The sequence below is a fragment of the Heterodontus francisci genome, chromosome 27, assembly GCF_036365525.1.
Source record: "Heterodontus francisci isolate sHetFra1 chromosome 27, sHetFra1.hap1, whole genome shotgun sequence".
NCBI classification, from domain to species: domain Eukaryota; kingdom Metazoa; phylum Chordata; class Chondrichthyes; order Heterodontiformes; family Heterodontidae; genus Heterodontus; species Heterodontus francisci.
Window position 1 is genome coordinate 53,881,924 of NC_090397.1, and position 72,089 is coordinate 53,954,012.

Below are 72,089 nucleotides of genomic sequence, written 5' to 3' on the forward strand. Positions count from 1 at the left end.
TGCTGCAGTGCATCTGGTCTACGGTACATAAAAGCTCCCTCTGCATTGTCCCATTATATTACAACTCCAGCCTCAAGAGTTTCCCTCCTGTAATATTCTTCCTACACAAGCTGCCCGTAGCCTGAGATTGTTGATTCAGACCAAATTAATTATAATTAAGACTGTCAACATGTGAAAAGACAAGACAGATAATGAAGTTTCTGGTGTGCAACTCGATTGCCTCTGCACTTCCTCCTTTTAATTTCAGATTCCCGGAGTTTGTGGTTCCTGTTTATAGCATTGAATTAGCAGTGTTGTGCTGTGGATTGTAATTGGCAGACAGTCTGACCCTCAGCAACCAGATGAAGGAGACTCTCGTGATTCAGGCTCAGTTGGATTTACTGAGAAGCTACCGACAAACAAAAAAACCTTCTCAAAACGCAACTGCATTTATTTTATTTTGTTCTGTCTCAGGTCTTTTACAGGCATTGAATCAAGTTTTGTCCAACAGTAAGTGTCAGAAGCAAAGTATTTCTGAAGTGCATCCAGTTCTACTGAGTCTACACTTGTGGTTAATACATCAAACAGATGTTGTCCTTCATCTGTGGGCATGTAACTAGCCAGAGATTGGTTGGTGGAGCAAGAGGTTGGGAGGGAAGAGAGGGTGGTGTTTGAATGTGTTGGAATGGGAAGGAGAAGGCAAGCTTCTTGAGAGTTGTTTTACTTTGGAGGATTTTCCAACAGCTCAAATGAGCAAACCTGGGAAATGACCCATCAGGTACTAGCTGGAGTCTTCCGAAGAGACATTCTCAACCCCAAAGCAAACCTTGCTTGGTGACGAGAGCAGCTACAAAGGAGTGTCCACAACTCTCCTTGATCCAGGGAGTGGAGATTTCACACAATGGAATCACATGTTGGAAGCCCAGCATGCCTCGGGGAACTCAAAAGCAGTAAACAGTTAACAGCCTCCCAGCTCCTTCCAAGACGCCAGCAACTCCCTGTCCACCATACCCACTCTCTTTCTCCTGTGCAGCAGGGAGCTAGTTAAAAAGGAAAACCTCAAATCGCCTCCATCCATTGCAGTAACACACCAACTGCTGCGTATGAAGCAGTTAAGACACGACAATGTAAACCAGAAATTCCCTGCCTCTTCCTTTGGCGACACTGTTGGGGCTGAAAAGGAATCTCGTTTCTCCACCCCTCACGCACCCACCCTCCCCAGCCCCCATACACATATTTTTAAACAAAAACACAAATACTTCTGGTGACAAAAAAGAAAATTACGGTTCAAGTCTGTTAAGTGAAACTATTAGTGAAATCTTGCTATAAATAGCTTAACACCAGGCTCATCCCCCAGCCCTGGGTAGATAGCAAGTACACAGCAGGTGGTCGCAACAACAACTCTCATGCGCTGCCTGGGTGCGGTGGTGTTGCTGCTTTTTCTCGCTCTTGCTTCAATCTTCATAGCTCCAAGTTACAAAAGTCCAAGAACAAAAGTAAATGGTGCATCACAAGCCAGGAGGCGAAGAGCGGGGATGCTGCCTCTGTGTGAGGGCCAGAGGGAGGTGGTCAGGGACGCCTGTGCGGTTTGATGGCCAGTGGAGAGGGTACATTGGGAGCCACGGACTGGTGGGAAACGCCTCCCTCTTCAGTAAAGCCGCTTCTCGTAACTGAAATAGAAAAAATATGTATAAAAATGCGAGATCCTTCGTAAGATTGGCATGCTATCACTGCAGCCTGGAACAAGAGGAAAGGTCATTCATTCATCAAACTCCCTTCTTCCACAGTCCATGCACAACTATTTCAATCTCCCATCAATTGCTAAATACTTGGCCAAAAAACTGGTCATTCACCTCATTGCTCCCTGTGACATCTTAGTGTGCAAATCGGTTGCTCTGTCTGCCTAACAGTGACTGCACTTCAAATATAATTTGTTGGCTGTGAAACAATGATTGGAGGATGTGAAAGGTGTTGTATGAATGCAAGCTGGTTTCTTCTTCCTCTTTTCTTTCAGTTGTTGGCACCAGTACGATGCTGGAAAGACTCCCACTTCCAAGCACACGAGCCTAGAGTCTCACACTATTCCTCATCTCAAACATGCTCCTGCTGCTGCTTCATGTGGGTGTTATACAGCTCACCATGGCTGGTAGGACACTATTTAGAAAAGGCGTCAATAGGTATTCCTCCACAAGTCAAGTGGACGTGGTATGAAGATGACATACGCGCCCTCACACGCTTGAATCCTCAGTACCTGTGCTGAAAAATTCATCATTCTGATTGACAATCCAGACCCTAAAACCTATCGGCAACTGACAGCATGCAGCAAGTCAAGGCAGGGAGGATTTTTTAAACTCTGTTGGACACAGTACTCTCACAAACACTGAGGCCGATTGTTGGAGTACCTCATTGGATAACAGCGCAGAATGAGGACCGAGCCCGGGGTCTTCCTGCTCTGCCTGGTTTAACATGTCATCACAGGGAGTCAATCCTGGCACTTGCATCCCAGACACTGGTCCCGTCCAGTGAGGATAGCAAATCCAGGAAGCGCACCACCAAATTCCAGGTGTGTACTCCCACAGGGTCAAGCTGCCAGCTGGGAAGTCGAATTTGTAAAGTCGCTATCCACTGAATCATTGGGCAGAGAGGTTGTTCAGTAGTGTTCTGTGTCTACTTGCCAAGCTCATCACAGGAGATGCATGAGGGTGTGTTTTAACTGGCAAACATGGCTAACTATTCATCAATATTTGGGTTTACTTACATGGCACAAAAGTGTATCTGACATGTGAATGCATGAGTGAAGGAGAGAAAAAGACAAAAGTGTGGATAAAACATCCATCAAGGCAAAACATAGCACTAGCAAAACATGCAACTGAGCGCTACAGAATACGAGGCTAGTACAGCACATGCCCCACAGGAAAAGCAGCTCCTTTCTTATTATGATCAAGGCCACTTGTTTATCGGTTTCACAGAAGAGTAGAGAGTGGGGAGCCTGACTCAATGACAAACACCAGTTAAAAAAACTGCAGAATCCAATGTAACAGGAGAATGTAACAGAATCCCCATAAGCCAGTGGCCCTTGCTCACTATGCCTACATACCAAGGGGCAAATTCCAGGCTCTATACATGCACTACAGGAGTCTCTAAAAGCACCGTCTTGAACGGGGGGGATGGGGGCCAAGCCTGCAGGGCAGTTTGAGTAATTTTCAGCCCTTCCTCTCGGTTAGCCGTCTTGCACACAAAGGGACATCTCACCACACTCTATCCCTGTTGACTCTGGTGGCTCCTGGACAATTGAGTGTGAACTCCACCACACACCAGACACTGTTGATCTGTGCATCTAAACCATCCATTACTGCAGAATTACACAACTCTAAGGGCCTTCCTGCTCCCTGGGGCTGGGATGGGGTTGCGGGCTGGGAAGTGTTCAGATTTGGCAGTACTGAGGGAACAATGCACTGTTAGAGGTGCCATCTTTTGGATGAGATGAAACACCATCTGCTCTCTCAGATGGGCGTAAAGGATCCCATGACACTAGCCAAAGAGAAGGGCAGGTCTCCCTAGTGCCCTGGCCAATATTTACCCCTTAACCACTACCATTAAAACACTTATTCGGTCATTATCATGTTTGCAGGATCTTGTTGTGTTCACAGGGGTGTCACATTTCCTACAGCGACTAGTGTTCAAAGGAGGCGGAGGGAGTGCAAGACAGATGGTGGAAAAAGGGGAAAGCAGAGGGAGGAAGAAATACACGAGGGAAAGGAACTAACAATTGGCATGTGGGTGTTTGGTACCATTGAATGTTCATAGCCACCTTTCAGTGGTTCAATAATTGTTAAGGATTGAGAGACAGTGGCTAGTTGTTTGAATAACTCTGCATGTGGAGGTCTGCAGTGGCATGGGGAACATATAATCTACTATCTGATGCATGCACCAAGGGATATCTAATGGCAAAACTCAAAATGGTACCAAGGTTTGTTTTACTACACTGACGTATCGCACCCTGTGGGCATTACTACACTATCCCCCTCAGGAGCTGGGTCTACTGTTCCACTGCCCCCTCAGGGGCTGGCCCGCTGTCCAAACCTCACCAACCATGATTGCTGTCATATTTGTTTAATTGTGTATGTGGCTGGCTCAATCCACATCTCACCCGTAAGGGGCAGTGAAGCCACACTCTCACCCTGGTCTACATGGGCACTTACTCTGCAGTTGACACAGGCCAGTCAAATTGCAAACGAGGATTTGGGTCAATTGTGTTCAGGTAACTCAAAACCAAACCACAGAATAAAGGGGGTGAACTCTCACCAGGGTGCTGCCGCGGGGCCTCTCCCACTGGATGAGATTCTGCTGGGCAAAAGGAAGGAGGAAGGTTCAAATAGGTCAAGATCGCCCCCTCCGATTACAACAAAAAGTTGCAACTTTGTAATGTCTGAATCTGCACCAATGTCCTATTAAAGTTCGGAGGACCCGTTGTGCAGAGCAGGACTGGATTCAAAGAAAATCTCTATACTGGGAGTGAGGCAATGCAAGTTCTCACCCCAACAGCTGAAAGGTTAACCAGAGCAGGGGTGTGAAGGTATAGAGAGGGAGAGACAGAGGCGCTGGGGTGGGGGGCAAATAGAAAAAGACTGATGGTAGAAAGAGGAAGACAGACAGAAATAGATAGAGAGGGAGCTGTATTGCTGCTAATTTAGTTCAGTGCCAAACAGTTGTTTGTGGGGCAGAGGATGAGGGACAGACTGTAGCCGGATAGTGGAGATAGGGTTTGTACAATTCCCTAAACAGTGTCAAAGTCACCTTCCATGTCCGCCTCAACCAAACACTATTCTGCAACACACCCATCTCTCCCACCCCAATTCCCTCTGAAAACTGTAAGCCAAGCATTTCACTGAAGGTGTGTGGGGAGGTGTTGGACTTCAGATGGTGAGGCAGCCAAGGGGATCGGCTGCAACTAAGTAACCCACTACTAAAAGCAGAAATGAAAATCTAACTAAGTAGGAAAAATGGAGACACGTGTGGAGAGACTTACGAATGCAGACCATGCACACCTCCTTCTACCTGAGCGGAGATGGTTCTCTTCTCAAACTTCAACTCTCCCGAGTACATCATTGACCTGAAAAATGGGAGGGGCGGTGAGGGGAGTGGGGGGGAGGGGGGGGGGGGAAACGGGGTGGGAGAACAGAAGATGTTATTCATGGTATATTCTCCAAGTACAAAAATCCAGAACAGGTTATGCATTAGATGACTGCGCGGCAATCCTTTTCCTATTTCACCTATGACATAACCGTCCTATGTAACGCATGACACAACCCCCTGCCCCACCACGTTGAATTTAGCACAGTTTAACAAAATTGACAGGCAAGAAAATACCAGTTGGTCCATCAAGCCTGCCGGACACTAATGATGGTCGGAGCATTTTGACTATACTCTCCTTCCCCAACACCCTCCCCTCACAGCAACATAATCTCCTGGGGATCCAAAATACCAGAAGAAAAACTCAATAAAGAAAAAAACTGGAGAATTAGCTGGCCTGGAACTACAGCCTTAAAATGACTACCCCTCCCCAAACCCCCACCCCCCCCCCCCCAATCCACCATTGGATTCTCCAATCTACAAAGCAATTGTTTCTTGGCCATTTTCTATCTTATTGACAAAACAACAATGTTGGAACTGGATAGTGAGTGAAGGGGAAACACAGCCGCTGATACCCACCTTAGGATGGAGAGGCTCTTGGCTCCAATGTCCTGGCATCCATGCTGTATCCCTGCGATCAGGTAAGGTGCAAACTTCTGGATTGAGCCCTTGTCCTGAACTGATCCCGACACTCCTTGGGCCACTTTCACCTTATCACCTTCACTGAATACAATGCACAGCAGAATTAGCATCAAGAGAAAGGGTACCACAAGCTGTCCCATGGATCGAGGGCAGCTGGAGTATAATTCCACTGCCCACCACACCCAGTTGGTGCTCGGCACAGGTTGGGTGTATGGCCCAGATAAGCATCCTTTACACAAATGTACACTGAATGAATTGCAGGATATGACATGGTAGCCATTACTAAGACACAGCTGCAAGACAGTTAGGACTGGGAACTAAATACATCAGGTCATAAGGTCTACAACAGTGTTGTCCAAATCTTTATCTTACATGGTGGGGTGGGTGCGGGGGGGGGGGGGGGGGGGGAAGGGGAGGAGAGAGAAAGTGGTGACTGAATTTCAGAAAGATAAAGGCATTAGAATTTATCTTACTACTAATCAAAACAGCAACAAATATACATTTTTGTGAAGAAGCTTTAAATGAGAATAATTTTTTTGACTTACTTGCTCAACACTATGTTGGACACTGATATGGTGAGATACCTGGCATTTATTTACTTGCACAAGTAGTCAATATTTGCCCGCACACTTGTAGTGAAGCTGAGTATTCAGATAGATGTCATTCTGCCAAGAGCAGTCTTAATTCCACTTTCCCCCCCTCTCTCTCCGCCCTCCTCTTTCCCCCCCTCCATCCACCTCCTTCCCCCACTCTCTCTCCGTCCCCCTCCTTCCCCCCCGCTCTCTCTCCGTCAAGTTGCGAATAGGCCCCCTTGGTAGCAGCTGTGAATTGCTAAATGCAGAGATTATACAAGCATGTAGCAAAGGCAGAGTGGTTTTAACTTTCAGATAGAATGATTTAATAATGAGCCATGTTTCGTTAACATTCCAGCAGTGCGGGAACATTGATCTAATAGTGATCAGAATATGGTCGAGTTCAACTTTGAAAGGCAGAAATATGAAACAGCTAACAAGATTCTAAATTTAAGCAACGCTGCCTTCAATGGGATGAGATGGAGCCTGTCCACAGTAAACTGGGCTAATCTGTTCATGGATAAAATCACTGATGATCAATGGGAGGTTTTCAAAGATGAATGGGATACAGAACCAGTTTATCCCCAAAGGGGCTAAAGTTCTGCTTGCAAAAAGAGACAGCCATGGACAACTGAAGAGGTAAGGGATAAAACAAAAAGGGAGCATGGAAAGAAACTTGAGGGATACTAAAATCAACACAAATTTTCACAATTACATTAGGAAAAAGAGCATGGTCAGGAGCAATGTGGGGCCCTTAAAAACTGATATTGTCAGTGAAAATAAGCAAATGATGAACATGCTGAATAATTATTTTGCATCAGTATTTACAGTAGAAGAGGAGGTCCGTGTGCCAAGCATCCTAAAGGAAATTAATACTGAATCAGGGTCAGGAACTCAACAAAATTAACACAAGCAAAAAGTAGTAAGAAAGAAAGTAATGACACTAAAATGTGTCAAGTCTTCAGGACCAGACGGTTTCCATTCCAGAATTTTAAAAGAAGTAGGTGAGAACATTGCAGATGCTCTAACTAGTATCCCATAATCTTCCAAAATTCTCTCTATTTGGGAACTGCTCCTTCAGATTGAAAAATTCAAATCAACAGTCCGCTACTAAAGAAAAGCGAGAGCAGGAAAACAGATAATTACAGACTAGCTAGCCTAACATTTGTTGTCGGGAAATTTCTGAGTCTATTTACAGTTGATCAGAGAGAGTCAACATGGATTTTTAAAGGGTAGATCATGCTTGCTGAACCTGACTGAATTTTTTGAAGGGGTGACTAAAGCAGTTGATGGGATATTTATATGGACTTCCAGAAGGCATTTGATAAAGTCTTTCATAAGAAACTGTTAGCTAAAGTTGAGGTTCAATTAGGTGAGCCACTGGACGATGTCTTGAGCCTGTGAAATCCATATTATAGGGCGAGTGGCGCCAGGGCTGGTGACAGGACAGGGTGGAGTGAGGATGGGGTTCAACTTATTTGGATTGGAATCAGTCTTTTATGGGTTTTTCTGTTTAAAAACAGCAAAAACAAATTCCTAATGTTTTGATTTGAATAAATGAGCTTGTACCTTTTTTTTTAAAAAAACAGAACTACATGTAACCCAACCATGTGAAGGCAATTATTAAACCAGATAAAATATTTCAGTTCACATACAGGCTGCAGCTATCAGACAGGAGATAGGGTCTATCTGCCAGTCAGTGCACAGAGGGACATCACAGGAAGCTGGTGATGACCCTGCTGCAGCGCCGACCCAGTGACAGCAGCTCCAGGTCTTACCTGAAGTAGCGTTTCTGACTGTTTGTGTTTTTCTCCATTGCATCCAAGGACCCCATGCCACGGTATTTCTTCAACCTCACTCCATCCGAGAAGTAGTACTCACCCGGGGCCTCTGTAGTAGCGGCCAGTAACGAACCCATCATCACTGAGAGAGGGGGAGAGATGGAGAGGGAGAGACAGAGATTGAGATTGAGTCAAAGCAACCAACAGAAAAATGGAGTGAGACAGCGTGAACCAAAGAAAGGATGAGTGAAAACAGTGGAAAAGGTGAAAGCGACAGAGGTTAATTTATTGAGGCTTTGAGCTAAATTAGGTTCATGTGATAAATCACCAGATTACGATTTGCTGCTTTCCTGTTGAGCTCATTACTGTCAGTTTGCCACCACAGCTGTATCATATAGATGGGTAATCGTACAGCACAGGTCAGATAAAGAATAGATACCGAATAAAGCTACCTCTACAATGTTCCTTCAATAGTGGGCGGCACAGTGGCGCAGTGGTTAGCACCGCAGCCTCACAGCTCCAGTGACCCGGGTTCAATTCTGGGTACTGCCTGTGTGGAGTTTGCAAGTTCTCCCTGTGTCTGCGTGGGTTTTCGCCGGGTGCTCCGGTTTCCTCCCACCACCAAAAGACTTGCAGGTTGATAGGAAAATTGGCCATTATAAATTGCCCCGAGTATAGGTAGGTGGTAGGAGAATTTAGGGACAAGTGGGGATGTGGTAGGAATATGGGATTAGTGTAGGATTAGTATAAATGGGTGGTTTATGGTCGGCACAGACTCGGTGGGCCGAAGGGCCTGTTTCGGTGCTGTATCTCTAAAAAAAAAGATAGTACCAGGGAAGGTACCACATGATTTAGATAGAGTAAAGCTCTTTCTACATTGCAGAATCATCCTGAAATGCAATGATAAACTCTAACTTCTCTTCTCCACAACAAACCTCCTTCGTAAACCCCTCTCCCATCCCCAATTCCAACAACTACAAGGAGCTCATGGACTTCATTGTCACAAAGATTGAGCCCATTTGATTAACTGCCTCTGTCGCTTCCCTCCCTCCCCTAAGCCCAACAAGCCAAATTTCCCTAAAGCTTCCCACCCTGTCCTAGCCCTGAACTTGCACTTTTCTCTATTTTCTCATACATCTCCTCTCATGCACTCACCAAACTCATCTTGTCCATGAGACCCACCTCCGGATCCCTGGACCCAATTCCTACCAAACGACAAGTCACCCAACTTCCCTTCCTGGCCATGTTATTTGATGTTAACGATTCCCTCTCCTCAACTTCTGTTCCCCTACCCTTCAAATCAGCCCTCTCCTCAAAAACCCACCCTTGACTCCTCTGTCATTGCAAACTACTACCCCATCTCCAATCTCCTTTTCCTCTCCAACGACTCTGAACGTATTGCCGCCTCCCAAATTTTTTTGCCCATCTTTCCCGTAACTCCACGTTTGAATCTCTCCAATCTGGTTTCCACCCCTACCACAGTACTGAAACAGCCTTAAATTTACAATGAATCTTGGTCCACTAGCATCTTAAATTTAAAATTTTCATCCATGTCTTCAAGTTACTCCATGGCCTTCCCCTCCCTATCTCTAACAACCTCCAGCCCTACAACCCTCCAAAATCTCTGCACTCCAATTCTGCATTCCGTACTTTCATCGCTTCACCATTGGCGGCCACAGATACCCAAGCCCTAAGCTCTGGAATTCCATCCCTAAACTCCACTTCTCTCTCCTCCTTCAAAACCTTTAAAACCTACTTCTTGGGCAAAATTTTCGATCACCTGCCCTAATATCTCCATTTGTGACGGTGTCAAATTTTGTCTGATAATGCTCCTATGCAGAAGGCTTCGGAGGGTTACTCCATGTAAATACTACTTGTTGCTGTTAATCACATACCTTGCCAAAACCTGGATGACAGTAAAATACCAGGCAGTTACCTGTTGAGGCTCCCAAGGCCAGAGCTTTCACCACATGTCCGACTGTCTGGATTCCGCCATCAGCAATGACTGGGACCCCGAACCGGCGTGCATACTCTGCCACTTTGTAAACCGCGGTCCCCTGAGGTCTGCCGCATGCCATAACTGGAACAGAAATTAACTGTACAGATTAACCAGCTCAGTCTTGGCACCCTTTGGCCGGGATTTTACAGGCCCCCGAGGCGGGATCGGAGGCCGGGGGGGGGGGGGGGGCAGGACAGGGAGAATCGCGACGGGGTGTGCGGCGGAACTGATGGCCTGTCGCCCCGCATCTTCCCAGGGCGGGATAGGCTAATGACAGCCTTCCCGCCCAGAAGCCAACTGAGGCCCTTAAGTGGCCTATTAATGGCCAATTAAGGACCACTTCCCATGTCGCTGGTGCGGCCTCCGCCATGTGGGGAGGATGCCTTGTAAAGCGAGGCGCCCTTCCCACGGGCTTGGGAGTGCGGGGGGTCCCTCCTTGGTGGGCAATTTATGACCCAGGGAGGACCCCCAACAAGAACAACTTTTCCCCCAGGACACACCATGCCCTGGACTGAATGACCAGCCCCCCACCCCCCTCACCGGGGCCTTCCAGATTGGCCCTGGTGACCTTGCGTCACCTACCTCTGTTCCGGGGTTCCACCGCTGGGCCTGGACTGGAGGTCTCTGCACTACCGGCAGTGGCCACCTCTCCTGGAGGCGCTGCTGATACTGCTGAGCTGCCAGCCCTCTGATTGGCCAGCAGCTTTTGGAGGCGGGATCCCCGTCCCTTTGATTGTGCCTCCTAAAACTGACTCAAACAGACTGGAGGATCACTCTGGGTGGGCATGAAAAGGCAGATGTGGGGTTCCCCCCGCCTTTTCGGCCCAGTGCTGGAGGTAGGGCCTCCAGCACAAAATCTAGCCCCTTGTGTCAAGAATGCCAGCACTGTCCCAGGATTGACCTCCAAAATTAACTGAAGCCAAAAGAACACTCTCCTGTTGTCAGAGGCGGTGGAGGAGGTTGGCACCAAGAGACTTCTTAACCCTCCCTAATCCCACCCAATAGTCAAGTTGGCACAGAAGGCCATACAGCCCATCAAGTACATGCCGGCTCTCAGTAGAGCAAACAAGTCATAGTCCCATTTTCCCATTCTATCCCTGTAGCCCTGCAAGTTTATTTCTCTCAAGTGCCTATCCAATCTCCTTTTGAAATCATTGATTGAGGATGGTGGAGGCAGAGACAGACAGTGGGTTCCAGGTCATTGCTGTGTGGAAAGGCAATGAATAGCTACTTCATCAGAGGAGCAGAGGAGGGGCTGAACTATGCAAGACGGCTGATTTAGCACAGATTTTTTATTTCGTTAAATGCGCTATATAATCCAATTTGCTGATTAACAGCCAGAAGCTTGATGCCATCTACAACACAACAGTTCATTTATCAGTGCCCGAGGTACCCAGACCTCCACCTGTGGCTGCAGTATGTACAATATACAGGATGCACTGCAGCAATTCACCAAGGTTACTTCGGCAGCACCTCGCTCCCCTGTAACTATGTTCGCCAAGCAGGATGAGGCAGCAATCTCATGGGAACATCATTACCTCCAAATCACGCACCGACCTGACTTGGACAAATATCACTGTTTTCCTACATTACAACAGCACTTCAAAAATACTTCATTTGTCGTGAAGCGCTTTGCAATGTATGCATGTCATGAAAGATGCTGTAGAAATGCCAGTCCTTCCTTTCTTTCTATCGTTGCTGGGTCAGTATCCTAGAATTCCCTACCTGACCCTGTGTGGGACCAGCATCACTAGAAGGACTACTGGTTCAAGAAGATCCACCACCACCACCTTCACAGGACAACTAGCAATGGGTAATAAATGCCAGCCTCGTCAGTGACACCCACATCCTGCATATAAAGATAGGCAGATACTAGTATCTGTATCACCAGATATTGGAGACAAAGGAATATGGGGACCAGATGAGAGCTCTGCAGTCACAGTCCAATTAGGGCCAATGCTCATTATTGTGTGGCAATTGGTGGTAGACACCTCTTGGGCTTAACAGTGCTGAAGGAGCTCAGAATTGTCAAGTCAGTCGCCTGCCTGTGATGCTGCTCAACACCATCAAGGGCGGCACAGTGGCTAGCACCGCAGCCTCACAGCTCCAGCGACCCGGGTTCAATTCTGGGTACTGCCTGTGTGAAGTTTGCAAGTTCTCCCTGTGTTTGCGTGGGTTTCCTCCGGGTGCTCCAGTTTCCTCCCACATGCCAAAGACTTGCAGGTTGATAGGTAAATTGGCCATTAGCAATTGCCCCTAGTGTAGGTAGGTGGTAGGGAAATATAGGGACAGGTGGGGATGTGATAGGAATATGGGATTAGTGTAGCATTAGTATAAATGGGTGGTTGATGATCGGCACAGACTCGGTGGGCCGAAGGGCCTGTTTCAGTGCTGTATCTCTAAACTAAACTAAACCAAACCATTCAAGGGCAGCAGCACACTTTCCCAGATGACCTCAACAGTGCCCTCAACTGGCCCCATTGCAGCACTGCACACTTTCCTCAGCTTGTCTCAACCTTTATCAGTTAATCTCCAACCAGATCAAGGAGATGGATGGAGCTTCTGCATAAAAAACATTTAAATTTCAAGCAGACCACTCTCCAACCTCAAATGCTTGCAATCAGTCTGTGCCACTTGCATTTTTAGTTCATTCTCAGGATGTGGGGATCGCTGGCAATTACCGCCCATCCCAAGTTGCCCCTCGAAAAGGTAGTGTCAGGTCTTCTTCGTGGACCAATGCAGTCCATATGGTGAAGGAGCTCCCAGAGTGCTGTTCAGATAGCATTCCAGATTTTGACCAAATGATGAAGGAACAGCTGATAAATGTCCAAGTCAGGATGAAGTGTGACATCATAGAAAGGTACAGCATAAATACAGCAAGAGAGCTGGGAGTAAGAAGCAAAGCCAGATGGAGAAGGAGAACCCAGTCTGGGCATGTTTCCCAGAGAAAGGCATTCTGTGTAAATGGGGATCGAGAGAGAATTATTTTTTTATATGGCAGAAAAACTACAGAGGCTGAAACATGGAGAAAATGCTGGAAAGTCAGCACCTGAGCAGAGAAGGAAGGGTTAACCATTCCAGATATGGATCCTTTGTCAATGTGTTGAGTATTAATACAGCACAGATGCAGGCCATTCAGTCCATCGTGCCTGTGCTGGGGCTCTTTGAAAGAGCTTTCCAATCAGTCCCTCTCTCTTTCTCTGTAGCCCTGCAATTTTGTCCTTTTCAAGTATTTATCCAATTCCCTTTTCAAAGTTACGATTGAATCTGCTTCCACCACCCTTTCAGGCAGTGTATTCCAGATCATAACTTGCTGCATAAAAAGGATTTCTCATCTACCCACTGGTTCTTTCACCAATTATCTTAAATATGCATCCTCTAGTTACTGACTCTCCTGCTGGTGGAAACAATTTCTCGCTATGTACTTTATCAAAATTCTCCAAAACTTGAGAGAGGAAGTTGGAGGTGACTGTGCACCTGCTGTTCTTGCCCTTCTAAGTGGTGGAGATCACGGCTTTGGGAGATGCTGTCAAAGCAGTCTTGGTGAGTTTCCTCATAACCCCTCCCCACAATCGTCACCCCTCTTCAAAAACCTTTGACTTGCGCTGGGGAATATTTCCCCAGACCCCGGTCACCCTCCAGCAGTTTGCCGAAGTATTCATTTATCATTAACGAACCTGGGCGGGGACAATCTGATCACGAGTGTCATCACAACCCTATCCTCACCCTTATTTACTCTCATGTTCTTTCAGAAGTCACTGGATAACAACTGGAAGTATGGCCCAATGACTACTTTCCTTTCCCTAAGCCAGTGGTGCTGAGGTCAACTGTGAGGCCCCTGCCCTAGATGAGGTGACAATGGAGCAAGACTCAAACCCCAGTGCTTTTGGTCCCTTTGTTTTAGCTAGATTTCTTTGAATTTTGGTTCTCAGGATATTGGAAACACTGCAGCCAGTATTTTAGGGGCCGGGGGCATGGAGAATCACGAGGGGTAGCGGCGAAGCGGAGGGCTCGTCACCTCATGATCTTTCCAAGAGCGGGATGGGCTGACAATGGCTTTCCCGCCTAGAGGTAAATTGAGGCCCTTAAATGGCCTATTGAGGGCCTCTTCTTGCTACCGCTGGGATCTTACCAGTGGCGGGGGGTGGGTCTCCGCAGTGCAGGGAGGACACCTTGTAAAATGAGGCGCCCTCCCAGTGGGCTTGGGTGGGGTGGGGGATAGGGCCCCTCCTTCCTTGGCAATTTGTGGCCCAGAGAGGACCCCTACCAGGAACAACTTTACCTCCCAGGAATCCCCTCCCCCAGGCTGAATCACCACCAGCACACCCCTACCCCTTGCCGGGGCCTTCCAGACTGGCCCCGGCAACCCCGCCTCACCTACCTTTTCTCTCGGGTTCCAGCGCTGGGCCTGGGTTGGAGGCCTCTGCAGTACCAACAGTGGCCACCGCTTCCAGTTGCACTGCCGATACTGCTGAGCTGCCGGCCCTCTGACTGACCGGCAGCTCTTGGCGGCGGGATCCCTGCCCCTTTAGAGTCTTTATAGGGACAGGAATCCCAGTTCCTAAAACTTTGAAACAAAGACTGGAGGATTGCTCCCAAGGGCCGGGAAAAAAGGCAGAGGCGGGGTTTCCCCGCCTTTTCGGCCCGGCACCAGGAACCCCGCCTCCAGCACAACATCCAGCCCTGAGTTTCTGGTTCATCCCTAGTTGCCCTGGCAACTAGATGACTTACTGGGCCCCTTCAGAGCGATCTGCGGGGGCTGGGTGTGGCCAGACAGAGACCTGAGCTGTCTCTCTTCAGCAGTCTCCTTCTCTATTACTCGTTATTAATCTCAATTTTAACATTGTGGTCTTTGTGCATCATGCCTCAGTGAGGCTGAGAGGTTCAGGGCCCTCGGGTGCAAGGGTCAGGGCGCTCGGAATTTCTTGTCATCAATCCCAGAATTATACTCTGTGAAATAGTCTACTGGCTAAAATGCTCAATCAGAATGGGCACAGGACCTCAAATAGTTTTCTGAGTCATAGAGAAGTCCATTTTTTGTTGGTTTTGTTCAAGTTAGGGATGTTTGAGCTGGGAGCAGAACACTGACCTTCTTGGGCATCTAGCGCCAGGCGGCAATTTCTCACAGGTCAGAGTAAAGCTCTCTATCTACCATGTGCCTCAGAACAGCACTGCCTACCGCAACAGTCAAATAAGGCTAACACTCTCCTTTATCTCAAGGGGGGCTGGAATACAAGTGAGCATCTGATGCTTCCAATATAGAACTTTGGTCAGACCCCATCTGGAACACTATGTTCAGTTCTGGCCACCACAACTCAGGAAAGATACACTGGCATTGAAGGGAGTGCAGTGCAGATTCACCAGTTATACAGGGATTAAAAAGTTAAACTGAGGACAGACCACACAGATTTGGTTTTTATTCCCTTGAATTTAAAAGGTTGAGGGGTGATCTAAACAAGGTGTTTAAAATGATAAAGGACTTTGATAGGGTCAACTGAGAGAACTATTTTCTATGGTGAGGGAGCGCAGAACAAGGAGGCACAACATTATAGCTAGGTCTTCCAGAGATGAAATCAAGAAGCACTTTTAAAAAAAAACAAAGGGTAGTGGAAATCTGGAATTCACTGCCCAAAAAGGCTGTAGATGCTGGGGGTCAATTGGAACTTTCAAGGTTGATATGGTTTCTGTTGGTGAAGGATATCAAGTGATATGAAACAAAAGCAGCTAATTGGAGCTGAGGTACAGATCAGCCATGATGTGAGTGAATAGCGAACAGGCTTGAAGGGCTAAATGGCCTCTTCCTGTTTCTATGTTTGCGCCACATTTTTCCACGTCCCAAACTAGTCATCCTGTTCCAAATACAACATGGATTTGTGCTGTGACTTGCAGCCACGAGGAACTGGATCCAGACTACGAGATGCCATTTCATGGAAGGCCCTTAAATCCAGTACAGGGCATGTTCATCTCATCAAATCTAGTTTGCATTTGGATCCCAGTCCAAGGTGAATGGCCGGATCGATCCTGCTCTAGGCAATTTTATCTTTTGGCTGCAACTCCAATCCCTGGACCCACCTTCCTGAGTGATGCAGATCGAGCCACAGCCCATCCCGACCCGTAGAGCGTCCACTCCTGCATCAATCAGGTTCTTGGCTTGTGCTGCGGTCACCACTGTGAAAGGAGAAGAGAAGGATTAAAATCCCTGAGCAAGGTAGAATCAGTTCTCCTCATAGGGGGAGGCAGCAGCAACCTTATTCGGCTGGGGGGTGGGTGGGGGAAGAGGGCAAACATGGAAATGGTCAGGTGCTTCCCAATAAACAAAGGGCAGGATTGAGAAAGATCAAGTCAGTTTGCTTGTGTGAGCACGAAAAGGACACTCGGCCCACTAATCCCATTTAGCGACAGCCCATATACATCTTACCCTATCGTGGACTCTATCCACCCACTTAATCACTTTCTACAGCCTATATATGCTCTACCTCAACATGGACTCTAACCCACCAATTTACTCCCTTCCTACAGCCCATGTACTATCTCCCTCAGTACTGCACTGGAGTGTCAGCCTGTTGTGGGCTCCAGTCCTCAAGTGCAGCTCAAACCCATAACCTAACAGAGGTGAGAGCAAAACCAACTGAGCAAAGCTTACAAGGGGAAAGAGCAGGGGGCAGAAGGTAATAAAAGACAGCCAACGTTGATCTCCACTTACCATTTCCACCAACCACCTGCAACTCTGGATATTTCTGCTTAATGTAACGGATCATATTTATCTGGAAGACAGAGTTTCCCTGGGATGAATCCTGGAAACAATAGAACAAAGGAGTATTACAAAACCGGTTAAGTCTAACAATCCTCCTCTGCTCTCTTTCTTCAAATAGTACTTCACATAGTTCAATTTATGCCCACCTGCGAGGGCAGATGGGGCCTCAGTTTTAACGTTTTAATCGAACAACAGCACCTCTGAGAGTGCAGTGCTCCCTCAGTACTGCATGAAAAATGCTGGTCTGGATTATGTTTTTACTTTTCTGGAGTGGGGCTTGAATTTATGATCTTGACTCAGAGGCTAGAGTGCAATGTACTGAGCCAAAAACAGCTGTCGTCGTCAATGGGATTGGATGTGAATGGAACCTGGACTCAAGGTGGAGTCACTGCCAACCACTGTGCCATGGCTACCAAAATCGCTCTGCCATGAAGTACTGTTTGTTTCTTACCAGCACAACGACATCCACCCCAGCCTGCATTAACAGGTCCAGCCGGTATTTATCATCCTCCCGTGTTCCAATGGCTGCGCCACATAGCAGCTGTTTCCGTGAGTCTTTTGAGGCCAGTGGGTAATCTCGGTTCTTCTTCAGGTCAGTCCGTGCAATGATGGAGATCAGCTCATCCATGTCGTTAACGATCGGCAGCTTCCCTGAACAGAAAGAAAATATCAAACAAACCAAAGGTAAGTAGAGTGTTCGCAGGGAGCATTATCACCTGGAGACTGGACTGGTCGCTTACAGCCCCCAGGGCGGGACTGGTCACTCACATTTCCCTTCTTCTGCCACCACTACCCTGCCTTCCCCAGTTTCTCATGGACTCCACCCCCACACTGTTCCCCATGGTTTTTCTCTGCACCACGTTATGATGGTGCCTGTACCTTTCTTGCTGCGTTGTAAAATTTCATTGGCTTCCTTGAGGGTTACACCAGCTGGAGCGACAACCAGATCTTCCCTCTTCGTCATTACCTGATAAAGGAAAGAACACCAGTCAGCACATCCCCCAAACAGTAAGGCACCACAAGCAGAGTCTTTACCCCTGACAACACAGCCCATGTACAGCATATGAGTATAGTTACCCTTTACTACAGATAACACCGCCCTGTATAACAGTCATAGTTTGTAATATATGGTGTACTTTTTAAATACCTCGTTCAATGCTGTGTCATAATCCTTCTCCGAAAGGAAGTCGATATCCCGCGAGGTGACAATCCCCATCAGCTTGCTTCCCATCTTTCCTGTTTCCGTTACTGGAATTCCAGAGAAGCCGTGCCGCAATTTGGCTTCAAAAACGTCCCCAACCGTGTGGCGGAGGCTCATAACAACCGGGTCGGTGATGAAGCCCTGCTCGAACTTCTGCAAGAAGCAAGCCACAAAGGTAAGAATCGCACTCAGGCTGGATGGCCTCAGCTGAATATGGTCCCATCACAGCACTGGGTAACAGGAGGAAGGGGACTTCTAGTGGAGGCAGGGGGTGTTGATGGAGAAAGACAATCTCCAGTGCACACCATAGCATCACACTGCATCAGTTACAGAAGTATTAGGGAGTTGGGAGCTTTTCTCTCTCAAGCCAGGTAGATTAATGGAATAATTTTAAATCTGAGATTGGTAACATTTTTGCTGGTCAGGGGTATTGTGATATGGAGCCAAGGTGGATGGATGGACTTGGGATAATCAAATTAGTCATAATCTCACCGAATGATAGAACAGGCTCAAGGGGCTGAATAGCTTATTCCTGGTCCCATGTTTCAAAAAGAAAATCTCTCAGAAAAAGGAGAGAATCTTGTGCAGAAATATACCCACTATCAAGGAAAAAAGAATCCCAAACTATTCAGCTGAACATAAGGGCAGGAGTAGGCTATATGGCCTCTCGAGCCTGCTAGGACATTCAATGGGATCGTGGCTGATCTTCAGCCTCAACTCCACTTTCCCACCCACTCCCCATATCCCGTGATTCCCTGAGAGACCATAAATCTGTCTAGCTCAGCCTTAAATATTCTCAATGATGGAGCATCCACAACCTTCTGGGGTAGACAACTCCAAACATTCATAACCCTTTGAGTGAAGAAATTTCTCATCTCAATCCTAAATGATCGACCCCTTATCCTGAGACTGTGCCTCAGTTTTCTAGATTCCTCAGCCATGGGAAACACCTCTCAGTGTCTACCTTGTCAAGCCCATTCGGAATCTTGTATGTTTCAATGAGATCACCTCTCTTTTCTCTAAATTCCAGAGAGCGTAAGCCCAATTTACTCAGCCTGTCATAGGACAACCGTCTCATCCCAGGAAACAATCTAGTGAACCTTCGCTGTACCGCCTCCAGTGCAAGTATATAGAGACACCAAAACTACACACAGTACTTGAGGTGTGGTCTCACCAAAGCCCTGTACAATTGCAACAAGACTTCTTTATTCTTGTACTCCAATTCCCTTGCAATAAAGACCAACATGCATTTGTCTTCCTAAATGCCTGCTAAACCTGCATGCTAACTTTGTGTTTCTTGTACGAGTACACCCAAGTCTCTGAACATCAACATTTAGATGTTCAATGCGTTTTAAAAAATATTCTGCTTTTCTATTCTTACTCCCAAAGTGAATTACCTCACACTTTCCCACATTAGGCAACAAGGTGGCAGATGGAGTACATTCACTTCCATATCTTTGCATCCTCTTTTTATCCTCCTCACAGCTACATTCCCACCTAGCTGTGTATTGTCAGCAAACTTAGATACTTTACTCTTGATCTCTTGTCTAAGTCATGAATACAGATTTCAACTAGCTGAGACCCCAGCACTGAGCTTTGCTGCACTCCACTAGTCACAGCTTACCAACTAGAAAATGCCCCCTTGATTCCTATTCTATGCTTCCTGTCCATTAGCCAATCCTCTATCCATGTTAATATGTTACCCCCAACTCCATGAGCCCTTATCTTGCATATGTGTGGCACCTTATCGAATGACTTTTGGAAATCCAAATTTAGTACATCTATGGTACAAATTTAGTACATCTACGAGGTACATCCTCAAAAAATTCTAATAAATTTGTCAAACACAATTCCCCTTTCGTAAAACCACAATGACTTTGTCTGATCACAATATGCTTTTCGAAATACATTAAGACGTCAATAACAGATTCCAGCATTTTCCCGATGGCTGATGTCAGACTAACTGGCCGAGGAGGGAGGAAGAGAAAACAAAGCATGATTATTCCACGTGACATACTCCTTCAGTACAACTCTGGGGGTATCAGCCTAGATTCTGACTCAGAGGCAAGAGTGCTGCCCACCAAACCAAGATAAAACATTTTTATATTGTGTACATCACGATATAAAACAGACTTGACTCACCACAAGCAATGAAACAGGAACAAAGCTAAACACAGTGACAATACAATTAAATATTTGACAATATTCTGCAATTAATTTCAGCTCTATTAAATCTCAAGCCAGTCAAAGTAAAGTGAACCATGCAAGCACGTGAGTGGAGCCCACCTTAACTTTGCGGACCTCATTAGCTTGAAACTCCGGGGTGCAGTTGTGGTGGATGAATCCAATTCCGCCCATTAACTGGAAAGATAAAGTAAAAACATCACATCACATTTATCAAGCGATTTATCACTAGTCAAGCAGTCCTCGGATAAGGTAACCTGCTGCCTGCCGGGATGTGCCTGCAGCTAGGCATAGCACCAGAGAAATGTCAGTGCAGAACGCAGTACAGCACAAGTTAGATACTGAGTAAAGCTCCCTTCTACACTGTCTCAAACACTCCCAGGGTAGGTACAGCAAGGGTTAAATGCAGAGTAAAGCTCCCTCTACACTATCCCAAACACTCCCAGATTCCTGTATTGCACCCTATTAAGTGTCCCCATCTCTTCCTGCACGAACCACCCCGAGCACAACAGCCCAGTACAAATTACAAACAATTTGATGTGGAGATGTTCAGCCACCAGGAGGGCTGGATCCAACCCAGAGTCTAGAGCTGAGAGGACACTGTTCTACCAGAAGACTCGTCCTTCTATCACCACTGACTTTTTGTTCTTCTTACACAAGATGTAAAGCCAAGACAACAGAATTAATATGAATTGCCAAATCAGAAGCAGGCAACAATTGTTGAAACTTGTATCGAACCTTGGCTAGACCACACTTAGGAGTCATGTGCACATTTCTGGTCTTCATATTACCAAACAATGTCTCAGCCCTGGAGAAGATAGAAAAATGATTTACAGGAATGATACCGGAATGGAGGGGTCATAACTTATCAGTCAAGATTGAACAGGCTGGAGCTCTCTTCTCTAGATTATGAGAGGGATTGATAGGGTAGTTGTGGAGAAAATGTTTCCAATTGAGAGGGAGACCCAAACTAGAGTACTTACATATAAAGGTAGTCACTAATATATCCAATAGGGATTTCAAGAGAAATTTCTTTAGCCAAAGAGTGGCTGGATTGTGGACCTTGCTAGCACATGAAATGGTTAAGGCGAACAACATCGATGCATTTAAAGGGAAGTTAGATAAGCATGAAAGAGAAAGGAATAGAAGGATTTTCTGTTAGAGTTAGATGAAGCGGCATAGGAGGAGGCACGTGTGGAGCACAAGGACTGCCATAGACCAACTGGGCTGAATGGCCTGTTTCTGTGCTGCAAATTCTATGCCTATGATTAATTCGACTAAAAGATTAGAAGTACATGTTCAGTTAGAACATTTGTCAAACGTTACCCGTAGGTAATGCACACCAAAGCACAAGAGAGTCTCTTCACTGCTAGCTCCTAGTCCAGCATTTTTCTAAGAAAGGTGTCAAATCGAAACAGAATGAGTGGATCACAGAGGGGCCGTCACACACTATCACAGTCATAAAACGATAAAGCACAGGAGGTGGTCATTTGGCCCATCGTGCCCTTGCTTGTACAGAAGCAGTCCGTACCGCATGCAGCAAGACCTGGACAATATTCAGGCTTGGGCTGATAAGTAGCATGCGCAACACACAAGGGGCAGGCAATGAGCATTTCCAACAAGAGACAATTTAATCATTTCCCCTTGACATTCAACAGCATTACCATCACTGAATCCCCCACAATCAACATCCTGGGGATTAACATTGATCAGAAACTTAACTGGACCAGTTATATAAGTACTGTGGCTATAAGAACAGGTCAGAAGCTGGGAATTCTGCAGTGAGTAATTCATCTCCTGACTCTTCAAAGCCTGTCCACCATCTATAAGGCACAAGCCAGTAGTGTGATGGAATACTCTTCACTTGCCTGCATGAGTGCAGCTCCAACACGCAAGAAGTTCGACACCATCCAGGACAAAGCACCCCGCTTGATGTGACAAAGTTGACTGATGAGGGAGGGGCTGTAGATGTCATATACATGGACTTCAGTAAGGCGTTTGATAAGGTTCCCCATGGTAGGCTGACGGAGAAAGTGAAGTCGCATGGGGTCCAGGGTGCACTAGCTAGATGGATAAAGAACTGGCTGGGCAACAGGAGACAGAGAGTAGCAGTGGAAGGGAGTTTCTCAAAATGGAGACGTGTGACCAGTGGTGTTCCACAGGGATCCGTGCTGGGACCACTGTTGTTTGTGATATACATAAATGATTTGGAGGAAAGTATAGGTGGTCTGATTAGCAAGTTTGCAGACGACACTAAGATTGGTGGAGTAGCAGATAGTGAAGGGGACTGTCAGAGAATACAGCAGAATAGAGATAAATTGGAGAGTTGGGCAGAGAAATGACAGATGGAGTTCAATCAGGGCAAATGCGAGGTGATGCATTTTTGGAAGATCCAATTCAAGAGTGAATTATACAGTAAATGGAAAAGTCCTGGGGAAAATTAATGTACAGAGATTTGGGTGTTCAGGTCCATTGTTCCCTGAAGGTGGCAACGCAGGTCAATAGAGTGGTCAAGAAGGCATACGGCATGCTTTCCTTCATCGGACGGGGTATTGAGAACAAGAGTTGGCAGGCCATGTTACAGTTGTATAAGACTTTGGTTCGGCCACATTTGGAATACTGCGTGCAGTTCTGGTCGCCACATTACCAAAAGGATGTGGATGCTTTGGAGAGGGTGCAGAGGAGGTTTACCAGGATGTTGCCTGGTATGGAGGGCGCTAGCTATGAAGAGAGGTTGAGCAGATTAGGATTATTTTCATTAGAAAGACGGAGGTTGAGGGGGGACCTGATTGAGGTGTACAAAATCATGAGAGGTATAGACAGGGTGGATAGCAAGAAGCTTTTTCCCCCAGAGTGGGGGATTCAATTACTAGGGGTCACGAGTTCAAAGTGAGAGGGGTAAAGTTTAGGGGGGATATGCGTGGGAAGTTCTTTACGCAGAGGGTGGTGGGTGCCTGGAACGCGTTGCCAGCGGAGGTGGTAGACGCAGGCACGATAGCGTCTTTTAAGATGTATCTAGACAGACACATGAATGGGCAGGAAGCAAAGAGATACAGACCCTTAGAAAATAGGCGACATGTTTAGATAGAGGATCTGGATCGGCGCAGGCTTGGAGGGCCGAAGGGCCTGTTCCTGTGCTGTAATTTTCTTTGTTCTTTGATTGGCGCCCCATACACCACCATAAACATTCAGTTCCTCTGCCACCAGAGCACAGTGGCAGCAGTGTGTACCATCAACAAGATGCACTGTAGCAACTCGCCAAGACTCTTCCGACAGCACCTTCAACCAAACCGGAGACCTCTCCCACCTAGAAGTACAAGAGTACCTGACGCAGGGGAACACCATCTCCTACAAGTTCCCCTCCAAGTCATACACCATCCATACTTGGAACTATATTGCCACTCCTTCACTGTCACTGGGTCAAAATCCTGCAGCTCCCTCCCTAACAGCACCATGGGTGTACCTACACTACATGGACTGCAGTGGCTCAAGATGGCAGCTTATCATCACTTTCTCAAGGGCAATTAGGGATGGGCAATAAATGCTAACCTAGCTGGATACGCTCACATCCCACGAATTACTAAAAAAAAAAACTTTGTTAGAGCTACCTATTTAATCTCACTTCCATTCTTTCCCCATAGCCCTATAAAATTTTCCTTTCAGGTATTTATCCATTTCTCTTTGGAATATTATTGAATCTGTTTGCACCACTCTCTCAGGCAGTGCATTCAGGATCACAACATGCAGTGTAAAAAAAAAAAAAACGGTTTCCTCCTTTTGCCAATGATCTTAAATCAGAGTCCTCTGGTACCGACATGATCTGGTGATGAAACAGCTCACTTACAGAATCTGTGAAGGAAAGAGCACAGGCCAGCTTCCTCTCGACACTCACCCCCATAGCAATCGCCATGCTGGACTCTGTCACGGTGTCCATGGGTGAGGAGACAAGGGGAGTCTTCAGGGTAATTTTCTTAGTGAGAGCTGAGGTCAGGTCCTGGTGGGGGGAAATTAAAATGTTTCTCGTGAGATACAACCAATCTGAATTGGTTAAATCGGTTTTATTTGTTCCTTAATCCATTCTAAACCCACACACAATGTCTAGCTAAAACCCCAAATTATGAGACTAGACCTAGGGAGTCCAATTGAGGGGTTTGGGTGGTTTATATATAGATTAACAGATGCCCCAGAGAGAGTTGTAAGCTGGAATCTAATCAATGAATTTGTTTTAAGAAGTCTGCTCTGAATCTGCCTTACTGCAAATTAGAAAAGTTAAAGTTTTCTAGAGGAAAACAGCACTGCACTAAAGGCAAACTGGATCAAGCAGAGAAGTTGCACGTGAACTCACCCTACCCCTAACTCTCACTGCAAGGACCTCGACAAGCATGAAAAAAACATGCTCCGCCTGCCTTTCTAGTTGGAAAGCCTAACCCTAAAATGCAGGATGAATCCCAGCTGTAGAGGGAGCAGGGAGACCACCAGATTCCACCGACAGCACCCCAGTGCACATTTTGGGGAACCCCCTGCATCCATACATCAGGTAAATAGGGTGCGACACTACAGGGGGAGAGCGACAGCCCATACTGGGGCAGTAGGCCTCAGAAGTGGGGGGAAGATATAGAGTGAGAGAAACAGTGAGAGAGAGACAGACAGAATGAGTGAGAGGGGAAGAGAAAAGAGAAAGACAGAGAGAACAAGAGAGCGCACTTGAGCATATAGGAAAGACTGTTGCTTTCCCTAGTCTGTTTTGAAGATTATTAGCAGAGTGATGGGGTTTGCTGACTTACGATAACTCATAAACCAGTTCTGCTCTCTATGCTTGTCAGGAAATGTAGGATTTTCATAACTCACCACTTCTTCAGCAGCGAAGTCAATGAAACCAGGAAGAATCAGGAAGTCACTGAATAGAGAAAATGGGGGGGGGGGGGAAAAAAAAAAGGATAAATTACCCAATTAAACCAGTCAGACGTCACCAACAGACAGCCTGGGTTAGGAACAGCGCCCGGTCCCAGTCCCACACAAGTATAATCTCCTTCTAGAAGACGCGGACTCCTTGTTGGATGCAGTATGATTCAATGGGCACAAGCCACCCTCTGCTACCCCTGCCCAATGTCCATCCTTCATGTGAGAGCCTCAGGCAGTGTCGGCGAGCTATTCAATTGTGTAGGGCATCACAGCAAAGCACCATTTCATCCTCACCCAATGCCTGCATATAGTGTGCTTTCCAGCAGGTGTCTGAATGATCAGGAGGGGGAACTCTGGAGGATATTTTTACCCATTGGGGCTAAGATTATATTTAGCCCACCTCCACCTCAGTTGCAGCCCTCACTGAATTTCAGCTAACAGCACAGACAAGAGATTGACTCTGAACTTTACTAGTCTGCATGGCTCAGTCCACCATAATGGGGTTGAAGCTGGGAGGAAGGGGGAAAAAGGGGAAAGAAAGAGCAAGGAGAAAAGGATGAGATGTTACTTGCTTGCAGGTACTAATGATGGCAACTTGTATTTAAACCACACCTTTAGTGCCATAATAAAATATCCTAAGGTGCTTAACAGGAGCATTAGACAAAATATGGCATCGAGCCACAAAGAGATAATAGGACAGGTGACCAAAAACTTGATCAGAGGTAGGTTTTAATGCATGTCTTAAAGCAGGAGAGGAAAGGGTTAAGGGAGGGAGACAGCTGAAGGTATGGCTGCAGCTGTCAGTGATGAAAATCGGTGTTGTGCGAGATGTCAGAATTTGAAGACTGCAGATAATAGAGGGTTATATGGCTAGAGGAGGTTACAGAGACAGGGAAGGGCAAAGCCACGGAGGGTTTTGAAAACAAAGTTGACTTTTTTTTTAACATTGAGGCGTTGCTGGACTGGGGCCAATGTAGGTCAACTTCACATGAAGATATTTGACAGAGCAAAGCAAGGTGAAGGTCATAAAGAAATGGTTCAAGTTTAGGCTGATCTAATCCAAATAAGGCACTGAGATACCCCAACCCTGCATCTGGTCATTCCATGCACGTGATATAACACAATCCTGCCTGAGTGAGAAGGCTGTGGGTTTCAGCCCTAATCCAGATTCAAGGAGGTAATCTAGGCTGACAGTCGCGTGTGATACTGAAGGAGTGCGAATTTCTTGCAGGGGTCATCTGTCCTCTCAGGCAGGTGCTAAAAGGTTCCATCCATGGCACTATTCAAAGAGCAGAGCATTCTCTTGGTGCCCAACATTTATCGCTTAATCCAAAAAACAGACTAACTGGTTCTTTATACTTTATATCATCACTGCTTGTAGGATCTCTGCACAAAAGAGACATCTGATATGTCTATGGTACACTGACTAGCCTCAAGTCCGCTGTACGTGGAATGTTGAGCTAGAGGATAAATTAAAGACTTGCATTCAAGTGGTGTTTTTCATGACTTCAGGATATCTAAAAGCACTTTACAGCAAATTAAGTACTTTGAATGTGGATGTGAATTATTATTGTAATGTTGGAAATACAGCAGCCAATTTGCACATAGCTCGACCCACAACAGCTATGCAATGACTAGATAATATGTTTTTTAGTGATGTCATTTGAGGAATAAATATTGGCCCAAGACACTGAAAAAACTCCCGTTCGTCAAAATAGTGCCAGGAGATCTTTTACATCCACCTAGGAGGACAGACAGGGCCTCAGTTTAACATCTCATCTGAAAGATGGCACCACTGTGTGCTATTCTTCCTCAGTACTGCCCCTCTGACAGTGCAGAACTCTCTCAGTACTAGAGCGTCAGCCTAGATTTTGTGCTCAAGTCTCTGGAGTGGGACTTGAATGTAAGTCAGTGCTACTCATTCAGCCAAGTCTAATAAGTCTTTTTCATGGACTTGGAATCGTAAACCCAGAAGAGAGCAGCATCTCCCAACAGTCTGGAACTCGCGGTTACAGGAGTAAGCACACAACCCAGACACAAACACAAGGCTTTCAGCCCAAGGCCAAATCTGGAGCCAAAATAAAAGACTGTTTTTGTTTGTTTTTTATGTATATATTATATAAAAACAACAAGCAGTCCCACCTCCCCCACACTCCATGTGAAACTCAGTGACCAGTGACACCAGCCTCACATCAGAAAACAAGCCACCACCAGAAACACTCCACATAAAGATAAAACCGAGTGCAGCGACCAGCTGCTGAACTGGGTTTCCCACGACTCCTCAAACATCAATGGCTAAATTTTTTGCAAATGACTGGAGCAGTGGGTCAGAACACTGGACTTTCAGGACAGGATCTGCATACAATCTACCACAAACTGATGGGATGAAAGTCACTGTCAGCTGTAAAGCTTCCTTGGGACTGTCTTAATCCAGCAAGACTGTCACAAATGCAGGCCTGCCATACATAACTGCTGGGATTCACTGGAGACAAGCACTCCCATAAGTGGCCCTTATTACACAGAATCTACAGCAGCGAGAGAGACAATTTGGTTTAACTGGTCAATGCCAATGTTAATGTTCCATACAACGCTCCTCCCTAATTACCTCTTCCCACCTTGGCCGTGCTGTACTTGCCCAGGGAGTGTTTGATGGGGCAGTTAGAGGGAACTTTATTCTGTATCAAAACTGTTGTACCTTCCCTGGGAGTGTTTGATGGAGTGAGACAATTGTTACGACCAGGTGAGAAAGGGATCTTGGGGTCCCTCTCCGCCTTCACCTGGTCTACCGTAGCAGGGTTCAATTTTTAAAAACAGTGTTTTTAGCTCCCCCTTGGTGAATCCTTGTTCACCGCTTTCCAATTATAAGGCAAAGAAACCAGCACAAACAGGTTTTCTTAAGTTTAAAGAAAAGCTGAAATTTATTAAATTTGAACTTAAAGTCTAAATCTGTTGAGGCCTATGGATACACAAAGCACCCACACTAGCATGCATATGCGATGCACAATGCAGCTGGAGAAAGAACAGAGCACAGCACAGGAAATAAAGTGGAAAAGTTTGAGGCAATATCTGAAGAGTTTTTGATACAGTTCTTCAAGCTCACTGTAGAGTCCTTGACTGTAGGTAGATCTTGCTTTTCGTTGGGGCCCAGTATTCTTAAATCTTGTTCCCTGTAGGAGACTTTTCTCTCTGGGGTTCGTGTGTCTTCAGTGGATTCAGAGGCTTGAGAGAAAGAGATGGGAGCAGACAGGAGAGATCTTCTCAGTCCAGTTGCAAACAGTCTTTGAGTTCAAACTCTGTGATAATTCAAAAGACTGGAACAGCCAATTAGTCATGTGACCAGCTGGGCTAACCAGTCCTGGCCCCTGTGGATTGCATCACCCCAGCAGGCCCTGGAATATGCTTCCTCACCCCCCTCACTGTCCGGTGATCAACATCCAATGTGGGTTGAATGCGTCAGGGAATGGTCCTTTGTCCTTCCAAGTACTGTCTGTTAATATGCAAATGTCTTTTCCAGCCACAGCTGGTCTGTTTAACAAGTCATTTCCTCGCTTCAGCAACAGTTAAAAATCAATGTTCATGACAAAATTAATGTGCCTCATTCTTGGCAGGTGGGGGCCTAGCATGACACAATCAAGGAAGATGAGAATTATTAATGCACATCTCTACTTCAAAAGGAGAAATTTGCAGGGGCCTCAGAAAGAGCAAGGGAGTGGCACCAATCGGACAGCTCTTCCCTCAGTTTTCATTTCCTTCTGTTATGATTCTATATTAAGTTTTTTTATGGACTCTTATATTTTAGAATTATGGACATTGTGTTATTTGGGAAAACTGAAAAGAATTCCACGGATGTTTTTTTCATTGGGGTCACTGAAAGGACACTGAGGGGTCTTGTTTGAAAACATTTACTGGAAGTCTGAAGCAAAAACAATAAATGCTGGAAATACTCAAGTCTGGCAGCATCTGGACATTTCTAACCTCTGCTAGTTCTGAAGAAGGGTCACTGACCTGAAACGTTAACACTGCTCCTCTCTCCATAGATGCTGCCAGACCTGCTGAGTATTTCCAGCATTTATTGTTTTTATTTCAGATTTCTAGCATCTGCAGTATTTTGCTTTTAATTTACTGGCAGTCACCTGTCTTCAGATAAATACCCAGCAGGGGCTTTTTGACTTGGAGATGTTTACAGATAAGTGACAGGTCAAGATTTACAGGGGTCTATAGGGCTTGACTCGAGATATTGTTTTGGTTTCACTTTGGGCAGTTAGTTGGGGTGTGGAATGTTTTGAAAGGAGTTTTTAAATCAACTGGCCAAGGACAAAACTACAGTTCAACCTTTTCCATCTCATTGAAAAGCCTGCCAGCTTCTCCATCTCTTTGAGAAACTCTTAGAAGTGAGTGTAAGAAATAGAGAAATTGATGCTGCATTCCTCCAGAAAGACCTGCCAGAAACCCCTGTTGTCACATTTCTCCTGGAAAGCCTTTCCACATCTCTTTTTTTCGTCAAGAATTAGCTAGTATTTGGCCAAAGTATTCTTTTTTGTCGTTTTATTGTAACAGAGCTCTAAAGAGAAAATCTATTTTTTTTGGTTAACCAATGTGTGTATGTTTGAGGGGCTAAAGTGAAAGGGAACTTTCATACTTCACTGTGTGTTAATGCTTTACTTCGTTACTGGTCATCAGTTTAAAGAAACCTGGTTGGTGTATTTTCTTCTGGGGCGGCACAGTGGCGCAGTGGTTAGCACCGCAGCCTCACAGCTCCGGGGACCCGGTTTCCATTCTGGGTACTGCCTGTGCGGAGTTTGCAAGTTCTCCCTGTGACCGCGTGGGTTTTCACCGGGTGCTCCGGTTTCCTCCCACAGCCAAAGACTTGCAGGTGATAGGTAAATTTGCCGTTGTAAATTGCCCCTAGTGTAGGTAGGTGGTAGGGAATAAGATTATTGTAGGGTTAGTATAAATGGGTGGTTGTTGGTCGGCACAGACTCAGTGGGCCGAAGGGCCTGTTTCAGTGCTGTATCTCTAAATAAATAAAGAGTAGAGTCTATGATTGACCGTATTGGTAACTGGGTAAACATTTAAATATATGTTGTGACCTGTAGAGAAGTGGAACTAGAAAAGGCAGTGCACTCCTCCCACCTCGGTCGTAACAATGCATTCTTCAGATTGAGAACCCAGGCTTGGTGTTGCCAAACCACTAAAGCATTAAAGCAAGGTTCCCACGTACCAGCTTCAGCTTCTCGTAGCCTCAGTCAAAAACACAAACAACTCTTTACATGAACAGACTCCATCGTGAAGATTAAGGAGTACACAACAGCCATTGCAGAGGTTCAGAATAAACTACTTCCAGAGGTAAAGATCCAGAAGACCCAGCAACAAAAGATAAAAAGGCTGTGGGATAAATACTGCATCTCAATGAGCTGGTGATGGCTCATTTCGGACCAATATCAAAGAACCGCTTGACTCAAAGATGACCAACCTTATAAAATCAGTAATGTCGTTGACACAAGAGCCTTTCAAGATTCAGTTCACTCCCCACAACAGGACAAGGGCATTAGGTACATCGCAGCACCAGCACCTCCAACTTCCCCAGTAAGTCACACGGACTGCCAATATGGATGATACATTTTCCGTTTCTTTATCACCACCTAGTCAAAATCCTAGAACACTCTACCTAACAGCACTGTGGGAGCATCTTTACCACACATCACTGCAGTAGTTCAAAAAGGCGGGTCATCACCATCTTCGAGGACAATTAAGGATGAGCAATAAATGCTGGTCTTGCCAGCGAAGCCTACATCCCAAGATTGAATTAAAAAATATTCTGTATTGTTGATGTTATAATGGGCCAAATGTTCTCTCTAATCTGTAATTTATCTTGACATGCAAGATTTTGATGCAAACCCTGCCCCCATTCTTAGAACTAAACATGAAATATGTGCACTTGCCATCCTCTTAGTAAACAAAATCTATGAAATCTCTCCTGTAGCCCTAGAATGGTGGGTTTCTTGTGGGAACTATACATAGCAAAGAAAAACAAACTACGCTGGAACAGGAAAGTAAACAGTCCTTTCAAGGCCAAGAGATTTTGGGATTTAAGACACAAGGTCCTGGCACAATTAGAAACACAAAATGTGTTGCCTGTTTTCGTAAATAACTGAGAAATGGCTATCAATCCATGTCACACTGCAAGTCTTGCTGATTCAAGAGGTAGGTTAGCTGTACTTTGGACAACTGTGATGTAGACCACAACCCTTAGGAGGGCAGGGTGGGGGATGGTAAAGGAAGTAACTTTCCTGGAGCTTGCCAGACTGCTTGGCACCATCCACACAACAAATTGTCCTGCACTCTCACTTGAGTCAGAAGGTTGAGAGTTGAAATCCCATGCTAGGGACTTACAAAAAAAATCTAAGCTACAGTACTGAGAGAGCGCTGCACTGTGTGAGGTGCCATTTTTCAGATGAGCCTTTGAACTGAGGCCTTGTCTGCTCCGTCAGGTGGATGTAAACTATCTAATGGCACTACGTCCTGGCCAATATTTATCCCTCAATCAACATCACGAAATAGATATTATCTGGTCATTATCACATTACTGTTTGTGGGAGCTTGCTGTGCACAAATTGACTGCCATGTTTCCTATATTATAACAGTAGTGACTTCAAAAGTCCTTCATTGGCTGTAAAGTGCTTTGGGGCAGCATGAGGTCATGAAAAGCACTATATATGTGCAAGTCTTTTTTCTGGGTGGATGTGCTGGATATTGAAGCAGGTTATGGGAAGTGGATGGGCAGGAGTGGATGGGCAGGAGCTCCAAGGGGGAATGATTTCAGATTACTTTCTGGAAAGTAAGGAAAAAGGCAGCAATTAAGGGGTTCAGCAAGAGTGTTAAAACTTGTGCAGTGGATGAAAATTCTGGCATCAACTGGGGAATGGGGGGTTGGGAGAGTTGAGAATCTACCATCACATCTATGAATTTCATAAAGTGCTATCATTTGGTTGGTAATTCCTTGATTAAAGTTCACTGTTCATTTTTCTAAAACAATTTTCAAACTGATACATGACCGTACCACCCCACCCTGCAACAAGTCTCTTCCTCAAGCCATATGACCCACTGAAGCTACATCCTGTGTTGGCCCCTTCCCCATCTTTGATTCATGTGACCATCCTATGAATCCAATTTATCCATTCACAGCATGCAGCATATGATAATTCTATTAAATTATGCTTAAAGCAATTTAGCAAAATTCCAGTAGCATAAGGAGAATCTCAGCAGACACGCCATTATAATTTGTTTTAAAAAGTTGAAACAATTACCTCTCATTATAGAACGCTGACAACACGCATCAGCTTGTATCAATTAGCAGCACTCTCGTCTCCAAGTCATAAGGTTTTGGGTTCAAGACCGAATCCAGGATTTTTTTTTTTCAAACATGTAGAAATTAGTTATTGAATCCCAAAGTGTTTCCAGCAGGGGTCAGTGGATATTTCACCAGCTTCTCATCTCCCCCCACTCAGCCCCCGCCTCCTCCTTTACCCCCAGCACACAAAGTTCAGAGGCACTAAAACTAACTGCAGCACTTGGCACCACTGACCCAGCACAGTCTGAGGCTGGAACCTCTTGGATTTGTACAGTCACACTTAAATAGGAACCATTTTTTACTGACTGGTCAGTGAAAATGCTTGTCTTTGTGTGACTGCAAAGGGGCTGTATATATCAGGAGGAAATTATGCAGCAGTAACTTGGAAGAGGAACTTTGTGAGATTTATACACAGCATGAGATCAATCATTAACTGATTATTCCATCAACTGGGATATACTGATAGAAAGCCAGGGTGGGGTGAGAGGGGGGCGGGGCTCAATGTAGGTTGGAAAGCGCGCGCAGGGACCCGGGAACCCAGGACAAATCTCAAAAATGCAGTTGGGAGCATTATCAACATTCAACAAAGCAGAGTGAACCCTTTTAAAAGAATCTTAGGCTCAAATTGAAAAAAACAGTGGGCTACGACAGGCTTGAGTTTTAAAAGCCTGCTGATTGTAGGAGGAAGAGAAGGCAGAGGAACCTCAACAGCACAGGATGCCATTTGGTCCATCATGCCTGTACTGAATTTCACCGCCAGATGAGTGACAAATGGCACAGCGTGTCTTCATTTAACATGGCCAGAACGTAGCAAAGAGACAGCGTGAGTAGGCTGGCGTAGGTGTAGCTTAGGAGGAAGGAAAATTGAAAGACCTGCAGTTTATAGAACACCTTTCACAATCGCAGGATGCCCCAAAGTGCTTTACAGCCAATTAAGTACTACTGAAGTGTAGTCATTGTTGTAATGTAGGAAATATGGCAGCCAATTCTACACAGCAACATCCCACAAACAGCAATGTGATTACGACCCAATAAAATCAGTTTTTTTCTCCTCCTTCACCACCCACCCCCCCCACCCCACCCCAGTGATGCTGATTGAGTGATAAATATTTGCCAGAATGAGAGCAGCAATGATCATAATAGTATCAACAGAGGGAGACTGAAGAGTAGAAGAGCTGGGTTAACAGTCACACAGCAAGCTTCCCTTACATCCATTCTCATTAGATTTTTTTTAGATTAGAGATACAGCACTGAAACAGGCCCTTCGGCCCACCGAGTCTCTGCCGAACATCAACCACCCATTTATACTAATCCTACACTAATCCCATATTCCTACCAAACATCCCCACCTGTCCCTATATTTCCCTACCACCTACCTATACTAGTGACAAATTATAATGGCCAATTTACCTATCAACCTGCAAGTCTTTTGGCTTGTGGGAGGAAACCGGAGCACCCGGAGAAAACCCACGCAGACACAGGGTGCTGGCAACTCTCCTGAATGAAAAGGGTCTAAAAGTCCAATTCATCGTAAATTACTAAAATAAAAGCAAATTACTGCAGATGCTGGAAATCTGAAATAAAAAACAAAAAAAATGTTGGAAATACTCAGCAGGTCTGGCAACATCTGCAGAGACAGAAGCAGAGTTAATGTTTCAGGTCAGCGACCTTTCATCAGAATTAGCAAAGGTTAGAATTGTAATAGGTGATGTTGATTGAGGGATAAATGTTGGCCAGGACACTGAGAATAACATTTCTAACCTTTGCCAGTTCTGATGAAAGGTCACTGACCTGAAACGTGGACTCTGCTTTAGAGGCCTACTTTAGGTCGGGAAAACGAACCCGACCGAGCCACCGTGGACCCAAGCCCAACCTGGCCCGAGCCCCTCCGCATTTGCCCCAAGCCCGCCCCAACTCCTCGAACCGGCCATCCGTTTACTTACCTCCTGACTCGGAACCTCCACGAAGCTGCCGCGTATGCGTGATGACATCATAGTGACGTCACTCGCTCACTGCGCAGACTCAGTTTCGTCCCGGACTGCCAGTTCAGGTAAGTTTTTTTATTTTTAATACTTATCGGCACAGCACTGACCCTGCATGTCAGGCCTGACCTGACTCAACTTGGACTCGGCCCAAGCCTGAAAGCCAGAACCTGAAGATGGGCCCGACCCGACCCAAACCCAACACATGTTTTTGGGTCCCGTCGGGTTTGGGTCGGGCAGCAGGCCTCTACTCTGCTTCTCTCTCAGATGCTGCCAGACCTGCTGAGTATTTCCAGCATTTTATTGTTTTATCATTGCAAATTACTGTCAGCCAATGTTCTTTTATTCCGCTTTTGAATATTTATTTACAACAGTGAATACTTGGGAAACAGAGGAAGCAACCAGCAGTGTCAGCAGAGTTAGGTGCATACACCGTGTGATGGGATCACTGAGGTCAAGAATTAACAACCACATATTTATAAAACATTTTTCACATCCTCAGGACGTCCCAACGAAGAGTTTGGAACTGCAGTCACTGTTTTAAAAAAAGCATACACAACACCCACCCAATGTTCACACAGGAAGATCCCACAAAGAGCAACCAAATGAATGAACAGTTAACGTGCTTTTGTGGTGTTGATTGAGGGAGGAATGACAGCCAAGACATAGAGCATGTATTGCTCAATTACAAATAGCGCTCCGGCATCTTCTGCATTCATTCGAATAGAGAGACAGGCCCTGCATTTAATGTGCTAATCCAAGAGACGGGCTCCTACAAGTCAGGGCTCCCTCTGTACGAAATTGGAGTGTCAGATTGCATTAGGTGCTCAAGCCTTGAGTAGGACTTGTACCCACAACTTCTGATTCAGATGAGAGTACTACCATCTGAGCCAAACTGACCATACAAAAGCCCAATACAATGGTTGTGTCAGCTGTAGCTTGGTGGGTAGCACTCTTGTGCTTCTAAGTCAGAAGGTTGTGGGTGCAAGATCCACTTCAGGAGCTGAGCACAAAAATCCAGGCTGACACTCCAGTGTAGTATTGAGGGAGTGCTGCACTGTCAGAGATGAGACGTTAAACCAAGAGCCCGTCTGCCCTCTCTGGTGGATGTAAAAGATTCCAAGACACTATTTCGAAGCAGTGCAGGGGAGTTATTCCCAGTGTCCTGGCCAACATTTATCCCTTAATCAACATCACAAAAACAGATTATCTGGCCATGATCACACTGCTGTTTGTGGGCAAAAGAACATTGGTCAGACAGGAGGCAGTGGTGTAGTGGTAATGTCATTAGACTAGTAATCCAGGGCTCTGGAGACATGGGTTTGAATCCCACCACAGCAGATGGTGAAATTTGAATTCAATTAATAAATCTGTCGATTATTATAAAAACCCATCTGGTTCACTTAATGCTCTTTAGGGAAGGAAATCTGCTGTCCTTACCTGGTCTGCCCTACATGTGACTCCAGATCCACAGCAATGTGGTTAACTCGTAAAATGCCCTCTGAAATGAGCTAGCAAGCCACTCAGTTCAAGGGCATTTAGGGATGGGCATTAAATGCTGGCCTAGCCAGTGACACCTACATCCCACAAAACAAATTTTAAAAAAAGCACTTTTGGACATCCTGAAGCCATGAAAGCCACTATATAAATGCAAGTCTTTCTTAGTCTTCTAATATTCTCATTCCTCTCCTGATAGCCATATGGAGTAGAATTCCATAAATGAAGAGATCAAAAAAGATATAAAGACATTTAAGATAGAAAGAGGGGGAAATAATTGATAAACTAATCAACCTTAGCAAAGATAAAATTTCTAGTCCGGATGGATTGCATTTACGCATATTAAAAGTTATGGCAGAGGTAGCAGAGGTGCTACGACATATATATATATATATATATCATCGGAGAAGGGAATAGTGCCAGAGGATCTGCAGACAGTTAATGTTCTCTCTCTTTTTATAGGAATCACAAGTCCAGGGAAATATAGACCAATTAGCTTAACATTGGTGGTAAGAAAGAGAATGGAATCCTTATTCAAAGATGAGACAGAAAATCATCTAGCAACTGAAAATATGATAAAGAGTAGTCAGCACAGGTTTCAACATGGAAAGTCATGCTTGACCAACACTTATTGAATTCCGTCAGGAGAAAGGGTAGATAAGGGTAAAGCAGTAGACCTAACATATTTGTATTTCCAAAAAGCCTTCAATAAGATAGTAGACTAAGATCAAAACATGTGGAGTCAGGGGACAAGAAGCAGAATGGATAGCAAGCTGGCCACAAAACAGGAGTTCAAGGTAATTACTCGAATTGGCAAAAAGTGGAAAGTGGTGTTCCACAGTAGCTAGGGCTACTGTTGCTCACCACTGGCATTAACAATTTGGTCTCAGGAATCAGAAGGACTATTTCAAAATTTGCAGATGACTCCAAATTGGGGTGGGGATGTAGTTAATCGACCAGGAATGCAGCAAAATGCAGGGAGACATTAATAAACTTGTAGAATGAGCATGTAATTGGCAAATTAGCTTCAATATAGACAAGAGTGCGGAGAATGACTGCAGAATTCCGAGGTGCAGAGGGATCTAGGTGTTCTAGTGCATGAGTCACAAAAAGATAGTATGCAGGTTCAGCAAGTCATAAAGAAGGCTAATGGAATGCTATCCTTTATTATGAGAGGAATTGAAACCAAAAGTAAGGATGTTATGCTTCAGTTACACAGGGCATTGGTGAGACCACATCTCGAATACTGTGTGCAGTTTTGGTCTCCTTATTTAAAGGATGTAAATGCTTTGGAGACAGTTCAGAGGAGGTTTACTAGATTGATACCTGGAATTAGCGGGTTGTCTTATGAGAAAAGGTTGGACATACTGGGCTCGCTTTCACTGGAGCTTAGAAGAGTGAGGGGAGACTTGATTAAGTAAAGATGATCCTGAACGGTCTTAACAAGGTGGATGTAGAAAGAATGTTTCCTCTTGTGGGCGAGTCCAGAACTGGAGGGCGCTGTTTTAAAATTAGGGATTGCCCTTTCAGGGCAGAGATGAGGAGAATTTTTTTCTCTGAGGATTGAGACACTTTGGAACACTGCCTCAGGTGGTGGTGGAGGCGGGTTATTGAATATTTTTAAGGTGGAGGAAGATAGATTGTTGTTAGGCAAGGGAAATCAAAGGTTATTCTAGGTAGTTGGGAGCATGGAATTCGAGACACAAACAGATCAGCCATGATCTTATTGAATGGCAGAGCAGGCTCAAAAGGGCTGAATGGCCTACTTCTGCTCCTAACTCGTATGTTCGTATGGTACATTTTGATAAGAAGAATAAAGAGGCCACATACTTCCTGGAAAATAAGTGTCTGAACACGGTAGATTTGCAGAGGATTATCGTGGCTCAGATATACAAACCATTAAAGTAGCAATGTTGGTTAATGAGTCCATTAAAAAAAGCAAACAAAGCACCGGTGTTCATTTCTTGAGGGATAGAATTGAAAAGCAGAGTAGTTACAGTAAACTTGGATAGAACTTTTGTTACAGCACACTTAGAGTACTATGTACAGTTCATATTGCAAAAAGAATAGAGGGGTGCTGGAGAAGGTGCAAAAAGACTTACTAAAATGATACCAGAACTGAGGGGTTATACCCAGCAGGAAAGATTGAACAGACTGGGGCTCTCTTCTCTGGAAAAGAGAAGATTGAGGAGTAGCCCAAGGTCATTATTATGAAAGGGCAGATGTAGAAAAGACGTTTCCACATGCGGGGGAGACCTGACCTAAAGGTTAGAAATATCAGACACTAATGGGGTGGGGTTGGATCACTCTGGTGGTTTACTTTTCATTTTTATTGGATTCTATAAGAAGGTGGGGGAATTGAATTAGTTCCACAAAACCTATTAAATAGATAGATACGAATAGTTGGGTGTAAGTGGGACAGATGTGGGGCTGGGGGGCGGGCAGGGCAGTGAGAGAGAAAAGTCCACACTTGCAGCAAAGCACTAATACTGCATGCTGCATTTCATGTGGGATGATCTTAATTCAGCATCGCAAGCTGCAGCCAACACCACTACTGGACCTGTAGCCAACAGGAGCTCATCCTGTGTTATTCAGCCTAAGCTGCATTCTCCTGACAATTAAACAACTAACCAGAGGAAAAGGCTCCACAAACATCCCCATCCTCAATCATGGAACCCACTACATTAGCGCAAAAGACAAGGTTGAAGCATTTGCAATCATCTTCAGCCAAAAGTATCAAGTGGATGATCTAGCATTGGCCTCCAGCATCAGATGCCAGCCTTCAGCCAATTCAATTCACTCCAAATGATAAGAAACAGCTGAAGGCACTGGATACAGCAAAGGCTATGGGCCCTGACAAAATCTCAGCTGTAGTACTGCTCCAGAACTAGCTGCGTCCCTAGCCAAGCTGTTCCAGTACAGCTACAATACTGGCATCTACCCAACAATCTGGAAAATTGCCTAGGTATGCCCTGTCCACAAAACATAGGACAAATCCAATCTGGCCACTTTCCATCCCATCAGTTGACTCAATTATCAGCAAAGTGTGTAACGACAGTGCTATCATGCAGCATTTACTCAGCAATATCCTGCTTACCAATGCTCAGTTTTGGATTCTGCCAAGACCACTTGACTCCAGACCTCATTACAGCCCTGGTCCAAACATGAACAAAAGAGCTGAATTCCAGAGGTGAGGTGACAATGACGACCTTGACATCAAGGCAGCATCTGACGGAGTGTGGCATCAAGGAGCCCGAGCAAAATTGAGGTCAAGGGGAATTCTCCCACTAGCTGGAGTCATACCTTAGCACAAAGGGAAGATGGTCGCGGTTGTTGGAGGCAAATCATAGTCCCAGGACACTGCTGGAGTTCCGCAGAGCAGCATCCTTGGCCCAATCATCCTCAGCTTCTTCCAATGACCTTCCCCGAAACATTAGGTCAGAGGTTCACTAATGATTGCACAGTGCTCAGTACAATTCTTAACTCCTTCATGCAGCAAGACCTGGACCTGGGATGTGAGTATTGCCACTCAGGCTTGGGTTGTATGTGGCTTGTGACATTGAGCCACAGAAGTGCCTGGCAATGATCATCTCCAACAAGATGAATCTAACCTTTCTCCCCTTGAAGTTCAATGGCATTACCACTGCTGAACCTCCACCATCAATATCCTGGGGGTTATCATTGATCAGAAATTTAACTGGACCAGCCACATAAATGCTGTGGCTACAAAAACAGTTCAGAGGATTGGGAATTCTGTCCACCATATACAAGGAAGGCACAAGTCAAAAGTGTGATGGAATACTCTCCACTTGCTTGGATGGGTGCAGTTCCAACACTCAAGAAGCTCCACACCAACCAGGACAAAGTAGCCACTTAATTGGCATCCATCCACCACTGGCGCACAATAGCTACAGTGTGTACCATGTACAAGATGCACTTCAGCAACTCGCTAGCTTTACCTGTTGCTCAAATTTTTGGGTAACGTTACCCTTTGAAGGTAATTTGAAGTAGACTGGGCAATTTTCAGAGCCAAAAATAACGCCTTAGGCCAGTTCATAAGCTTACACGACATACAGCGAGAAATGATCTGATCAGGGTAGCCAGTCACGCAGAATGTCTGATTCGCTGTTTCATGCTGCTACTCTGCAATAACAACACGTGTGGTATCCCCCATTAACAGGACGCTGCTGTCAAGCAAAAAGACGTCCTGCCTATCAAACAAATGAGTAATGGGACATATGAATTTCAATGTGAGTGTGATGCTAGATATATGGAGTGAGGGAAGGATAGGGGTGCGGGGGGGGTGAGGGAAGGAGAGGGGTGCGGGGGGGGGGGGGGTGAGGGAAGGAGAGGGGTGCGGGGGGGGGGGTGAGGGAAGGAGAAGGGGTGCGGGGGGGGGGGGGGTGAGGGAAGGAGAGGGGTGCGGGGGGGGGGTGAGGGAAGGAGAGGGGTGCGGGGGGGGGGGTGAGGGAAGGAGAGGGGTGCGGGGGGGGGGGGTGAGGGAAGGAGAGGGGTGCGGGGGGGGGGGTGAGGGAAGGAGAGGGGTGCGGGGGGGGGGTGAGGGAAGGAGAGGGGTGCGGGGGGGGGTGAGGGAAGGAGAGGGGTTGCGGGGGGGGGGTGAGGGAAGGAGAGGGGTGCGGGGGGGGGGTGAGGGAAGGGAGAGGGGTGCGGGGGGGGGGGTGAGGGAAGGAGAGGGGTGCGGGGGGGGGGTGAGGGAAGGAGAGGGGTGCGGGGGGGGGGTGAGGGAAGGAGAGGGGTGCGGGGGGGGGTGAGGAAGGAGAGGGGTGCGGGGGGGGGTGAGGGAAGGAGAGGGGTGCGGGGGGGGGGGGGGTGAGGGAAGGAGAGGGGTGCGGGGGGGGGGGTGAGGGAAGGAGAGGGGTGCGGGGGGGGGGGGTGAGGGAAGGAGAGGGGTGCGGGGTGGGGGGGTGAGGGAAGGAGAGGGGTGCGGGGGGGGGGTGAGGGAAGGAGAGGGGTGCGGGGGGGGGTGAGGGAAGGAGAGGGGTGCGGGGGGGGGGTGAGGGAAGGAGAGGGGTGCGGGGGGGGGTGAGGGAAGGAGAGGGGTGCGGGGGGGGGGGTGAGGGAAGGAGAGGGGTGCGGGGGGGGGGGTGAGGGAAGGAGAGGGGTGCGGGGGGGGGGGTGAGGGAAGGAGAGGGGTGCGGGGGGGGGGGTGAGGGAAGGAGAGGGGTGCGGGGGGGGTGAGGGAAGGAGAGGGGTGCGGGGGGGGGGTGAGGAAGGAGAGGGGTGCGGGGGGGGGGTGTGAGGGAAGGAGAGGGGTGCGGGGGGGGTGGTGAGGGAAGGAGAGGGGTGCGGGGGGGGGGTGAGGGAAGGAGAGGGGTGCGGGGGGGGGGTGAGGGAAGGAGAGGGGTGCGGGGGGGGGTGAGGGAAGGAGAGGGGTGCGGGGGGGTGAGGGAAGGAGAGGGGTGCGGGGGGGGGGTGAGGGAAGGAGAGGGGTGCGGGGGGGGGAGGTGAGGGAAGGAGAGGGGTGCGGGGGGGGTGAGGGAAGGAGAGGGGTGCGGGGGGGGTGAGGGAAGGAGAGGGGTGGCGGGGGGGGGTGAGGAAGGAGAGGGGTGCGGGGGGGGGGGGGTGAGGGAAGGAGAGGGGTGCGGGGGGGGGTGAGGGAAGGGAGAGGGTGCGGGGGGGGGGGGTGAGGGAAGGAGAGGGTGGGGTGAGGGAAGGAGAGGGGTGCGGGGGGGGGGTGAGGGAAGGAGAGGGGTGCGGGGGGGGTGAGGAAGGAGAGGGGTGCGGGGGGGGGTGAGGGAAGGAGAGGGGTGCGGGGGGGGGTTGAGAGAAGGAGAGGGGTGCGGGGGGGGTTGAGAGAAGGAGAGGGGTGCGGGGGGGGGTTGAGAGAAGGAGAGGGGTGCGGGGGGGTTGAGAGAAGGAGAGGGGTGCGGGGGGGTTGAGAGAAGGAGAGGGGTGCGGGGGGGGTTGAGAGAAGGAGAGGGGTGCGGGGGGGTTGAGGGAAGGAGAGGGGTGCGGGGGGGTTGAGGGAAGGTGAGGGGGGGGTTGAGGGGGGGGTTGAGGGGGGGTTGAGGGGGGGGTTGAGGGGGGGGTGCGGGGGGGGTTGAGGAAGGAGGGGGGTTGAGGGAAGGAGGGGGGTTGAGGGAAGGAGGGGGTTGAGGGAAGGAGGGGGTTGAGGGAAGGAGGGGGGTTGAGGGAAGGAGGGGTGCGGGGTGGGGTTGAGGGAAGGAGGGGGGGTTGAGGGAAGGAGGGGTGCGGGGTGGGTTGAGGGAAGGAGGGGGGTTGAGGGAAGGAGGGGTGCGGGGTGGGGTTGAGGGAAGGAGGGGGGGTGAGGGAAGGAGGGGGGGTTGAGGGAAGGAGGGGGGGTTGAGGGAAGGAGGGGGGGTTGAGGGAAGGAGGGGGGTTGAGGGAAGGAGGGGGGGTTGAGGGAAGGAGGGGGGGTTGAGGGAAGGAGGGGGGGGTTGAGGAAGGAGGGGGGGTTGAGGGAAGGAGGGGTGCGGGGTGGGGTTGAGGGAAGGAGGGGGGTTGAGGGAAGGAGGGGTGCGGGTGGGGTTGAGGGAAGGAGGGGGGTTGAGGGAAGGAGGGGGGTGAGGGGGGTGCGGGGGGGAGGCGTGGGGAGTCGTTGGGCGCTGCTCTCTCCTGTTAACTCCTCATTCCCGGTAACTGGCTGTGTCAGTCCCTCAATCCCGGCCTCCCAGCCCGCTTCCCCGCAGCGTGGAGCCGGGCTGTGAGCAACGTGTCCCAACGAAGTTACAGCCCAGGTAGCGAAGGGAGGGGGGGGCTCTTACTTGTAGGTGAGTCCGTCGGCGGAGGCGAAGAGTATCTGTGCGGTGAGACCGTCCTCAGGCACATAGCCGGTGCCGCCGCTGATCAGGTAATCGGCCATGCTGCAGAGAGAGAGGAGAGAAGCGGTGAATGAGTGAGAGCAACCGGGACAGAGCGGGCGCCACTGCCGCTGTCCAATCCCCGGAGGGAGTGCGAGTGCGAGCCCCAGCCAGAAGTGCGCATGCGTACCTCCCATCCCTGGCATCAAACATGATACAATGTATCCAGTGCGCACGCGCCGGCGGCAACATTGTATCCGCCAGGCAGATCGTCTGAAAGACAGAAATGAGCGCAGACAGTGCCGGAAATATTCAGTCGGTCTGGCAGCATCTCTGTAGAGCAGGGTTGTCCAATGTTTTTGCATGGGAGGGGGAGGGGGGGGGGGCGCGGTGAGACAATTTTGGAAAGATAAAGGCATTAAAAGTTATCTTACTATTGATCAAAAGAACAACAAATGTGCATTTTTATGAAGAAGCTTTAAATGAGATTAATTTATTGACTTACTTTCTCATCACTATATTGGACTTTGATTTCATGAAATACTTGGCATTTTCTGTTTGCACAAGTCGTCAATATCTGCCCGCGCACTAGTAGCGATGCAGTGTATTCTGGATAGCTGTATCTGTCAGGAATGATCTCTCTATCTCTCTCTCTCCCTGTGCTTTCCCCTCCTGTGTTGTCCTCGCTCTCTATTGCCCCCCCACCCCCACCCCCGTCCCCACTTTCTCTCTCTTGTGTCTCCCTCTCTGTCTGTCTGTCTCTCTCTCTGTCCATCCCCTCACTCTCGTTCCACCCACTCTCTCTCTCTCTCTGTTCCCTCTCTCTTTGTTCCCCCTCTCTCTTTTGTTCTCCCTCTCTTTCTGTTCCCCTCTCTGTTACCCTTCCCTCTGTTCCCACCTCCCTTTGTTTCCCCCCTCTTTGCTTCCCCCTCTCTCTTTGTTTCCCCCTCTCTGCTCCCGTCTCTCTCTCTCTGTTCCTCTCTTTCTCTCTTTGTTTCCTCTTTCTCTTTTTGTTTCCCCTCTCTCTTTGTTTCAACCCTCTTTTATTGATCCCCCTTCTCTGTTTTCCCACTCTCTCTCTCTTTGTTCCCTTACGCCCCTGTCTCTCTCTTCCTCTCTGTCCCTCTCTCTGACAGTTGCAGGAGCGGGAGTCCTCAGCACACTAGCTTTATGGTTGGTCAATTTGTTTAACAGCATCACGCTGTCATTTTCACAGCTGACAGCCGCTGAAGCAGGAACGCACATTCCAACTTCAGACAGATTCAGGGTTTTCCGACTTTTTTAAAGCCCGCTGGAAAACCCCAAATCTGTCCGAAGTTGGGAAGCATGCTCCTGCTTCAGCAGCAGTCAGCTATGAAACTCAGTGCAATGTTTTTAAAAATGCCGGTCTGCAAGAAGAAGACAAAGGGAAATTTCCCATCTCCAGTCATGGACTCCTGGCAAGGATGAGGAACAGCTCCGGGTACAGTTTACATCCACAGACTGGATCCTGGCCCTCAGGCCGTATGTTGGACAACCCTGGTGTAGAGAGACCTTCAGAATGCTGACAGGGAGGGGAACAGTCTTTGAGCAAGTGAAAGGAGGGGCGGGGGAGAGAAAAACAAGAGGGAAGGTCTGTGATAAGACGAGGAGGGTGAGATTAAATGACAGACTTCATGGAACAGAATGCAAATGGAATGCTAAATAGTTATAGTGAAAGACAAAGCATGAGTCCAGAGGGAGTGCTAATGGCAGAATAATGAACAGCTCTGTACGAAAGCAAAAATATTAAAAACAAGTTTAAGCCTAGAACATGGTTAAAAAATAAATAATAAAAAATTTATATATTAAAAAAACTAATGGGGCTCATGGTATGAAATTGTTGAATTCAGTGTTGAGTCCAGAAGGCTGTAGAGTGCCTAATCAGAAGATGAGGTGCTGTTCCCCGAGCTTGCATTGAGTTTCACTGGAACACTGCAGCAGATGTGGCTACTTCACACCTTTGTTGTTTCAGAACAACTCATTGAATTGAAAAATGGCTCTTGATGGATTCAGGATGGGTGTAATTGACACTTCTTAGCTTGGAATGTATCCTTTTTGTCCTTAACAGACAGTAAGACAGTTTGAATATACAGGTCTCGGTCGTATGACCTTTGGCATCAATTTTTGCAGCACATTGTCCACTTTTTTAAAGGAAAAGTCAATTTTCATTAACTCTTCAGTTTGGGTTCTGTATTTCAACTGCTGCATTTCCCGTGAGCGTGATATACTTGATTTCCTTTGCAATAAACATTCCATTTGCCTTCCTGTTCACTTGCTGCACCTGCATACCAACTTTTTGTGATTCATGTACCAGGACACCCAGATCCCTCTGTACTGCAAAGTTCTGCAATCTCTCACCATTTAAATACTATACTGATTTTCTATTCTATTCTTCCTGCCAAAGTGGACAAGTCCTCATTTTCCCACATTATACTCCATCTGCCAAATTTGTGGCCACTCACTTAACCTATCTATATCCCTTTGCAGACTCCTTATGTTCTCTTCACAACTTACTCTCCTACTTATCTTTGTGTCAACAGCAAATTTAGCAACTATACATTCTGTCCCTTCATCCAAGTCATTGATATAGATTGTAAATAGTTGACGCCCCAGCACTGATCCCTGTGGCACTCCAATAGCTTTCCAACCCATAAATGACCCATTTATCCCTGCTCTCTGCTTCCTGTAGTTAATCAATCCTCTATCCATGCTAATATGTTACCCCCTACACCATGAGACGGCTCTCCCTCAGTACTGCACACCTTATCAAATGCCTTTTGGAAATCTAAGTATACCACATTTATAGCTTCCCTTTTTACTACGTTGCTTGTTATTTCCTCAAAGAAGTCTAATAAATTAGTCAAACACGATTTCCCCTTCACAAAACCATGTTGACTCTAACTGATTGCATTAAGATTTTCTAAGTGTCCTGCTATAACCTCCTTAATAATAATTCTAGCATTTTCCCTATGACAGGTTAGGCGAACTGACCTGTAGTTTCCTGCTTTCTGTCTCCCTCCTTTTTTGAATAGAGGTGCTACATTTTCTAATCTGATGGGACCATTCCAGAATCTAGGGAAGTTTGGATAATTACAACCAATGCATCTACTATCTCAGCAGCCACTTCTTTTAAGATCCTAGGATGCAAGCCATCAAGTCCTGGGGGCTTGTCAGGCTTTTGTTCTAATCGTACTCAAAGTTGACGCAGTCACATAAAAGCAAAATACTGCAGATGTTGGAAATCTGAAATAAAACCAGAAAATGCTGGGAAAACTCAGCAGGTCAGGCAGCATCTTTGGAGAGAGAAACAGAGTTAACATTTCAGCCTTAGGCAGGGATTAACAAGCTCTACTGCAGAGTAGCTGATTAGTTAAGTAGCTAACCAGCCAATCTGGCTGCTGCAGTTTCAGCTTCAAAAAGTATAAATACAGAGGTCTGGGTGCAACCTGCAAACGGTGCGCAGATTGCAAGCAGAGTTTGGAGATACGAATCTGGTGAGTGGGGAGTTCAGTGAAGGGGGAGGAGGTGCTCCTTTCTTTCAATTGTTTTTTTAACCCTCCAGCATTTGGTTCTTACTTTGGTACAGTGGAAGGAGCTGGTTTCCACTTTTAGTGCAGTAAATAAATAAATAAAGGCATAGCAGGGCTGCTCATACCCATCGAATGCACTCTGCCTTAAAAATATTCAAAGACTCTGCTTCCACCGTCTTTTGAGGAAGAGAATTCCAAAGACTCACGATCCTCTGAGAGAAAAAAAATTCTCCTCATCTCTGTCTTAAATGGATGACCCCTTATTTTTAAACAGTGAACCCTAGTTCTAGATTCTTCCACATCCACCCTGTCAAGACCCCTCAGGATCTTAATTATTTCAATAAAGTCACCTCTTACTCTTCTAAATTCCAGCAAATACAAGCCTAGCCTGTCCAATCTTTCCTCATAAGACAGCCTACCCATTCCAGTTATTAGTCTTGTAAACCTTCTCTGTACTGCCTCCAATGCATTTACATCCTTTATCATGCAGGCCCCCACCTGTCAAGAATGAGGCACACATTATTTCGCCACATGAACATTAAAACTTAAAATTGGTGCTGGGAAGAAAAGAGGGCCTATCACAAGGAATTGCCAGGCCCCTCGCCAGAACAACCTTTTTTGCATGCTAGCAGGCAGTGTTGGAACAAAAGACCCAGTCCCTGCTTCTCCAATACACAGAAGACCTGGTCAGACCAGTTTAGTCACATGACTAACAGGCTGTTTGAATTTGAACTTACCACAGTGTGTTTGAAACTCAGAAAACTGTTTGCTCCTGGACTGAAGAGATCTCTCTACTGTCTGCTCCCATCTCTTTCTCACGGAACTGAAGACCCATTGAAGACACATGAACCCCAAAAGAGAAAAGTCTCCCACAGTGAACAAGCCTTAAGAAGAATATTGGGCCCCAACAAAAAGCAAGAATATTTACAAAATTACGACAGTGAGCTTGGAGCACGGTAAACAAGAAACTCTTCTGATATTGCCTCAAACCTCGCTACTTTATTTTTCTAACCGAGGAGTCCCCCCCCCCCACTGTGGTTGACAGGGCCTTCAACCCTGTGTCCGACCTATTGCCCGCACCTCTGCCCTCACCCCATCCCTTCCCTCCCAGAACTGCGACAGGGTTCCCCTTGTCCTCATTTTTCACCCCACCAGCCTCCACATCCAAAGTATCATCCTCTGCCATTTCCACCACCTCCAGCATGATGCCGCCACCAAACGCATCTTCCCATCCCCCTCCCCTGTCAGCATTCCGAAGGGATCGTTCCCTCCATGATACCCTGGTCCACTCCTCAATTACCCCCACATCCTCGTCCCCTTCCCACGGAACCTTCCCCTGCAACCCCATGGAGGGGTTGTAATACCTGCCCATTTACCTCCTCTCTCCTCACTATCCAAAGTCCCAAACACTCCTTTCAGGTGAAGCAGCGATTTACTTGTACTTCTTTCAATTTAGTATACTGTATTCGCTGCTCACAATGCAGTCTCTCTACATTGGGGAGATCAAAGGCTGACTGGGTGACCGCTTTGCGGAAGACCTCCGCTCAGCCCGAAAGCATGACCCCGAGCTTCTGGTTGCTGGCTATTTCAACACTCCCCCCTGCTCTCATGGCCGCATCTCTGTCCTGGGCTTGCTGCATTGTTCCAGTAAACATCAATGCAAGCTCGAGGAACAGCACCTCATTTACCGATTAGGCACGCTAAAGTCTGCTGGACTGAACATTGAGTTCAATAATTTCAGAGCATGACTGTACCCTCTTTTTATTTTTATTTTTAGTTCTTTTTCTTTTATCTTTTTTATTTTTTATGTGTTTATTCTATTTTAGTTTGTTTCTATTGTGCCTACCCACTGTTTTTTTCATGTTTGTGCTTGGGGCCAGACTGTTCAGTTTTCTATCAATTAACACCCTCTTTGTACTAACACTTTGTCTTTCACCACACCAGTAACATACTGTTTGCCTTTGCTGCATGGCCTTCTGGTCAGTTATTCTCTGTCTCCTTGTCCTATCAACACCTCTTTTGTTACCTCTTGCCCCACCCCTTCTTTACTTGCTTAAAACCTATTACATTTCTAGCCTCTGCCAGTTCTGATGAAGGGTCACTGACCTGAAACGTTAACTCTGCTTCTCTCTCCACAGATGCTGCCAGACCTGCTGAGTATTTCCAGCATTTCTTGCTTTTATTTCAGATTTCCAGCATCTGCAATATTTTGCTTTTACTTTATTTTCCTTCTGCTCTTTTCTGTCACCATTTGCATGTGTGTATCACATGTGCATGCTAGCGTGGGCGCATCGTATATCCGTAGGCATTAACCGTATTAGAGTTTAAGTTTGAATAAATATCACTTTTCTTCTTTAAAACTAAGAAAGCCTGTTTATGCTCATTTCTTTGCCATATAATTGGAAAGTTGTGAACAAGGATTCACCAAAGGTGAGCTCAAAGCACAGTGTCTTTAAAATTAAACCTGTTACAATAAGACCAAGTGAAGACAGTAAAAGACTCCTAGACAACTTTCTCACCTAGTCATAATACTTTCCTTAAATAAGGAGACCAATGCTATGCACAGTACTCCAGATGTGGTCTCACCAATGCCCTGTATAGCTGAAGCATAACCTCCCTACTTTTGTATTAAATTTCCCTCGCAATAAACGATAACATTCTATTAGCTTTCCTAATTATGTGCTGTACCTGCATACTAAACTTTTACGATTCATGCACTAGGATACCCAGATCCCTCTGCATCTCAGAGCTCTGCAATCTCTCACCATTTAGATAATATGCTTCTTTTTTATTCTTCCTGCCAAAGTGGACAATTTCACACTTTCCCACATTATACTCCATTTGCCAAATCTTTGCCCACTCACTTAACCTATCTATATCCCTTTGTAGCCTCCTTATGTCCTCTTCACAACTTACTTTCTTACCTACCTTTGTGTCATCAGCAAATTTAGCAACCATACCTTCGGTCCCTTCATCCAAGTCATTTATATAAATTGTAAAAAGTTAAGGCCCCAGCACAGATCCCTGTGGCACACCACTCGTTACATCTTGCCAACCAGAAAGTGACCCATTTATGCCTACTTTCTGTTTCCTATTAGCTAACCAATCTTCTATCTGCCAATATGTTACCCCCTACACCATGAACTTTTATTTTCTGCAATAACCTTTGATGTGGCACCTTATCAAATGCCTTCTGGAAATCTAAGTACAATACATCCACCGGTTCCCCTTTATCCACAGCACATGTAACTCCCTCAAAGAACTCCAATAAATTGGTTAAACATGATTTCCCTTTCACAAAACCATGTTGACTTTGCCTGATTACCTTGAATTTTTCTAAATGCCCTGCTATAACGTCTTTCACAATAGCTTCTAACATTTTCCCTAAGACAGATGTTAAGCTAACTGGCCTGTAGTTTCCTACTTTCTGTCTCCCTCCCTTTTTGAATAAAGGAGTTACAGTCGCTATTTTCCAATCTAACGGAACCTTCCCCGAATCTAGGGAATTTTGGAAAATTAAAACTAACGCATCAACTATCTCACTAGCCACTTCTTTTAACTCCTTAGGATGAAGTCCATCAGGACCCAGGGACTTGTCAGCCCGCAGCTCCCACCATTTGTTCAGTACCACTTCCCTGGTGATTGTAATTTTCTTGAGTTCCTCCCTCCCTTCCACTTCCTGACTTACAGCTAATACTGGGATGTTACTTGTATCCTCAGTAGTGAAGATCGATGCAAAATATCTGTTCAATTCATCTGCCATCTCCTTATTATCCATTATTAATTCCCCAGACTCGCTTTCTATAGGACCAACGCTCACTTTGTTAACTTTTTTAAATTATCTATAGAAACGCTTGCTATCTGCCTTTATATTTCTAGCTAGCTTTCTCTCGTACTCGAATTTTACCTTCCTTATCAATCTTTTAGTCATTCTTTGCTGTTTTTTATATTCTGTCCAATTTTCTGACCTGCCTCCCATCTTTACGCAATTTTTGGCTTTTTCTTTAAGTTTGATACTATCTTTAACTGTTTTAGTTAACCACGGATGGCGGGTCCCACCCTTGGAATTTTTCTTTCTCGTTGAAATGTATCTATTCTGTGTATTCTGAAATATCCCCTTAAATGTCTGCCACTGCATCTCTATTGACCTATCCCTTAACCTGATTTGCCAGTTCACTTTAGCTAGCTCTGCTTTCCTGCCCTCATAATTGCCCTTATTTAAATTTAAAATGCTAGTCTTAGACCCACTCTTCTCTCCATCAAACTGATTGTAAAATGCAATCATATTATGATTGCTGCTTCCTACGGGCACCTTAACTATGAGGTCATTAATTAATCCTGTCTCATTACACAATACCAGGTCTAGTATAACCTGCTCTCTGGTTGGGCTGCAGAACGTACTGTTCCAAGAAATAATCCCCAAAACTCCTCGTCTAGGCTACCTTTGCCCATCTGATTTTTCCAGTCTATATGTAGCTTAAAATCCCCCATAATTGTCGCTGTGCCTTTCTGAAAAGCTGCCATTATATATTCCTTTATACCCCATCCTACAGTATGGTTAATGTTAGGTGGCCTTTCCACCACTCCTGAAAGTGACTTCTTGCCTTTATGATTTCTCATCTCTACCCAAACTGCATCTACATCCTGGTCTCCTGAACTTAGGTCATCCCTCTCTATTGCACTAATACCATCATTAATTAACAGAGCTACCCTTCCACTTTTCCTAGCTTCCTGTCCTTCCTAAATGCCATGTACCCTTCAATATTCAGGTCCCAATCTATGTCATCCTGCAGCCATATCTCTGTAATGGCTATCAGATCATACTTATTTATTTCCATTTGCACTCTCAGTTCATCAGTTTTGTTTCAAATGCTATGTGCATTCAGATACAGAGCCTTTAGTTTTGTCCTTTAATTATTTTTTGTAACCTCGAGCCTTATCTGTTGATTTACTCTTAGATTTGTACGCTCTGTCCCTTCCTGTCAGTCTGCTTATCATTTCCCATATTAATACCTTTCTCTCTGGCCTTGTCTCTACTCCTTACCATATCTTCCCAAATTTGATCCCTTGCCCCCACTATTCAGTTTAAAACCCTCTCTACTTCCCTAGTTATGTGGCTTGCTAGAACACCAGCCCCAGCATGGTTCAGGTGTAGACCGTCCCAATGGTACAGCCACCACTTTCCCCAATACTGGTGCCAGTGCCCCACGAACCGGGACCCACTTCTACCACACCAGTCTTTGAGCCACGCATTAATTTCTCTAATCTTATTTGCCCTATGCCAATTTGCACGTGGCTCAGGTAATAATCCAGAGATTATTACCTTTGAGGTTTTGCTTCTTAATTTGGCACCTATTTCCTCATACTGACTATGCAGAACCTCTTTCCTTGGCCTGCCTATGTCGTTGGTACCTACATGGACCAGGACAACTGGATCCTCCCCCTCCCACTGTAAGTACCTCTCCAGCCCCGAACAGATGTCCTGAACCCTGGCACTGGGCAGGCAACACAGCCATCTGGACTCTCACTCTTTGCTGCAGAGAACAGTGTCAATCCCCCTTACTATATTGTTCCCTACTACCACTACATTCCTTTTTTCTCCCTCCACTTGAATGGCTTCCTGTACCATGGTGCCATGATCAGGTTGCCCATCCATCCTGCAGGCTCCACTCTCATCCAACAAGCTGAAAGAACCTCAAACCTCTTTGAGCCGCAAACACTTACTGCTGTCGTGTTTGCCCTGGATCACACTGGCATCCAGGAACTCCCACATGCTGCAGCCATGATACATCACTTGTCCTGCCATCCTTAATGTCTTTTAATTAACTACTTAATTCTTTTATTCAATTATTTATCTTACTTTCCTTTTTTATATAATTTAGTCATCTCCGGATTACTCCCAAGGCCACGTGCTAGTGAGTATAGAAATAGGAGAATTCACCAGATGAATGTGTGGCTGGAGAGATGGTGCAGGAGGGAGGGCTTCAGATTTCTGAGGCATTGGGGAAGGTGGGACCTGGAAAAGCCGGATGGTCTACACCTGAGCAGAACTGGGAAGAATATCCTTGCAAGTAGGTTTGCTAGTGCTGTTGGGGATGGTTTAAACTAGATTGGCAGGGGGATGCGAATCTGAGGGCAGTTTCAGATAGGACAATTTCAGGGCAGGGAAGGGGAGGCAGAAAATTAGTGAGTGACTCTGAAAGACAAAAGAAGCAATAGTTAAAAAGTGTGCAGCACAGGAATTTGGCAGTGTTAAGGGATATTTATTTAAAGGTAAGGGGTATGGCAAATAAAGCCGATGAGCTGAGGGCACAGATAGACACATGGTAACACGATGTCATTGCTATAACAGAAACTTGGCTTAAAGAGGGGCAAAAATGGCAGCTCAACATCCCAGGATATAGAGTTTTCAGGCAGGATAGAGAGGGGGATATAAAAAGGAGAGGGTGTAGCATTACTGGTTAAAGAATCAATTACAGCTGTGAGGAGGGATGATATGCTAAATGAATCATCAAATGAGGACAAAGGATTGAACTCAGAAATAAAAAAGGGGCAGCCACACTTCTAGGAGTGTACTATAGACCCCCAAATAGAAGGACAAATATGTAGGCAAATTTCTGAGTGCAAAAATAATAGGACAATAATAGCTGGGGATTTCAACTACCCTCATATCAACTGGGAGACAAACAGTGTGAAGGGCACAGAGGGCACAAAATTCTTGAACTGCATTCAAGAGAACTTTTTTAGCCAGCAAGTAACAAGCCCAATGAGAGAGGGCACAATTCTAAATTTAGTCTTAGGAAATGAAGCTGGGCAAGTGGATGAAGTAGCAGTGGGTGACCATTTTGGAGATAGTGACCATAATACAGCTAGATTTAGTCATTTGCTAGTACAACACTTGAGAATTGTTGAAAATAGAGACATATTGTTGAAGCTTGTTGTCTTGCACTCATCAGGACAATTGCAAGAATAATCAATGTAAGGGTAAACAACTACTTATACTGCATGAGAAGAGAGTGCTGATTGGTTGGCAAGTGAATTCTGATTGGTAGAGGCATTGCCATGGAGAATGCACGAGTTTATGGTGGCTGACAGTTAACTGCCAAGCTTTGCTTGAAATTTAAACGAGGCAGCTTGACTCTGATTGGTCAAGGCATTGCCATGAAGAATGAACCAGCAAATGGCTGTAACTTATTTTGTTCAGCTGAAACAGGCACAATCTGTGTACATGTTCTTTCTGTCTGCAAAGAACAGGGCCCTGTGTATTAATATATGTAGCTTCCAGTATGCACAAATGCACCAAACTGCGAGCCCTACTTACAATCTTAAATTGGCTGTCAGCGTAATTCTTAGCATGCTGCGGATTATTTAGCAAATGTTGTCCAATCACGGAATCACATCTAATGTTGGGCATTGTGTTTTGCAAGCGCGGGCTGGTTGGGTATGGCCTATACCTTGCCCATTGCGAACAGCGGAAGGGACATGTTGTTTGATATGATCTGCCAGCCTTTGGGACGTATGGCCTATATACCTAGCATCACACTGGCATTGAAATTCATATATCACATTACTCATTTGTGTGATAGGCAGGACGTCTTTTTGGCTTGATGGCAGCATCCTGATATTGGCGAACACCACACGAGATGAAAAAATATTAGCAGGTAAAATCAAGGAAAACCCAAAGATGTTTTATCAATACATTAAGAGCAAGAGGATAACTAGGGAAAGGGTACAGCCCATCAGAGATGTACAAGGTAACTTATGCATGGATCCAGAAGATGTGGGCAGGGTTCTTCATATGTACTTTGTCTTCACAAAGGAGAGGGATGATGCAGGCATTGTAGTTAAAGAGGAGTGTGAAATATTAGATATGATAAGCATAATGAGAGAGGAAGTACTAGAGGGTCTGACATCCTTGAAAGTGGATAAATAACCAGGGCCGGATAGATTGTATCCCAGGCTGTTAAAGGAAGACAGGGAGGGAATAGCAGATGCTCTGAGGATCATTTTCAAATCATCACTAGATACAGGTAATGTACCAGAGGATTGGAGATCTGTGAACACTGTACCATTGTATAAAAAGGGTGCGAGGGACAGGCCAAATAGTTATAGGCCTGTTAGTCTGACCTCGGTGGTGGGCAAATTATTAAAATCAATTCTGAGAGATATGATAAACTGTCACTTAGAAAGGCACCGATTAATCAGGGATAGTCAGCATGGATTTGTTAAGGTAAGGTCGTGTCTTACTAACTTAATTGAATTTTTTGAGTAAGTAACAAGGAGAATTGATGAGGGTAGTGCAGTGGATGTTGGCAACATGGATTTTAGTAAGGCATTTGACAAGGTCCCACATGGCAGACTGGTGCGAAAAAGCCCATGGGATACAAGGGAATATGGTGAGTTGGATCCAAAATTGGCTCAGTTACAGGAAACAAAGGGTAATAGTCAACAGATGTTTTTGCGAATGGAAAGCAGTTTCCAATGGCGTTCCACAGGGCTCAGAGTTGGGTCCCTTGCTGTTTGTGGTATATATTAATGATTTGGACTTAAATGTGGGAGGCATGATTGGGAAATTTGCAGATGACACAAAAATTGACCATGTAGTTGATAGTGAAGAGGATAGCTGTAGACTCCAGAATGATATCAATGGTTTGGTTGAGTGGGCAGAAAAGTGGCAAATGGAATTCAATCCAGAGAAGTGTGAGGTAATGCATTTGGGGAGGGCAAACAAAGCGAGTGAATACACAATAAACGGGAGGATATTAAGAGGGATAGAGGAAGTGAGAGACCTTGGAGTGCATGTCTACAGGTCCCTGAAAGTGGCAGGGCAGGTAGATAAAGTGGTGAAAAAGGCATATGGAATGATTTCCTTTATTGGCCGAGGTATAGAATACAAAAGCAGGGATGTAATGCTGGAACTGTATAAAACGCTGTTTAGGCCACAGCTGGAGTATTGTGTACAGTTCTGGTCACCACATTATAGGAGGGACATAATTGCTCTGGAGAGAGGACAGAGGAGATTTACAAGAATGTTGCCAGGGCTTGAAAATTGCAGCTCTGAGGAAAGTTTGGATCGGCTAGGGTTGTTTTCCTTAGAACAGAGGAGGCTGAGGGGTGACTTGATTGAGGTGTACAAAATTATGAGGGGCTTAGATAGAGTAGACAGGAAGGACCTGTTTCCCGTAGTGGAGAGATCAATTACCAGGGGGCACAGATTTAAGGTGTTTGGTAGAAGGATTAGAGGGGAGATGAGGAAACACTTTTTCACCCAGAGGGTGGTGGGTGTCTGGAATTCACTGCTGGGAACGGTGGTGGAGGCAGAAACCCTCAACTCATTTAAAAGGTACCTGAACATGCACCTGAAGCGCTGTAACCTGCAAGGCTATGGACCAGCTGCTGAAAGGTAGGATTAGAATGGGAGGCTAGTTTTTTTCAGCCGGTGCAGACATGATGGGCTGATTGACCTCTTTCTGTGCCGTAACTTTTCTATGGTTCTATTTCAGGTCAATGACCTTTCATCAGGACTGGAAAATGTTAGAGATGTGACAGGTTTAAGGAATGTATAGAGGCAGGGAACTGGGAGAAGGGAACAACAGAACAAAAGAGAAGATCTGTGATGGGTGGAGGACAAGAGAGATTAAATGACAAATGAGATGATTGTGCAAGGCAAAAGGGGGTGATAATGGAACAAGCAAAAAAGCAAAAGACATGCCGAGAGGAGGTATAAGTGAGAAAGCAGAATCTTTACCAACAACTGCCGTCCAAAAACAAAACCAAAAAATACAAAACAAAGTGGGTTAGAAGTTATGATCTGAAATTGTTGAATGCAATATCGAGTCGTTTGCGAGTTGTATAACTAGGGCAGTAGAGAGGGCTTTAAACTAAATCGTGGGGGCAAGGGATCAAGTGAGGGAAGATGTGATAAAGAGAGAGGAGAAGGCAAGAGAGCAAGATAGCAATGGGGATAATGATAATCAGAGTGTGACAGGACGGGATAGTGCATACAAACTCAAGAGTGAGCCAGCAGATAAGACTAGAGATTGTGAACTAACAGAGTGGGGAAAGGGTTCGGGAGAGGTGAGATTTAGAAATCCAAAGAGAAAGGCCAAGGCATCGAAACAGTATAGCGTTGTGGGGAAAGACAAGCAGAATGGGACAGGAAGGGACAGAGAGTTGAAAACAAATTGTACATCAGTAAATAAGGTCATTGAAAAGATTGGAAGCAAAAAAATGAAATTAAAGGTTCTTTATCTGAATACGTGAAGCATCTGCAATAAGACAGATGAACGCATGGCACAAATAGTGATACATGATAAAGATCTAATGGCCATTACAGAGACATGGTTACATGGTAATCAAGGTTGGGAAATAAATATTCCAGGGTACACTATGTCAGAAAGACAGACAGCAAAGGAGGAGGAGTAGCACTGATGGTAAAGGATGACATAAGGGCATTAGTGAGAAAGGATCTGGCCTCAGAAGATCATGAAGTAAAATTAGTGGGCTGGATTTTACAGCCCCTCCAATGTCGGGGGTCATGGGGGGCTGCCGGAAAATGCCTTCAGGAGAGGCCCGCCATGGGCCTCGATGCTGGGAAGGCCCGGCCCGATATTGCCGGCAGTGCTGAGGCCTCGTGGAGGGCCCCCGCCGCTCGGTGACGGGACCAGAATTTACATGAGCAAATTTATTTAAACACAGTCTCAGGATAATGAGCGTCTTGTTCCCGACATCTGTGCCACACCATTATTAGTGCCGGTGTCCAGCATTCCTGTGCCTTCAGATCTCCATTCAGAAATCTGAGGCATAACACTGGTTGGGAGAGGGGAACAGGTACGTTTCTCTGTGTGGGAGATCAGGGGGAGCAGGGTCAATCTATTCTGGTTGGTCTAGGGGATGGTGGGAAGGGGTTGAAGGTAAAAGTTTATAAACTTTGGGGGAGGGGGAAGGTCAGGTACATGAGGTAGGTATTTTGGGGGTGAGAGGGCAATAATGACCTGTATGGTTATTAGTGGGGGTGGGGGTGGTTGGAGAGGGACTAGAAACATTAATTTTTTTAAATTAAATTTAACATTGATATATCTTTAAATATTTAAACTAAGTTGAAGGGCTCGGAGCCGTTTAAAAATGGCATCAGCGTCTGTGCAGTGGCGTCTGACGCCGTTGTCGGGGATGAACCGCCTGCCCCCTCCACATCACAGACCTGAAATGTTAACTCTGTTTCTGTATACACTGATGCTGCCAGACCTGCTGACTATTTCCGGCACTTTCTGTTCTCATTTCAGAGTTCCAGCATCCGTGGTATTTTTCTCTTATTATAGTAATATATCTAAGTTTGCTGATGATACAAAGGTACGTGGAAAGGTAGGCTGTGGGGAGGACACAGAGAGGCTGCAAAGAGATATAGACAGTGAATGAGTAACAAGATAACAGATGGAGTATAATGGAGGGAAGTGTGAAGTTATTCATTTCAGTCGTAAGAATAGAAAAGTAGAATTTTTTTTAAAAGGTGCAAAACTTGTAAGTGTTGATGTCCAGAGAGACTTGGGTATATTTGTACAAGGAACGCAGAAAGTTAACATGCAGGTACAGCAAACAATTAGGAAGGCAAATGGCATGTTGGCCTTTATTGCAAGGGGATTGGAGTACAGGAATAAGCAAGTATTGCTACAATTGTACAGGGTTTTGGTGAGACCACATGTGTGCAGTTTTGGTCTCCACATTTAAGGAAGGATATACTTGCATTGGAGGTGGTACAGCTAAGGTTCAATAGATTGGTCCCTGGGATGAGGGGGTTGTCCGATGATGAGAGGCTGAGTAAATTGGACCTGTATTCTTTAGAGTTTAGAAGAATGAGAGGCGATCTCATTGAAACATATAAGATTCTAAAAGGGCTGGATAGGGTAGACACTGAGAAATTATTTCCGCTAGTCGGGGAATCTAAAACACGGGGGCACAGTCTCAGGATAAGGGGCTGATCATTTAGAACTGAGATGAGGAGAAATTATTTCACTCAAAGGGTTGTGAATCTTTGGAATTCTCTACCCAGAGGGTTGTGGATGCTCCATCGCTGAATACATTTAAGGCTGGGTTAGACAGACTTTTGGTCTCTCAGGGAATCAAGGGGTATGGCGAGTGGGCAGGAAAGTGGAGTTCAATCCTAAGATCAACCATGATCATTTTGAATGGTGGAGCAGGCTCGATGGGCCATATGGTCTACTCCTGCTCCTATTTCTTGTGTTATTGTTCTTGAGTCTAAAAGGCTGTAAAGTACCTAATCGCAAGAAGAAGTGCTGTTCCTCAAGCTTACATTGAGTGTCATTGGAACAGTGTCGGAGGCTGAGGACCGAGAAGTCAGAGTGGGAATGAAGCGGAGAATTAAAATGACAGGCGACCGGAAGCTCGGGGTCACACTTGCAAACAGAATGGAGGTATTCTGCAAAGTGATCACCCAATCTGCATTTAGTCTCCCCAATAAAAGGAGACTGCATCGTGAGCAGCGACGCCTCCTACACTGTTTTTCAGATTTTCACAGATGCAGCCAGACCTGCTTGATACAGTCATTTTGATTTACATAGATAATTACAACACCGCAATGGGCTATTTGATCCGACAAGACCTTGGTGTTTACCCACGCAGCATGTGTTGTGTGTGCTGTACTTGGTTTCTTCAGGCACACAGCAGCCAAGCCAGCTGTCCTTAAAAGTACCAGCTACTGAAGGTTGCCATCCGAAAGGTACTACTGAGTGAGTGCTGCACTATCCGAAGTGCCGTCTTGCAAACGAGACATTAAACTGTCTGCCCTCTCAGATGGGCACAATTTCGAAGAAGAGCAGGGGAGTTCTCCCCGGTGTCCCGGCCAATATATAGCTCTCAACAAACATCACTAAAAACAGATTACCTAGCCATTATTTTATTACTGTTTGGGGATATCTTGCTGCACGCATATTGGCTTCCATGTTTCCTACATGACAACAGTGACTATGCCTCAAAAGTACTTAATTGGCTTTGAAGTGCTTAGGGACATCCTGAGGTTGTGAAAGGCCCCATAGATTTTTTTGATTTTTTCTATTTTGTGGTGTTATCACACCAAGATTATTGTGATATGGTTTTAAGTGATTACTGAGAAATACTGTCTTATTGGAAAGTGTTGTGAATGTTGGTCACCCATCACCTTGTGACTGCTCAAGGATTTGTTAGTATGGACACTGCAAAAGCTGACTTTAAATAACTTACAGTGCAATGGCAGAAGCCACCTGATGCCAGTTTGCACACAGTGAAGAAGGATTGTTGCTGTTACTTCTGCCACATGGAAGCAAACCAGAATAAATGAGAGACAGAAAATGAAACATAGGCAGAGTCAGATGGATCGCAAGAGAGGAAAAGAGAGAGAGGTTGATGGATAAAGAGAGACAGCAGGCAATATAGAAGAACATTGAAACACAGTGAGACAGAGAGGACAGATAGAGAGATAGAAACACAGGCAGACAAATAAATGTAGAGAAAACCAGATAGTAAAACAGAAGGGCAAAGAGAGAAAGACAGAAACACAGACAAAGAGAGAGGTGGACACATGACAGAGATAGAGAGAAAGTTAAAAATGGAGGCAAATACTAAGAGGTAGCTAAAAGGTGATAGAGTTAAAAAAAGAGCAACAGATAAAAAGAGTCTGGAGACAGATGGACAGAGAGGTTGTTGGAAAGGAACTAAAGAAGACAGCTGCTCCCCAGTTAGTACCCATGTAAGGTCCAATATGTTACCATCTTCCTAATGTTTACAACGAACACAAATTAAGGAGCTGTAAATAACTGAAATGAAATAGTGGAAATGCCTGCAACTGGTGGCCAGAATATCAGTGAAGTTATCTACCAGCAGCACCAGCAAAGACCAAAACAAATATATATCTTGTTCTCAAAAGGCATGCTTCAAAGGTACAGGAGACAAACTATAGAAATTATTATTGCTCATGAATTCTTTGTCGAGAAGAAGTGGAACATGTAAAATAATAATACTGAGTTTGCAGAAACAATATATACACAAAAAAATATAGTCACCAAAATGAAGGAACAGGGCAAAAATAGGGATATACATGTGCTTTATTGGAAAGATCCCAAAGCACTTCACGTACAATGAATTACATTGTACAGTTACAAGATCACAAGATAATTACAGATGAGTAAGGTCAACCAGCCCATCTTAATTCATCTATCCAGCAAGATCCTATCATCCTTCCCTGTAACGTAGCATCCATTGCTGCTTGAATGATTCCAGGGTTTATGCCACCACTACTCTATCTGACAACTTTGGTTGGGGTCTTGGACTCACAACATTGGCAGATGTAGGGACCATTCTGCCATTCTTCTAGTGGTGAAAGACTTTTACAAAGTTCCACATGAAAGACTTCTAATTAAACTAAAAAAAAAGAAAAGGCCAGGAAAAGGAAGAAAAGTGAAAAAAGGGAAGTAATGGAAGAGAAGGGAGGAATGAAGGAAAGAAAGGGGAAAGAAAGAAAGACTTACATTTATATAGCACCTTTCATGACCTCAGAGCATCTCAAAGTGCTTTACAGTCAATGAAGCACTTTTTTGAAGTATAGTTTGAAATGTAATGTAGGAAACATGGCAATTAATTGGTGCAAGCAAGGTCATAACAATATGATAATGACCAGATAATCTATTTTAGTGATGCTGATTGATAGATAAATAAATTAAGTACTTTGGAAGTATGGACATTATTGATGTTTTGTTGGAAGGTGAAACTAGATAATAATTTGGTTAAAATAACAAAGAAGAGAGTAATGATGAGAGGTGTGATGTCTGCTGGGGGGACCAGTTGATGTTACTCCACAGTGGTCAGCGCTTGAATCCTTATTTTATCTAATCTATAAATATGACCTGGATACTGGAATCAACTGTACGGTCACATCATTTATTGATACACAAAAATAAAGAGAGCAGATGATTCAGACATGCATTAAAGGATTTGCAAAGTGATTTAGGTTTGTTCGAGCAAATATACCAAATGAAATTCAATCACTGTTAAATACAAAATATAGCATACAAAACATGCAAAATTGATGGTCAGGAATAAACCAGCTGGTCCATTAAGCCTGCCCCACACCTTATAATGGCTGGACCATCATGGTTAAACACATCTTCCTGCCCCTCCCACCCTCCTGAGAGAGACCAAAAAAACAAAATTTTGTTCAAAATAAGTGGGGCAAAAATATACAATCAACTGACTTTTTTTTTTAGAGATGCAGCACTGAAACAGGCCCTTCGGCCCACCGAGTCTGTGTCAACCATCAACCACCCATTTATACTAATCCTACATTAATCCCATATTCCTACCACATCCCCATCTTCCCTCAATTCCCCTACCTACACTAGGGGCAATTTACAATGGCCAATTTACCTATCAACCTGCAAGTCTTTGGCTGTGGGAGGAAACCGGAGCACCCGGCAAAAACCCACACAGTCACAGGGAGAACTTGCAAACTCCACGCAGGCAGTACCCAGAATTGAACCCAGGTCGCTGGAGCTGTGAGGCTGCGGTGCTAACCACAGTGCCAGACTTGAATTTGTGCAGGATGACACAGAATGACCCCCAGCAGTAACAGGCGACGCAAACTTTCAATGTCCAGACAATGTGGTGAAGTATTAAATACTTCAATACAGCACAGGCAGTGGAAGGTCAGTGTGCAGCAGCATATTGGGGCTTTACAATGATCAGAGCTCAGAGGTAAAAAGTCTATAATTGTAAGATAAAGGAAGGACAGAATGAAGGGGAGAGCAAGAAGCTCCATAGATCAGAGATTATCTCAGTCCTTTGTGGGAAATACATTTGGTTGAGTTGCACTTCACTGAATTAACGAACACCTCCATGTTGACAGGTGCCCACAGTGAGCTATTAAAGGTACAGGCTACCCCCAAGAGAGTAAACCATTTCTTTGAGGAATTCTGGGTCAATATGAAATGTATAAGGTTACAAAATACAAGTAAAAACAGGCAGCATTTGTTTCCAAGTAACAACTGTTCGGTTTCACAACTTACTCCCTCACACTCAGAAATGTTTCTAATCCTTGCAAAGAATTGCAAATGTAAGTGGAAGCTCTGGTTAATCGGATATTGAGTGGTAATAGTTATACCATTGAATCATCCTGCAGTCATTGATTAAATATTCTTCCATTCTACCCACTCTTTCAAAATGAAGGATATAATCAACCATGAGCGTCCCAGTCCACAATATGACCTTTTGCCTTCAATCACATTTCACATATACTATATAGAGAGGTCAACCATGGTTAGAAAGGTATATCAGAATCATCAACTCCCCAAGACTCAGCTGGGAGAGCCACATCGGAACCATGACCTCTCCTGGTCTCAGTAGAAAGAGACACGCCAAACCCAGAGTCCATTCTGGACTCAGTTGGGAGCTACACAACTTAATGATGATCTATGGTGCTCACCTACACAGTTAATATTGTTAATGATTCAATATTTAATCTAATTAATCCCTAACTAAAATGTATGATTTGATGATAAGGCTAAACAGTGTCTCTCTGGCACTGCAGTAAAAGTTGCTTTTTTTCACTAATAAGATTCAGCAACTGCTACTGGTCAGGCAGAGCTAGATTGCACCACATTTTTCAATGAAATTGGAACTCTACACCTGCTTTCTTTTTGAATAGTCGACATTGATGGTGTTGGTATCCGTGAAGCATATCATTTCAACACACCATAGCAATAGGAGCAATAACTATTAATCATATGCTGTTCACCAATGAGGGTTTTGGGGGAGTTGCTGTTCTGTTCATCAGTCAGATCAGTAGTAATTACTGTTGTCCTTGTCTTTATTGTAGGGGAATTGACCAATTCTTATGGAGAAATCTGGTAATAACACTTGAGGTAATTAAGGAAGTAATGATTAGATGACACCAAACTTCGGTAGAATGGTGGAGGAAGGCAAGGCTGAGGGAGTGAGGAGTTCCACAGTTCTTGAGTCCTGACAATGAGTTTGAGTAGGAGACGACTTCATTTCAATGCCGTGATGATGCAGGGAGCAGGAAAGATGGTGGAATGATGAATTTGGAGCAGCAAGAGAGGACATTTTAGGAGTACACTAGTATCAATAAAGAGAGGAAAAATTAACCTTCTCCAGTAAGGACTACCTTAAGCAAAGGTTGTTAATCTGTTGGGAACTCCTATGGAACTACATGCTCCATTTACAAATCAACATCAGCTAAGCATAGACAGGAGAAATCTCAGCCCCCAAAATTCAGCAGTAGCTGTACCACCACTTCAAACCCACAGCCTCCAGAATCTACACAGTTATGGGGCACAGGTCTGTGCCTGTGACCTTCTCACATAGTGAACGGATGTAGGTCTGTCCCTGTAACTCCCCCACCAGTGATGTGATGTGAGTAAGTAACTGTGACTCCCCACACAGTGATGGGACACAGGTCTGTGTCTGTGATTCTCACACACAGTGATAGAACATGGGCTTGTACTTGTGATACCCTCATACACTCATGGGACGTGGGTCTGTACCTGTGATTCCACCACATGGTGATAGGACGTGGGTTCGCTTCTGGTTCAATCATACCACTGTGAACAGTTGTTGAGTCGAGGTAGGAGTCGGAGAGCAGGGATAAAGGAAGATTTCTCTAATTGGCGGAATGTAATAAGTGGTGTTCCGCATGGATCTGCACCAGGGCCTCAGATTTACATCATATCTCAGTGACTTGGAGGAAATAAAGAGAGTTGTATAATTCAAGTTTTGCAGGTGACACTAAGTTAGGAGGCTCAGTAAGTTGTGTACATTGGGAAGGAAATTACAAAGGGACATATAGACTAAGTGAGTGGACAAAACTATGGTAGAGGGAAATCATTGTGGGGGACCAAGTGTGAGGTCACCCACTTTGGATCTGGAAAGATAAATCAGAATATTTTCATAATGGTAAGAAACTAGGAACAAAGGGATTTGGGTGTTCATATACACAAATCACTAAAAGCTAGTGGACAGGTAGAAGAAATAATCATAAAAGGTTAAGCCATTTAGGAGTAAAAGCAAAATGGATAGTGGAGATTTGGAACTCTCTCCCCCCAAAAGACTATGGATGTTCAGGTTCAATAGGAGCTTTCCAGTTTGGGATCAATAGATATTTGTTGGGTAAAGTATCAAGGGGCATGGAGTTAAGGAAGGGAAACGGAGCTGAGATACTGATCAGCCACAATCTAATTCAATGGCAGAATTGGCTTAAGGAGCTGAATGGTCTCCTCCTATTCTTAAGTCCCTGTGAAGGAAAAGTTGTGTGATCCCTATTCTATTAAATAGTTCTATTTCAGTGTTGTTTTTCCCCGTCTGTATGGAAGCCGGAATTACCCTGCCCCTTCTCGCATTCACATGTCATCCTTGGAGGAGAGCATCAAAGAGGGGGGAAGCACCAAACCGCATTTTGGTCAATATCCCACAAGCAGGCGGGCCATGAAAAGAGGAATTGCCAAACGTGCATTGAACAGAAGGATTACAGAGCGCCAGGTGGAAGTGGGTGTCAGTCATAAACAGCCCCTAGCTTTGAACAGATCTGCTTCAATGGAAAGGGATAATGGAATATTTCAGGCAGTTGCTGTCCCTCCAGGTTATCAGCCATCAATTGTTAACAGTGTACCCAAGCAACTCCTCACATGGCTCAAGCTTGGCTGAGCAGCTTCGAATACCATTTCTGTGTTTGTTTTTCCCCAAGTAGATCCAAAGACTGTAGGAAACTCTGAGTTTTAAACCTCTCCAGGTTTTTAATTCCACTGACTTCCATGGAAATAAAAATTGGGAGAGATGTAAAACAAGCAAGAATTAAACCCTTAACCAACAAAATTAAACACTTTTCTTTCAAGGCATTGCCCTTTTAATCATCTCAGCCAGTCCCTACATGGCCTTGCAGAGAAAAACTTCATTTCTGCTATTTGCTTGTTGTGGAATCAGTTCTTATCACTGATAGTATTAAACTTCCTGGAAAGATTCCCAAAGGCATTAATTACATCCACTCTGCAATTTCCCATTCAAATTTCACTCCAGTCCCATCCAGTTCTCTGGCAGATTTCAGCAGAGGTTCCTTGCAAGTGGTATCAACTCTTGTGACCCATCAGGTGTCTGGAGAACCTCTGCATACTGTTCACCAGGCTGCAGCCCTCATTGACCAGCTTTCCCCAGAAAGGCTCAGATGATGAACAGACCACTCAATGGGGTACCAAGCACAGAGGTTTCCAAGTTCAATTTTCATTCTGACCTGTGTTCTCTGACCTCAATGTTCTTGGGCCAGGGTGCAGAATCATTAGGCAGATCGAATAATCTACCAATGGCTCCCATGACATGAACACACTCAATTTACACATTATGGCTAATCACTATGTTGAGGTAGTGGTGAGCTGTCACACACTCACTCCGTCCCTCCTCCACACTTTTTCTCTACCCTGCATGTAATAGCCTCCCCTTTACATGTTCTATCTCTCCCAAACACACACGTTTCATTCCTGCCACACACGTGTTCCATCTCTCCACACACCTGTTCCATCTCTCCACACACCCGTTCCATCCCTCCACACACCCGTTCCATCTTTCCACACACATATTCTATCCCTTCACACACCTGTTCCATTCCACCCACACACCTGTTCCATCTCTCCACACACCTGTTCCATCTCTCCACACACCCGTTCCATCTCTCCACACACCTGTTCCATCTCTCCACACACCTGTTCCAACTCTCCACACACCCGTTCCATCTCTCCACACACCCGTTCCATCTCTCCACACACCCGTTCCATCTCTCCACACACCTGTTCCATCTCTCCACACACCTGTTCCATCTCTCCACACACCCGTTCCATCCCTCCACACACCTGTTCCATCTCTCCACACACCAGTTCCATCTCTCCACACACCCGTTCCATCCCTCCACACACCCGTTCCATCTCTCCACACACCCGTTCCATCTCTCCACACACCTGTTCCATCTCTCCACACACCTGTTCCATCTCTCCACACAACTGTTCCATCTCTACCACACACCTGTTCCATCTCTCCACACACCTGTTCCATCTCTCCACACACCCATTCCATCTCTCCACACACCTGTTCCATCTCTCCACACACCTGTTCCATCCCTCCACACACCCGTTCCATCTCTCCACACACCTGTTCCAACTCTCCACACACCTGTTCCATCCCTCCACACACCTGTTCCATCTCTCCACACACCTGTTCCATCTCTCCACACACCTGTTCCATCCCTCCACACACCTGTTCCATCTCTCCACACACCTGTTCCATCTCTCCACACACCCGTTCCATCCCTCCACACACCCGTTCCATCTCTCCACACACCCGTTCCATCTCTCCACAAACCCGTTCCATCCCTCCACACACCTGTTCTATCTCTCCACACACCCGTTCCATCTCTCCACACACCCGTTCCATCTCTCCACACACCTGTTCCATCCCACCACAAACCTGTTCCATCTCTCCACACACCTGTTCCATCTCTCCACACACCTGTTCCATCTCTCCACACACCTGTTCTATCTCTCCACACACCTGTTCCATCTCTCCACACACCTGTTCCATCTCTCCACACACCTGTTCTATCTCTCCACACACCTGTTCCATCTCTCCACACACCTGTTCCATCTCTCCACACACCTGTTCTATCTCTCCACACACCTGTTCCATCCCTCCACACACCTGTTCCATCTCTCCACACACCTGTTCCATCTCTCCACACACCTGTTCCATCCCTCCACACACCTGTTCTATCTCTCCACACACCTGTCCCATCCCTCCACACACCTGTTCCATCCCTCCACAAACCTGCTCCATCCCTCCACACACCCGTTCTATCTCTCCACACACCTGTTCCATCTCTCCACACACCTGTTCCATCCCTCCACACACCTGTTCTATCTCTCCACACACCTGTCCCATCCCTCCACACACCTGTTCCATCCCTCCACAAACCTGCTCTATCTCTCCACAAACCTGTTCCATCTCTCCACACACCTGTTCCATTTCTCCACACACCTGTTCCATCTCTCCACACACCTGTTCCATCTCTCCACACACCTGTTCTATCTCTCCACACACCTGTTCCATCCCTCCACACACCTGTTCCATCTCTCCACACACCTGTTCCATCTCTCCACACACCTGTTCCATCCCTCCACACACCTGTTCTATCCCTCCACACACCTGTTCCATCCCTCCACACACCTGTTCCATCCCTCCACAAACCTGCTCTGTCTCTCCACAAACCTGTTCCATCCCTCCACACACCTGTTCCATCTCTCCACACATCTGTTCCATCTCTCCACACACCTGTTCCATCTCTCCACACACCTGTTCCATCCCTCCACACATCTGTTCCATCTCTCCACACACCTGTTCCATCTCTCCACACACCTGTTCCATCCCTCCACACACCTGTTCTATCTCTCCACACACCTGTCCCATCCCTCCACACACCTGTTCCATCCCTCCACACACCTGTTCCATCCCTCCACAAACCTGCTCTGTCTCTCCACAAACCTGTTCCATCCCTCCACACACCTGTTCCATCTCTCCACACATCTGTTCCATCTCTCCACACACCTGTTCCATCTCTCCACACACCTGTTCTATTACTCCCACACACTTGTTACCTTCCCTTTTATCAGTCCTTTCAGTTTTTTCTGTCAATCCCTTTTTGGCCTACTTTCAGGAATGGTACTAAATGGTACATGAAATACAGGACCATACAAATTACTCCATAATCACAGGAATACTGCAGAAGTAAATACGAAACACTGGAAAACACCTGGTGACCACACTCCTGTATTGTAACTGTTCAAATGGCAAGACCAGTATTTAGGCAGCTTCTGTCATCACAAGGGGGAATAGTATTCTATTTAAAACTAGCTGAAATGAAAGCTCTATAACAACACTGTTAATTAAGAAATAGTAGGTATAGTAATTATCGTACAGTATGAGAAGTACTAGTTATGGGTAATGTAGTTGTTAATCTGGGATGTACTGCCTCCATAGTTATAATGACCTAACGTCACATTATGGGAAATACTGATTCTACAGTAACGATACTTTATTTTCTGATATTCATTGGGCACTTACAATGCTGTGCTGGGGATGCACAGCCACACAAAATGTATGCTACTGTCTAATTACTAAGTAGTATTTAATGCAACAAAAGTCACCTTAAAGCAGTATGAATAATAGCAGGTAAGTAAATTTTCACTGATATTTGTCCCCAGTTATTTCCCAACCCTTTGCCTTTCTCTTTTACCGTGACCGTTGTCTTCTGGGAGGCGAATGGAGACTCTCCTTAAATCTATGGACTTTGCTCAACTGATGGTGCAAGTGATAAAGCAGCGAGTGCTTCATGCATGCAGGCCAGGAGGGTCTCAGGTTCGACTCCAGGTTTGTACTGAGTTATCTGATATTGCCTGGGTAAAGTGTATACTCCAATTGACATCAGCGGCCTTGGGTTAGGAGGGGGAGATTGACCAGGATACCCACTCTTGCAAAACCCCCCCTTACAGTCCCTGGAAGTAATTTTTCTTTTGCTCGAAAGTTCTCAAAACTCTATTGAGATTCTGCTGGTATCATGAACAGTTGTTTTATACGTGTTTGGTATTGTTCTCCTCAGTGGGATTACTTGCCCTCGGGATGCAATATTTAGAACCCCACTTCCTTACCTCTCAGGTGCGTAGCCAGCCTGAATTCTGGTGGCAGTGTAGCGCTGTGCCGCCGTCTCATGTCTGTGCCCGTGGTGGTACCCACTGGGAAGCCCCACACCGGGAGTGAGCTGATTGGCTCGGGGCCAAGTCGGGTCCATCTCTCCCACGATTGTCCGATAATCAATTCGGTAAGGGTCCTGCTCTGAGTCAGCAAATCCACCGTAACTCTGCCTGTCCATTCCCCTTTTCTCAGGAAAATTACTTCCAGAATTTTCCAAGCATTCAAGTGTGCAGCTCACCAGGGAGGTGGATGGTGGTGAGGGGGGGAATCCTCTCTCACACTGTGTACTGTCTGCACATCCTAGCAGGGTGAGTTCACAACTCAGAATCAACAAAGCACCAAGAGTTACTCCCTAAACAGTTCAGGGAATGAAACTTCCCTCCACACTGCCCTGAAATCCAGATAAAACAGCAGCAATTTCTAAATAAATACAGAAGAGTTTTTTAAAAATCTCTTAGAAAAATAGATGTTTTCCAAAGGTAATAGTGCAAAATATTTGAAAATAAATTATGTGCTATTGTAAACGTATGTCCATGGATGGACGCTGTCTCTCTTTTCCCTCTCTCTCGTTGTCTCTCAGCTGGTGTACATTGGAGAGTATTTTTGTTCCGTAGCCCAGCCCTACATCTCCAGATTAGCCTTATTCTGACAGTGCCAGACGTCACTTTGTTAAAGAGGATTGGACACTCAAGCGAAACACTGGCTCTACTGCAGTTCCCGCCCCTTGACAAAAACACAAACACACACTCATGTCATCTACTCTCTTTAGGGTTCTTACCAACTCCCCTGGGAGCAATTTAGCTGCAAGTGAGAGTATTCAACTACCACCAGCATAACAGCTGAATGGGGCAAAACTCAGAGAGCACTTACAGATTGGAACAATATGATACTCACCCACTTCTCTCCCCTTGCTATTTATGTCCCAGTCTCATACCCAGAGTTCCAGACACAGCTAAACACAATCTTCAAGACAAGCCTGCCAATGTCCCAAGCATCTCTGTATGCACCATCATCAATTTTCTCCTGTAGGCCCCTCATCAAAGTCCTCATCTGAGTCCCCTGCAGCAGAATTCATTGTGACCCCACCCTTCAGTGAACTGGAACACGAGCTATCTTTTCTCCCCCAGCTTGTCTGTGGCTCACTTGTGCACCATGAGTCGTCATGTGCAGATTCTGATTCTATGCTATTCTCCAAGGTCGTCTCTGAGCTGGTGGCTGTGAGTGTCAGATCAAGTGACAGTGCTGCTTCACTAGTGCTGTGGTGTTGCTCTCATCCTCCTGAGGCTGCTGCGCTTGGGTGGCAGTTCTTGGGCGACTGAAAGCAGTAAGGTTGGGGTGATGGGGGGGAGGGGTGGGATGGAAATCCAAGAGGTGCATGGTCACACCATCAGCAGCTTGCAGATCATGCCATATAGCAGGATGAGGGTAAGGTGGCAGTTAAGAAGGGGCATAAGGCTGGAAAATACTGTCATCCTCTATCTTCTCAGTGACACTAGATGCTGTCGCAGCTGACCCATGATGTGGAGAACCATCTCCTCTGTGGGACTCAGGAAATGCAGGCGTCCTGTCATTGCCCCCGCCCAACCCAGTTCTGCTCTGCTCCTGATAGTTATGGGCTACACTGTCCTGCAAGAGAGAGGGAAAAATGTTAGTGATTGGTTACATTGTGTTTGGATGATGTGCCTGCCATAGCTGAATGGCTGGAAGTTTGTGGAAGGAGCAGGAGGTGGGTTTAAGGCTGGCATCATTGGAAGGTGTGTGAGGCTGAGGTAGAGTATCTGAATATTGGGCTGAGTCCTGAATGCTAGGGACTGCTGATGATGAGCAGTGTGAGAGGTTAATTTTGCTATGGGTAGGAGGTATCATGTGAAGATGAATTCACTGACCTTGACCACCCACATGAAGTCATTGAACTTTTTGCAGCACGGCTGCCGGGTCCTCGGGCTGAGACTCCAGGCATTGACCTCCCTGGCCACCTGCTCCCTGGCCACCTGCTCCCATTCCCTTCCAAAGGTGCTTCTTGAGGGTCTCCAGGCCCCCTGCCGGAAGATGGCATCTTTCCTCCTGTCGACCTGCACCACTAAGTCCTCCAGCATCCATGAACCTAACAGCCCTCTTTCTTCCCTGGTGCTCCATTTGTGCAGCTTCTATTTGTAGCCAGTGTCAGACCAGGCAGTCAGTAGCAGCTCCCTTCCACTGAGCGCTGCTCCACTTTAAGCAGGGTAAACTGCCTTTAAGAGAAACAAGCGGGCAGCACCATGTGATATCAGCACATGCTGTTCAGCTCTCTGCTGAGGCCTCAGGCAGCTAGCAAAGGTGGGCCCCACCTGGGCCAGCACTACAATCATTTAAATGAGGAGGCAGCACCAAGTTTGCGTACTGCCCATCTCAACAGGAATGAATCATGACCCCCGTGCACGATGGGTCTTAACAAATCTTTAGCCCTCAGTCAGTGTTACTCTTCCAGTGCACTCAGTCTATGTTACTTCTCTTTGTTTCTGAACAAAGGCATTTGAAAGCTACAAAAACAACCCAAATTAGGGGAGATTATTCTCCTGTCAGTCAGAGATACCTAATCACAATGCTGCATGTATGAGCAAATACAAATTTGAAGAAAGTCTTGAACAATTGGGTCTGTCTGAACCCTTGCCTTGGCCTAGCTGCTAATTGATCATCGCTGACACAGGAGAATGGGAGAAATGTGATTTACCCAACTCTCTAGTATTGCATGTATGGAGGTTGAGAGTTGCCCAAGCGTCAAAACCCCCCTCTCGGCCTTTCTGGTGGGGTCCAAAGGAGTGCAGAGCACGACGTTTGGCACCGGTATGGCTGCAGGAACTGCCGGAAACATGCCAAAGGTGACACATGACCGCCTACGGGGTCTCTAGGCGCTTACCCATTGTCTCTCGAGACAAGGAGGCCAAAGAAGAAGAAGAAGAAGTATTGCATGAAATAACTACAGGAATCTTCCTGTTTGTTGTTCCACACACCAGGAAA

At 45.9% G+C, this 72,089-nt stretch overlaps 1 protein-coding gene across 6 annotated transcripts; it reads right to left on the bottom strand.

Annotated features, from left to right (window-relative positions):
• Positions 1-409: 409 nt before the first annotated feature.
• LOC137384826 (inosine-5'-monophosphate dehydrogenase 1) lies at positions 410-42,932 on the bottom strand. Of its 6 annotated transcripts, XM_068059374.1 has the most exons (15): positions 42,724-42,932; positions 25,094-25,142; positions 24,138-24,239; positions 20,348-20,422; positions 18,008-18,214; positions 17,740-17,827; positions 17,312-17,511; positions 16,810-16,900; positions 16,179-16,274; positions 10,044-10,187; positions 8,105-8,249; positions 5,692-5,835; positions 5,028-5,092; positions 2,738-2,754; positions 410-1,649 (listed from the first exon to the last, which is right to left on the bottom strand). In XM_068059374.1, exons 1-15 carry the CDS (start codon positions 42,819-42,821, stop codon positions 1,488-1,490), a joined length of 1,683 nt encoding a protein of 560 aa, XP_067915475.1. In that variant the 5' UTR covers positions 42,822-42,932; the 3' UTR covers positions 410-1,487. The 6 variants fall into 6 exon arrangements, with proteins under 6 accessions (XP_067915475.1, XP_067915470.1, XP_067915469.1 ...); XM_068059369.1 differs by lacking the exon at positions 2,738-2,754 and having other exon boundaries at positions 1,538-1,649; positions 5,009-5,092; XM_068059368.1 differs by lacking the exon at positions 2,738-2,754 and having other exon boundaries at positions 1,538-1,649; positions 5,009-5,092; positions 24,090-24,239.
• Between the last annotated feature and the right edge of the window lie 29,157 nt (positions 42,933-72,089).

Coding starts and splice junctions, on each gene's coding strand:
- LOC137384826 (XM_068059374.1), bottom strand. CDS start 42,821: ATGGCCGATTACCTGATCAGCGGCGGCACCGGCTATGTGCCTGAGGAC. Junction 16,275..16,809: donor GCAGGTGGTTGGTGGAAATG/GTAAGTGGAGAT, acceptor CTCCTTTCACAG/TGGTGACCGCAGCACAAGCC. Junction 5,836..8,104: donor AGTCAGAAACGCTACTTCAG/GTAAGACCTGGA, acceptor CATTGTATTCAG/TGAAGGTGATAAGGTGAAAG.